Below are 72,089 nucleotides of genomic sequence, written 5' to 3'. Positions count from 1 at the left end.
TTTTCCTACGCGCACGAAGACCTATCATGGTGATGTCCATCTACGAGAGGGGATGAGTGATATACGTACCCTTGTAGACCGTACAGCAGAAGCGTTAGAGAACGCGGTTGATGTAGTGGAACGTCCTCACGTCCCTCGATCCGCCCCGCGAACAATCCCGCGATCAGTCCCAGGATCTAGTACCGAACGGACGGCACCTCCGCGTTCAGCACACGTACAGCTCGACGATGATCTCGGCCTTCTTGATCCAGCAAGAGAGACGGAGAGGTAGAAGAGTTCTCCGGCAGCGTGACGGCGCTCCAGAGGTTGGTGATGACCTTGTCTCAGCAGGGCTCCGCCCGAGCTCCGCAGAAACGCGATCTAGAGGAAAAACCGTGGAGGTATGTGGTCGGGCTGCCGTGGAAAAGTCGTCTCAAATCAGCCCTAAAACCTCCGTATATATAGGTCATAGGAATAAATACTTGACACGCAGAAAACAGTAGCAACAAAATGACACGATCAACATGCTACGTCTATTAGTTTGGGTCTAGTCCATCACGTGATTCTCCCAATGACGTGATCCAGTTATCAAGCAACAACACCTTGTTCATAATCAGAAGACACTGACTATCATCGATCAACTGGCTAGCCAACTAGAGGCATGCTAGGGATGGTGTTTTGTCTATGTATCCACACATGTAAATGAGTCTTCATTCAATACAATTATAGCATGGATAATAAACTATTATCTTGATACAGGAATTGTAATAATAACTATATTTATTATTGCCTCTAGGGCATAATTCCAACAGTTCCCTAGTGCTTACTTCCCTTGCATGCATGCATTACATATCATTCCTTGCCATACTTATGATTGGATGCCATGATCATGTTGCATTTGAGTTTAATAGGAGTAGTGTTGTGGTGTTGTGAGTGCATGTGATCTTGCTAGGATTAAGTGGTGGTTTTGCACTACCTTGTGATGCATGTGATAATGGTGTGTGTGATGTAAGAGGGTGTGCTAGTCTTTTTAAGCTCTTGCCTTTTAAACTCCTTTTCCCTCCTATTTTTATTCTTGTCAAAATTCCTTCTTCCCAAAGATGATTCTAAAATGTCTAGTGGGTAGATAAAATGTGCTTATGAGGGGGTGCAATTTTTCTGATTTGATTCTTTGATTTTAGTGGTGCAAATAAATTCAAAACAGTAGCTTAATGACTGTTTTGCATTTATTTCAAACATCTCCAAATATTGCATTCCTATTTTTCCCTATTGGGCAAAAATTCCTTAAGTCCAACAGAATTTTCCTTTTGATTTTTGCCACAATAGCTTAGGTGGGTTATTTTCTTGAGTGTGTTTAAATACTAAATAGGAATTCCCTTCCCAATATTTTTTTCCCTTCTTCCTGGACAGCATGGGCCTCTTTCCTCCCTCCTGGCCCAGCTGCTCCCTCCAGAGAGAGCCCACGCGAGGCCTCTCCTTTCCTCCTTTCCTGACGGCGTCCTCCTCCTCCCCTCGCTGTCTGCTTTCCGTCAGCACGTGTGAGAGAGAGAGAGCTGACGGCGCCGTGAGCAGCTCGTCGAGGTCCCCCTATAAGATGCGTTGGCGTCCGTGCCCGAAGCCTAGGGTTCCTCTCCTCCCCTCAGCCGCAGTCGCCACCTCTCCCAAACCCATCTCGTTCCCATCTCTCTTCCTTCTTCTCTGTCAGGTAAGATAGCAGAGGGTGCACAGGGAGAGAGTCGCCGGCGTCTTCCGCGGGCGTCGTCGGGCGGCCCGGCCGCCATGTCCGGGGGCTCGGGGCGGCTCCCCGCGTCCCATTCCCGGCGTTAGGAGCCTCGGGGAGCGACCCTCCCGTCGAGCTCGTCCTCGTCAACGGGGCGAACCGGGCGAACTACGTCCTCTTCTTCGGTCTTCGGCGGAACGACTTCGTCGGCCCGTCTTCTTCCTCTCCGACGCTCCTCCTCCCCGTTCGGCGCCCCCTCTTCTCCCTAAGGTGAGGTTCTTCGCCCTTGCCTCCCCCTCCGCGGTTCGATCATGGTCTGCAGTAGGAGCTTCGGTCCTTCTCTGCTGTTGTTCGTCGTATAGCTAGCGGGCGAGGGTTGTGTGGTGATGTGGTGGGCCTTGCTGCTGGTAGGTAGAGGTTGCAGGAGCAGCGCCTCCACCCAGCGCGAGGGTCCGCTTCGTCAGGAGGACGAGCGCCTCCTTCTCTGACGGGAGTTGTTGCCGTGGGAACCCAAGCCCGAAGCTTTCTTGGGATCCTGCTAGTGCAGTTCATAGGTAGTCTCGTGGTAGTAGGAGGAGGGCTTCCTCCCCCCTCTCGGCAGCAGCCCCGTGGTAAGAGGACCCCCCTCGTTGCCGGCAGCGCAGCTTAGCAACGCCGGCAAGCGCGTAGCTGGCAGTTCTCTGTCGCTGTTATTCTCGCTGTAGACACGAGTCGGTTTCTGTAGCTTTACCTTCGTGTGTATCCCCCCTCTGTCAGTAATGACATCGTAGCCTGATGGTAGTATCTCTCTGTCATATGCATGCGCCTGATGAGAGGTCCAGGGTTCGAGTCCCCCCCTCGACGCCCTTTTGATATTTTGTTTTGATTTATGTTGCTGGTAGATTACCTTGCCTTTTTCCCTTCTCCTGTTAACATCAGTAACAGCAGCGCAGTGGTAGATGTGTGTTTGTGTTATCGTCAGGTGCAGGGTTCGAATCCCATGCGTTGCACCCCCTTTTTATCTTGCCTGTTTCCTTTCTGATTTGCAGTAGGGCAGCACAACAGAGTTTAACCTCTGTTTGGGTCTTTCTCTATCGAGCCCCATGGGCATAGCAGAGTGGGTGGGTGCAGTAGAGATCATCAGGAGGTTCAGGGTTCAAATCCTGACCCCTCTTGCTATTGTGTTCTTTCCCTGTTGTTTTTTTTCTTCTGCTACATTTTTTTTAAACACCCTTCTTACTATTGCTGATCTTGTGCCTACCAAAGGTGGCCATGGAATTATGTATTTTTTTCCCTTGCTGTTATAGTTGTGCTAGGTGATGTAGTGTGTGTGGTTGTGCTTGTGAGAGATGTGCATGTGAGTGTGTTTCCCTTGTGCTTGGAGTGGGCTCTTGCACCACGTGGGGCTAGTAGATTGTGATGTGTGTGCATTAGCTTGTGGTAGCTCTAGTATAGATATGTGTGTGAGAGCCTCACCCATGGCAAGGCATGAAGAGCATTGATGTGCTCATGAGTAGTAGTGTGTGGTGGTGTTGGATTCATTTAGGGAGTGTAGCTATTGTATGCTCTAACTAGTTCTAGTAGGACTAGATTTGTGTCATGCTAGATATGTGGGTGGTGTGGACCTCCCCACCTTTACAAGTGGTGCACCTCCTCATGTTTAATATGAGAGAGGGCATATTGTGTGTGTGTGGGGTTGGCTCATGTGTGTTGGTGTTGTTGATGTGTATGACACAAACATGGGGTTAAAACCCCCATGTCTATTTGTCATTGTGCACATGAAACCCTCCTATGTATTGTCATCTTAGAAGAATACCTTATGGATTTGCATTTTTATTTTGTTGAAAGTTTGGGCGTTGTTTCCATGATATAGATGGAGCCCAAATGCATGGATCTTGGTGTGTTTGTTATAGGGGTTTGTGCTCAATACCATAGTGGTGTCAAACACCTCTTGGGAACTTGTGTGTGCAAACTATGCCTAGACAAAGTGGGCATGTGGTTGGGAAATTCCAGATTTTGAACTCTGAAAATTTCACTAAGTCTGGGATGCTGAAAACATTTTCTTCCCCTGTAGATAAGGTTGTTCTGGTCATTATGTTGAGAACTGGACTTAGTTCAGTGCTAGTGTTTTTAACCTGGTATGTTTGTGAAGCTTCCTGTAAATTTTAAAGTCATTTGGAGTCCAGTAACTTGTATTTTGGTTGCTGTCAAAAAGCTTCAGAACAGAAACAGAATCTCAGGTGCAGGAATTTTCACTAAGTCCCTGAGAACTGAGGGTTTTGGGAAAGTTTGTGGCCTTGTATCTTCTAGAGTTTAATTCCTTTTGCTGTGATTCTTGCTGGAGATTGTAGTGTTCTTGGTTGGCAACACCCACATATATTATTTGTCATATTTGAAGACCTGTAGCTATATTGCATGTGGCTCACAAACAGCTAAGATGCAGAAACTGGCAGATTGCGTAGTTTTGACATTTTGTTCAAAGTTTATGTTTAATTGTTGTTGGGGTGTTCTACCTTGCTCCATTTCATTCATGTTGGGTTAATATATGTCTTGGCCACCTGGGAACACCAGATTTGTGCCAATTGTGGGAGTGGTGATGAATCTTTCACGTAGGGCTTCATACCGTGTTTCGTTGATTCCCGTTGATCCGTAGCTCCGTTTGCAAAGTTCTTTATATGGTTGTGCACCGCTTTCACGAGATGCATCTGTTCATATCATTCCCATGCATGTCCAAATAGTTTAGTGCAAAGTTCTGTCCAGGAACTTGTTGTAGTTTATCTTGCTTGTGCTAGTGTTAGAAATAGTGGTGCATGCTCAACTTTCATCTCATGCATCATGTGATTGTTGCATTTTGTGGTGCTGCTGTGCATTGGCTGTTATTCTTGTGTTGGGTAGCACCGGGAGCGGAGACCGAATACGTGGAGTCAGGAGAGTACGTGCAAGACGATCCAGAACCATTCCAAGCTGAGGATATCACAGGCAAGATGACATGACCTTGATCCCATATCTAGACTTGTTATGTTAGTTTCGATTCCACGTTATTGCTCGCTGCCTACCACTGAAAATATATTGCCTCTTCATATGCCATGAGCCTAAACACCTTACTCTTTCCTAGCAAACTGGCATGGCTAGGTAGGCTTGCTCAGCTACTAATGTTAGCATTGCTAGTTGCAGGTGTTTATAACTCATGAGTTGCCATGAGCTTGATATCATTATCTTAATTTCTGTTATTTAATTAATGTATCTATATATTTGGTAAATGACGGGAGGCCTAGCGTTTTTCCGGGTGTCTTGTTCCGTTATTGCCGCCTTAGTTACCGGTTACCGGTGTTTGATTCCATAATGATCGCTCCTAACACGTTCGGGGTTGTTATGGGGACCCCCTTGATAAATCGCGTAGTGCTAAGGCTTGTCCGGCAGGACCCAACTTTGGTTTTAATCTGCTAATCACATAATAATCTGCATAGGAAATAGCTACCCCGAGGAATTTAATCAACAACCCGGGCCAGTGCTCCCCATGAGTGTTGGTCCCACCTGAGCGATGTCCGGGGCCCCACTGGTCACCCAGTGGTTTAGCCATCCCGACGTCTAGCTCATCTGTCGTGTCCTGAGACTGAGATATGCGGCTCTTATCAGGGTCGTCGACACGACGGGAGGTCCTGCTAGTCTTGTCTTGCCTTAGCGGTATATCTTGCGTACAGGAATCCCGGTGAAGCTGTGGTTTTCCCCAGAGTTGAGGTTTTCCTCTAAGGAATCCGACGAGATCACGAGATTCGTGATAGAGGATGCCTTTGCGTCCTGTGTTCATTTGTGATGGACTAGTTGGAGCACCCCTGCAGGGTTTAATCTTTCGGGAAGCCGTGCCCGCGGTTATGTGGCAACTTGGAATATTTTGTTAACATCCGGTATTAGAAAACTTAAACATAAACTAATAAAATATGCCAACTGTGTGCGTAACCGTGACTGTCCCTTCGAAGATCTCTCTTCGATCGGGAACACGGTGGGGTTATGAATGCCGTAGGTAGGTGTTCAGGATCACTTTCTGATCAAGTATTCACGATCGTTAGTATAGAACACTGTCACTTCTCCTTTGCGTAAGCTAGCCACTTATTCAACCTTAGGATGCAGCAGCCTAAAACACTTCACCCCTTCCTTACCCAATGACATGACTAGTTCTGGCACCAAGGTCTTAGATTGCTGAGTCCCCGTGGCTCACGGATTCCTCCGAAACTCCCAACAGGTACAGGTACCCCAGAGGCAGATGATCCCGATGGCACCCAGCTGGCGTGGCAGTACGACGAGGAGACAGATCGCCTTTACGTGAACTATCCAGAGGATTGAGCCGTGGTCGTGATCGTGGGCCTGCAGCGGGTAGCATAGCATTTTCCTTGTTTTGTAGTCCGTACCGGAACTACATTGATTGTATCTGCGTTGTACTCTGTATTATTAATAAGAAGACAGTTGAATCCCAGATTGGCTACTTTATTTATTATTATGTGATATGCTTACTTGCTTGCAAAACACTTAGATGCGCTTCTTTCCTATTCGGGGCCTCGACCCCCAGATCGGAAAGGACCTCATCTTGGTCGTTACAAGTTGGTAATCAGAGCCTTACGACCATAGGAGCCTTTGTGTGATCGTATTTGGCCGAGTCGAGTCTAGTAAATGTTTTGAGTCTTAGTTATATCGGAGAGTAGGTTTCATTTTTCTCCTCTTCTTTGCTCTGGTGAGGCTTCCGTCTTAGGAAATCTTTAACTCTACTCCTTTTCTCGCTCAAAATTTTTTTAGGATCACGCGGGTGTTTGCGAAATCTATATGATTTTGATGTGACGGAATCATGTCCTGGTGCCTCCTATCTGCTCTAAGTATCAGGGGAGTTGAGCTCCAGGGATTGTCGCGCACATCGCCATCATTCAGATTTCTGAGTACCTAAGAACGGAGGGTGTTCTTTATTGCTTCAATACGGGTAGTGGTGAGATAACCCCGACGTCCCCAGTACTGGTGTAGATTGTCCGGGGGTACTACCACACTTGGTATCGTTGTGATCACGAGGATCTGTTGTAGACGAAGGTCCGAGATGCTGGTTGTGTGTTGAAGGATGTGATACAGGTGACGGCTTAGTTTAGGAGTTGTGTGAAATACTCCTTGTATCCGGGTGCCTGATTGCATGACCAGTTATTTCGGGAATTCATAGGTGGGATATCTGGTAGTATCTTATAGGAATATCTTCCTACAGACGCTTGATTGAGGTTGGAAAATCTTGATCATATGTTTGTTCCGAGCAGTTCTAGCTCACACTTGTTTGCTGTGGCCTTATCGGAATTTTGTCGTCTGTTACTTTGAGAATGCACTCTTGCTATGTTGTTCGAGTGCAATGCTAAGTTCTATTCAGATATTCTGTCTTTTGATTCAGCTTATCGTCAAATATTCTGTGGACTAATATGTTGTCCGTCTTCAGGATGGCTCCACCAACTCGTCAGACCCCAGCGCGTGAGGATATGCCGCCTCCACCTCCTCCTCCGCCACCGCCGCCGCCTCCTCCTGCAGAGGCCTGACAGGCGATGATGGCAGCTACCAATGCAAATACTCAGATGCTGTTGCAGTTGATCCAGGAGAGAGCCAATCATCAGCAAGGCAATTTCCAGCAGGGTGGCAATCACTTCGCGAGTCTGAGTCAGTTCCTGTCAAACCAGCCTAGGACGTTCACTTCTTGCGACCAGCCGTTTGACGCGGAAGATTGGATCCGTGATATGAACAAGCATTTCGAGTGTAGCAATGTGCGTCCAGAGGATTATGTCAAGTTTGCAACATTTCAGTTGAAGGGGCAGGCTTCTATTTGGTGGCAGCAGCTTAAGGACTCCAGAGGTGGCAGGGTGATGTCTTGGGACGAGTTCTGTCGTGACTTCAGGTCCCACTACATTCCTTCCAGTTTTGTTGAGGAGATGCGTGAGAAGTTCAGGCGCTTGAAGCAGGGCAGCAATTCTGTGTACAAGTACAATGTTGAGTTCCACGAGCTGGCCCGTTACGCATTGCAGGATGTTCCGGATCAGAAGAGCAAGATATACCAGTTCAGGGGTGGCTTGAAGGAGGATTTGCAGTTAGCACTCGCTTTGCACGATCCTGAGGAGTTTGACAAATTCTATAACTTAGCTCTCAGAGCAGAGGCAGCCTTGCTCAGGGTGGAGAACTCCAAGAAACGTTTCAGAGATTCCAGCTCTTCCTCGACTCAGGTGGTTCAGAAGCAACAGAGGTTTTGGGTTTCTCCTCCTCCTCCTCGGCATTCTCAGCAGCCGAAGCACTCAGGTGGACGTGGTTCTTCCCGCCCACCCAACCCTGGATTCCAGCAGAGATATCAGCAGCAGAAGCAAGGGCCTCCTCAGATTCAGTTCCGGCAGCCAGCAGATGTCACTTGTCACAAATGTGGGCAGAAGGGTCACTATGTCAACAAATGCACTTCTCAACTCCGTCTGCCGCCTCCTCCTCCACGCAAACCTCCCAGCAACGCTCTTGTGAAGTTCAACCCCAGATCAGCTCGAGTCAACATGGTTAATGCAGCTGAGGCAGAGAATTCTTCGGATGTGATCATGGGTAATCTCTTAGTCAATGATTTTCCTGCGAAAGTCTTGTTTGATTCTGGTGCTTCGCATTCGTTCCTCTCCATTCCATTTGCATCCAAGCATAGTGTTCCTGTGGAAGAGCTTCCTAGTCCGTTGTCAGTAGTTTCTCCAGGCAAGTTCATGCATGCTAGTACCCGTGCTCCGAATGTTTCTATCAAGTTGGACAATTATGCTTTTCTGGCCTCTCCGTATGTCTTGGGCAAGTCCGACATCGATTTGATCCTTGGTATGGACTGGTTGGCCATGAACAAAGCATCAATTGATTGCGCAGCTAAAGAAGTGAAACTGACCCACTCTTCGGAGGATGTGATTATATTCGCGGCGCGTGATGACACAGTCCGCTTGTTCTCCTTGAATGAAAAGGGTGAGATCAATCCCATTGAGCAAGTTCCAGTAGTCTACGAATATCAGGACGTGTTTCCTGAAGAGTTGCCAGGGATGCCTCCGCACCGTGAAGTGGAGTTCGTCATTGAGCTTGAGCCAGGCACAGAGCCAGTGTGCAAGCGGCCGTACAAGCTGGGTCCAGAAGAGTTGAAGGAACTCAAGAGGAAACTCGATGAGCAGGAGCGTTTGGGTTTGATCAGACCAAGCTCGTCTCCGTGGGGATGTGGTGTTCTGTTTGTCAAGAAGAAGGATGGCACGGAACGGCTGTGTGTCGATTACCGCCCATTGAATAAGAAGACAATCAAGAACAAATATCCGCTTCCGAACATAAATGAGTTGTTCGAGCAGTTGAAAGGTGCTAAAGTATTCTCCAAGCTTGATCTCAGGATGGGCTATCATCAGATTCGCATTCGTGAGGAAGACATTCCAAAGACGGCTTTCAGGACCAGTTTTGGCTCTTATGAGTATACGGTCATGTCTTTTGGTCTGGCTAATGCTCCTCCGACTTTTTGCCGATTGATGAACTATATTTTCTCGCCATTCAAGAATGAGTTTGTCTTGCTCTATCTCGATGACATTCTGGTCTTTTCTGAGGATGAGGAAAAACATGAGAAACATCTCAGGTTGGTGCTTGATAAACTGAGAGAATACAAGATTTATGCCAAGTTTTCCAAGTGCGAGTTCTGGCTGAAAGAAGTGGTGTATCTTGGGCATATTATCTCTACCGAGGGCATTAAGGTTGACCCGTCAAAGGTTCAGGCCATTGTTGAATGGGAACCTCCGCAGAATGTGAAGCAGCTTCGATGCTTTCTCGGTCTTGCCGGATATTGCAGAAGATTCGTTGAGAACTTCTCCAAAATCGCCAAGCCGCTCTCTAGTCTTCTTCAGAAGGGTGTCAAGTATGTGTGGTCTCCAGAGTGTCAACTGGCTTTTGATACACTCAAGGAAAAGCTTACCTCCACTCCGGTATTGGCTCCTCCGGATGATTCCAAGCCGTACCAGGTCTTTTGCGATGCTTCTCTTCAGGGTTTTGGTGCAGTCTTGATGCAAGATAGGAAGGTGGTTGCTTACACCTCCAGGCAGCTGAAGCCTGCGGAGAAGAACTATCCTGTGCATGATCTCGAGCTAGCGGCTGTTGTGCATGCCTTGATGACTTGGAGACATCTCTTGTTGGAACGTAAGGTTGAAGTTTTCACCGATCACAAGAGCCTCAAGTATATCTTCACTCAGCCTAACTTGAATCTTCGGCAAACACGTTGGGTGGAAATGCTCCAGGATTTTAATCCGAGTGTTGAGTACACGCCAGGCAAGGCAAATGTTGTGGCAGATGCATTGAGCAGGAAGGCATATTGCAACAGTCTGATTCTGCAACCTCTCCAGCCGGGTCTTTCTGAGTCTTTCAGGAAGCTCAATCTTCAGCTGGTTCCTCAGGGTTTTCTTGCGAACCTTCAGATCTCTCCTACCTTGGAAGATCAGGTTAGAGCAGCTCAGCTACTTGATACTATGGTGAAGAAGGTCAAGATTGGTGTGGGAAAGAGTCTTCCCAAGTATAAGTGTTTCACTGTGGATGCCAGGGACACGTTGTTTTTCGAGGACCGCCTTGTCGTCCCGAAAGGTGATCTCAGGAAGGTGATCATGGAAGAAGCTCATAATTCTCTGCTTTCTATTCATCCGGGAAGTTCTAAGATGTACCATGACTTGAAGCAGTCGTTCTGGTGGACCCGTATGAAGCGTGAAATTGCTCAATTCGTTAATGAGTGTGATGTATGTCGAAGGGTGAAAGCAGAACATCAAAGACCAGCGGGCCTCTTGCAGCCTTTGCCGATTCCCGAGTGGAAGTTCGATCACATCGAGATGGACTTCGTCACAGGGTTTCCGAAGTCCAAGAAGGGCAATGACGCTATCTTCGTCGTCATCGACAAATTGAGTAAAGTGGCGCATTTCCTTCCCGTCAAGGAGTCCATTTCAGCAGCTCAGCTGGCAGAGTTGTACACCTCGAGGGTTGTCTCGTTGCACGGTGTACCTATGATGATCTCATCAGATCGCGGGAGTATCTTCACTTCCAAGTTCTGGGACTCGTTTCAGTCTGCTATGGGCACGAAGATCCGCTTCAGCACAGCGTTCCATCCTCAGACTAGTGGTCAAGTGGAGAGAGTGAATCAAGTTCTTGAGGACATGCTGAGAGCCTGCGTTATCTCGTTCGGCATGAAGTGGGAGGATTGTCTGCCTTTCACGGAGTTCTCGTATAACAACAGTTATCAAGCTAGCTCTGGCAAGGCTCCGTTCGAGATTCTCTATGGCAGGAAGTGTCGTACTCCGCTCAACTGGTCCCAGACAGGTGAGCGTCAGATCCTTGGCAATGATATGATAGAAGAAGCTGACGAGATGTGTCGTATCATTCGCGACAACCTCAGAGCAGCGCAGTCCCGTCAGAAGAGCTCTTACGATAGCAAGCACCGTGACATGTCGTATGAGCTTGATGATTTTGTCTACCTCAAGGTGTCGCCTATGAAGGGTATGCAGCGTTTTGGCATCAAAGGCAAGCTTGCGCCTCGTTTCGTGGGTCCGTTCAGAGTGGTTGGCAAGAGGGGCAACCTCGCGTACCAGCTCGAGCTTCCGTCAACCTTTGCAAATGTCCATGATGTGTTCCATGTTTCTCAGCTTCGGAGGTGTTTCAAGAACCCCGAGCGCACTGTGCATCTTCAGGAAATCGATCTTCAGCCTGACCTCTCTTATCGCGAGCATCCAGTTGCGGTTCTCGAGGCGACTGAGCGCAAGACCCGTAACAAGTCTGTCAAGTTTCTCAAAGTGCAGTGGTCACACCATTCCGATAAAGAGGCTACATGGGAACGCGAGGATCACCTCCGTTCCGAATTTCCCGATTTCTTTCAGTCTTAGATCTCGGGGTCGAGATCTTCTTTGTGGTGTGGGAGAGTTTGTAATGCCCCAAGTGTAGAACTTTCCCTTCTTGTAACCTTCCATGTGGGGCCACCTTGTCAGAGATCTTGATGCTATCTTTTTGTGCCATGAATTCATGTGTGTTCCCTAGTGCTTACTTCCCTTGCATGCATGCATTACATTGTTGGAATTATGCCCTAGAGGCAATAATAAATGTATAGTTGTTATTATAATTCCTGTATCAAGATAATAGTTTATTATCCATGCTATAATTGTATTGAATGAAGACTCATTTACATGTGTGGATACATAGACAAAACACCGTCCCTAGCATGCCTCTAGTTGGCTAGCCAGTTGATCAATGATAGTCAGTGTCTTCTGATTATGAACAAGGTGTTGTTGCTTGATAACTGGATCACGTCATTGGGAGAATCACGTGATGGACTAGACCCAAACTAATAGACGTAGCATGTTGATCGTGTCATTTTGTTGCTACTGTTTTCTGCGTGTCAAGTATTTATTCCTATGACCATGAGATCATATAACTCACTGACACCGGAGGAATGCTTTGTGTGTATCAAACGTCGCAACGTAACTGGGTGACTATAAAGGTGCTCTACAGGTATCTCCGAAGGTGTTAGTTGAGTTAGTATGGATCAAGACTGGGATTTGTCACTCCGTGTGACGGAGAGGTATCTCGGGGCCCACTCGGTAATACAACATCACACACAAGCCTTGCAAGCAATGTAACTTAGTGTAAGTTGCGGGATCTTGTATTACGGAACGAGTAAAGAGACTTGCCGGTAAAACGAGATTGAAATAGGTATGCGGATACTGACGTTCAAATCTCGGGCAAGTAACATACCGAAGGACAAAGGGAATGACATACGGGATTATACGAATCCTTGGCACTGAGGTTCAAACGATAAGATCTTCGTAGAATATGTAGGATCCAATATGGGCATCCAGGTCCCGCTATTGGATATTGACCGAGGAGTCTCTCGGGTCATGTCTACATAGTTCTCGAACCCGCAGGGTCTGCACACTTAAGGTTCGACGTTGTTTTATGCGTATTTGAGTTATATGGTTGGTTACCGAATGTTGTTCGGAGTCCCGGATGAGATCACGGACGTCACGAGGGTTTCCGGAATGGTCCGGAAACGAAGATTGATATATAGGATGACCTCATTTGATTACCGGAAGGTTTTCGGAGTTACCGGGAATGTACCGGGAATGACAAATGGGTTCCGGGAGTTCGCCGGGGGGGGGGGGGCAACCCACCCCGGGGAAGCCCATAGGCATTTGGGGAGCCACACCAGCCCTTAGTGGGCTGGTGGGACAGCCCACAAGTGCCCAATGCGCCAAGAGAAGAAAAATCAAGAGGAAAGAAAAAAAAAGGAAGGAGGTGGGAAGGGAGGGGGACTCCTCCCACCAAACCAAGTCCAACTCGGTTTGGGGGGGGAGTCCTCCCCCCCTTGGCTCGGCCGACTCCTTGGGGGTCCTTGGACCCCAAGGCAAGGCCCCCCCTCCCTCCTCCTATATATATGGAGCAATTAGGGCTGATTTGAGACGATTTTCTCAAGGCTGCCCGACCACATACCTCCACGGTTTTTCCTCTAGATCGCGTTTCTGCGGAGCTCGGGCGGAGCCCTGCTGAGACAAGGTCATCACCAACCTCCGGAGCGCCGTCACGCTGCCGGAGAACTCTTCTACCTCTCCGTCTCTCTTGCTGGATCAAGAAGGCCGAGATCATCGTCGAGCTGTACGTGTGCTGAACGTGGAGGTGCCGTCCGTTCGGTACTAGATCGTGGGACTGATCGCGGGATTGTTCGCGGGGCGGATCGAGGGACGTGAGGACGTTCCACTACATCAACCGTGTTCTCTAACGCTTCTGCTGTACGATCTACAAGGGTACGTAGATCACTCATCCCCTCTCGTAGATGGACATCACCATGATAGGTCTTCGTGCGCGTAGGAAAATTTTTGTTTCCCATGCGACGTTCCCCAACAGTGGCATCATGAGCTAGGTTCATGCGTAGATGTCTTCTCGAGTAGAACACAAAAGTTTTTGTGGGCGGTGATGTGCGTTTTGCTGCCCTCCTTAGTATTTTCTTGATTCCGCGGTATTGTTGGATTGAAGCGGCTTGGACCGACATTACTCGTACGCTTACGAGAGACTGGTTTCATCGTTACGAGTAACCCCCTTTGCTCAAAGATGACTGGCAAGTGACGGTTTCTCCAACTTTAGTTGAATCAGATTTGACCGAGGAGGTCCTTGGATGAGGTTAAATAGCAACTCATATATCTCCGTTGTGGTGTTTGCGTAAGTAAGATGCGATCCTACTAGATACCCTTGGTCACCACGTAAAACATGCAACAACAAAATTAGAGGACGTCTAACTTGTTTTTGCAGGGTATGATTGTGATGTGATATGGCCAATGATGTGATGTGATATATCGGATGTATGAGATGATCATGTTGTAATAGAAATATCGACTTCACGTCGATGGTACGACAACCGGCAGGAGCCATAGGGTTGTCTTTATACTAACGTTTGTGCTTGCAGATGCGTTTACTATTTTGCTAGGATGTAGCTTTAGTTGTAATAGCATAAGTAGCACGACAACCCCGATGGCAACACGTTGATGGATGATCATGGTGTGGCGCCGGTGACAAGAAGATCGTGCCGGTGCTTTGGTGATGGAGATCAAGAAGCACGTGATGATGGCCATATCATGTCACTTTATGAATTGCATGTGATGTTAATCCTTTTATGCACCTTATTTTGCTTAGAACGACAGTAGCATTATGAGGTGATCTCTCACTAAAATTTCAAGACGAAATTGTGTTCTCCCCGACTGTGCACCGTTGCTACAGTTCGTCGTTTCGAGACACCACGTGATGATCGGGTGTGATAGACTCAACGTTCACATACAACGGGTGCAAAACAGTTGCGCACGCGGAACACTCGTGTTAAGCTTGACGAGCCTAGCATGTGCAGACATGGCCTCGGAACACATGAGACCGAAAGGTCGATCATGAATCATATAGTTGATATGATTAGCATAGGGATGCTTACCACTGAAACTATACTCAACTCACGTGATGATCGGACTTGGGATAGTGTAAGTGGATCATGAACCACTCAAATGACCAGAGAGATGTATTTTTTGAGTGGGAGTTTAGCATATAATTTGATTAAGTTGAACTCTAATTATCTTGAACATAGTCTAAGTCCACTTTGAATATATTTGTGTTGTAGATCATGGCTCACGCGAGTGTCATCCTGAATTTTAATACGTTCCTAGAGAAAGCTAAGTTGAAAGATGATGGAAGCAACTTTGTAGACTGGGCTCGTAATCTTAAGCTAATCTTACAAGCTGGGAAGAAGGATTATGTCCTTAATGCTGCGCTAGGAGATGAACCACCCACTACGGCTGATCAGGATGTTAAGAACGCTTGGTTAGCGCGTAAGGAGGACTACTCAATAGTTCAATGTGCAGTCTTGTATGGCTTAGAACCGGGACTTCAACGTCGCTTTGAGCGTCATGGAGCATTTGAGATGTTCCAGGAGTTGAAGTTTATCTTTCAGAAGAATGCCCGGATCGAGAGGTATGAGACCTCCGATAAATTCTATGCTTGCAAGATGGAGGAAAAATCGTCTGTCAGTGAACATGTGCTCAAAATTTCTGGGTACTCAAACCGTCTAGCTGAGCTGGGGATTGAACTCCCGCAAGAGGCTATCACTGACAGAATCCTTCAATCACTGCCGCCAAGCTATAAAGGCTTTGTGTTGAACTACAACATGCAAGGGATGAACAAGTCTCCCGGCGAGTTGTTTGCGATGCTGAAAGTCGCAGAGTCTGAACTCCGTAAAGAGCATCAAGTGTTGATGGTGAGCAAGACCACTAGTTTCAAGAGAAACGGCAAAGGCAAGAAGGGCAATTCGAAGAAGAGCGGCAAGCCTGTTGCCAATCCGCCGAAGAAACCCAAGGCTGGACCTAAGCCTGAAACAGAGTGCTTCTATTGCAAGGGTATGGGTCACTGGAAGCGCAATTGCCCCAAGTATCTGGCAGATAAGAAGGCGGGCAAAGAAAAATCAGATATATTTGATATACATGTTATTGATGTGTACTTAACCGGCTCTCGTAGTAGTGCCTGGGTATTCGATACCGGTTCTGTTGCTCACATTTGCAACTCGAAACAGGAACTGCGGAATATACGAAGGCTGGCGAAAGACGAAGTGACGATGCGCGTAGGAAATGGTTCCAAGGTTGATGCAATCGCCGTCGGCACAGTGTCACTTCAGCTACCATCGGGATTAGTGATGAACTTAAATCATTGTTATTTAGTGCCTGCGTTGAGCATGAACATTATATCTGGATCTTGTTTATTGCGAGACGGTTACTCTTTTAAGTCTGAGAATAATGGTTGTTCTATTTCTATGAGTAACATCTTTTATGGTCATGCACCGAATGTGAGAGGATTGTTCATATTGAATCTTGATAGCGATACGCATATACATAACATTGAGACCAAAAGAGTTAGAGTAAACAATGATAGCACCATATTTTTGTGGCATTGCCGCTTGGGTCATATTGTTGTAAAGCGCATGAAGAAACTCCATGCTGATGGACTTTTGGAGTCACTTGACTTTGATTCACTTGACACGTGCGAACCATGCCTCATGGGCAAGATGACTAAGACTCCGTTCTCCGGAACAATGGAGCGTGCAAGTGACTTGTTGGAAATCATACATACCGATGTGTGTGGTCCAATGAGCGTAGAGGCACGCGGCGGATATCGTTATTTTCTCACCTTCACTGACGATTTAAGTAGATATGGTTATGTCTACTTGATGAAGCACAAGTCTGAAACATTTGAAAAGTTCAAGCAATTTCAGAGTGAAGTGGAAAATCATCGTAACAAGAAGATCAAGTTCCTACGGTCTGATCGTGGGGGTGAATATCTGAGTTTCGAGTTTGGTGCTCACTTAAGACAATGTGGAATTGTTTCGCAGTTAACACCGCCTGGAACACCACAGCGTAATGGTGTGTCCGAACGTCGTAATCGTACTTTGTTAGAGATGGTGCGATCTATGATGTCTCTTACTGATTTGCCGTTATCATTTTGGGGTTATGCATTAGAAACAGCTGCATTCACTTTAAATAGGGCACCATCAAAATCCGTTGAGACGACACCATACGAACTGTGGTATGGCAAGAGGCCAAAGTTGTCGTTTCTTAAAGTTTGGGGATGTGATGCTTATGTCAAAAAGCTTCAGCCTGAAAAGCTGGAACCCAAAGCGGAAAGGTGCGTCTTCATAGGTTATCCAAAAGAGACAGTTGGGTACACCTTCTATCTCAAATCCGAGGGCAAAGTGTTTGTTGCTAAAAACGGAGCTTTTCTCGAGAAGGAGTTTCTCTCGAGAGAATTGAGTGGGAGGAAGATAGAACTTGACGAGGTTGTCGAACCTCTCATCCCTCTGGATGGTGGCGCAGGGCAAGGGGAAACCTCTGTCGTTGCGACGCCGGTTGAGGAGGAAGTTAATGATGATGATCATGAAACTCCAGTTCAAGTTTCTGTTGAACCACGCAGGTCGACGAGATCACGCGCTGCTCCAGAGTGGTACGGTAATCCCGTCTTGTCAATCATGTTGTTAGACAACAATGAACCTGCAAATTATGAAGAAGCAATGGTGGGCCCAGATTCCAACAAATGGCTAGAAGCCATGAAATCCGAGATAGGATCCATGTATGAGAACAAAGTGTGGACTTTGGAGATACTACCTGAGGGCCGCAAGGCTATTCAGAACAAATGGATCTTTAAGAAGAAGACGGACGCTGACGGTAATGTGACCGTTTATAAAGCTCGACTTGTGGCAAAGGGTTTTTCACAAGTTCCAGGAGTTGACTACGATGAGACTTGCTCACCCGTAGCGATGCTTAAGTCCGTCAGAATCATGTTAGCAATAGCTGCATTTTTCGATTATGAAATCTGGGAGATGGATGTCAAAACGGCGTTCCTTAACGGTTTCCTTAAGGAAGAGTTGTATATGATGCAACCCGAAGGTTTTGTCGATCCTAAAAATGCTGACAAGGTGTGCAAGCTCCAGCGATCCATTTATGGACTGGTGCAAGCATCTCGGAGTTGGAACAAACGCTTTGATGAGGTGATCAAAGCATTTGGGTTTATACAAGTGGTTGGAGAATCTTGTATTTACAAGAAAGTGAGTGGGAGCTCTGTGGCGTTTCTAATATTATATGTGGATGACATATTACTGATTGGAAACAACGTAGAGTTTTTGGAGAGCATAAAAGGTTACTTGAATAAAAGTTTCTCTATGAAGGACCTAGGAGAAGCTGCTTACATTCTAGGCATTAAGATCTATAGGGATAGATCAAAACGCCTGATAGGACTTTCACAAAGCACATACCTTGATAAAGTTTTGAAGAGGTTCAAAATGGAGCAGTCCAAGAAAGGGTTCTTGCCAGTTTTACAAGGTACGAGATTGAGTAAGACTCAGTGCCCAGCAACTGATGAAGATAGAGAGCATATGCGCTCCGTCCCCTATGCTTCAGCCATAGGTTCTATCATGTATGCGATGATGTGCACTAGACCGGATGTTAGCCTGGCCATAAGTATGGCAGGTAGGTTCCAGAGTAATCCAAGAGTGGATCACTGGACAGCGGTCAAGAATATCCTGAAGTACCTGAAAAGGACTAAGGAGATGTTTCTCGTGTATGGAGGTGACGAAGAGCTCGCCGTAAAAGGTTACGTCGATGCAAGCTTTGACACAGATCCGGACGACTCCAAGTCGCAAACCGGATACGTATTTATTCTTAATGGGGGTGCAGTAAGCTGGTGCAGTTCCAAGCAAAGCGTCGTAGCAGATTCTACATGTGAAGCGGAGTACATGGCTGCCTCGGAGGCGGCTAAGGAGGGTGTCTGGATGAAGCAGTTCATGACGGATCTTGGAGTGGTGCCAAGTGCACTGGATCCAATAACCTTGTTCTGTGACACCACTGGTGCCATTGCCTTAGCAAAGGAACCAAGGTTTCACAAGAAGACCAGACACATCAAACGACGCTTCAACCTCATCCGCGACTACGTCGAGGAAGAGGACGTAAATATATGCAAAGTGCACACGGATCTGAATGTAGCAGACCCGCTGACTAAACCTCTTCCACGGCCAAAACATGATCGACACCAGAACTGTATGGGTGTTAGATTTATTACAATGTAATTCACATGGTGATGTGAGGGCTGGATTATTGACTCTAGTGCAAGTGGGAGATTGTTGGAATTATGCCCTAGAGGCAATAATAAATGTATAGTTGTTATTATAATTCTTGTATCAAGATAATAGTTTATTATCCATGCTATAATTGTATTGAATGAAGACTCATTTACATGTGTGGATACATAGACAAAACACCGTCCCTAGAATGCCTCTAGTTGGCTAGCCAGTTGATCAATGATAGTCAGTGTCTTCTGATTATGAACAAGGTGTTGTTGCTTGATAACTGGATCACGTCATTGGGAGAATCACGTGATGGACTAGACCCAAACTAATAGACGTAGCATGTTGATCGTGTCATTTTGTTGCTACTGTTTTCTGCGTGTCAAGTATTTATTCCTATGACCATGAGATCATATAACTCACTGACACCGGAGGAATGCTTTGTGTGTATCAAACGTCGCAACGTAACTGGGTGACTATAAAGGTGCTCTACAGGTATCTCCGAAGGTGTTAGTTGAGTTAGTATGGATCAAGACTGGGATTTGTCACTCCGTGTGACGGAGAGGTATCTCGGGGCCCACTCGGTAATACAACATCACACACAAGCCTTGCAAGCAATGTAACTTAGTGTAAGTTGCGGGATCTTGTATTACGGAACGAGTAAAGAGACTTGCCGGTAAAACGAGATTGAAATAGGTATGCGGATACTGACGTTCAAATCTCGGGCAAGTAACATACCGAAGGACAAAGGGAATGACATACGGGATTATACGAATCCTTGGCACTGAGGTTCAAACGATAAGATCTTCGTAGAATATGTAGGATCCAATATGGGCATCCAGGTCCCGCTATTGGATATTGACCGAGGAGTCTCTCGGGTCATGTCTACATAGTTCTCGAACCCGCAGGGTCTGCACACTTAAGGTTCGACGTTGTTTTATGCGTATTTGAGTTATATGGTTGGTTACCGAATGTTGTTCGGAGTCCCGGATGAGATCACGGACGTCACGAGGGTTTCCGGAATGGTCCGGAAACGAAGATTGATATATAGGATGACCTCATTTGATTACCGGAAGGTTTTCGGAGTTACCGGGAATGTACCGGGAATGACAAATGGGTTCCGGGAGTTCGCCGGGGGGGGGGGGGGGGCAACCCACCCCGGGGAAGCCCATAGGCATTTGGGGAGCCACACCAGCCCTTAGTGGGCTGGTGGGACAGCCCACAAGTGCCCAATGCGCCAAGAGAAGAAAAATCAAGAGGAAAGAAAAAAAGGAAGGAGGTGGGAAGGGAGGGGGACTCCTCCCACCAAACCAAGTCCAACTCGGTTTGGGGGGGGAGTCCTCCCCCCCTTGGCTCGGCCGACTCCTTGGGGGTCCTTGGACCCCAAGGCAAGGCCCCCCCCTCCCTCCTCCTATATATATGGAGCAATTAGGGCTGATTTGAGACGATTTTCTCACGGATGCCCGACCACATACCTCCACGGTTTTTCCTCTAGATCGCGTTTCTGCGGAGCTCAGGCGGAGCCCTGCGGAGACAAGGTCATCACCAACCTCCGGAGCGCCGTCACGCTGCCGGAGAACTCTTCTACCTCTCCGTCTCTCTTGCTGGATCAAGAAGGCCGAGATCATCGTCGAGCTGTACGTGTGCTGAACGCGGAGGTGCCGTCCGTTCGGTACTAGATCGTGGGACTGATCGCGGGATTGTTCGCGGGGCGGATCGAGGGACGTGAGGACGTTCCACTACATCAACCGCGTTCTCTAACGCTTCTGCTGTACGATCTACAAGGGTACGTAGATCACTCATCCCCTCTCGTAGATGGACATCACCATGATAGGTCTTCGTGCGCGTAGGAAATTTTTTGTTTCCCATGCGACGTTCCCCAACATACATATCATTCCTTGCCATACTTATGATTGCATGCCATGATCATGTTGCATTTGAGTTTAATAGGAGTAGTGTTGTGGTGTTGTGAGTGCATGTGATCTTGCTAGGATTAAGTGGTGGTTTTGCACTACCTTGTGATGCATGTGATAATGGTGTGTGTGATGTAAGAGGGTGTGCTAGTCTTTTTAAGCTCTTGCCTTTTAAACTCCTTTTCCCTCCTATTTTTATTCTTGTCAAAATTCCTTCTTCCCAAAGATGATTCTAAAATGTCTAGTGGGTAGATAAAATGTGCTTATGAGGGGGTGCAATTTTTCTGATTTGATTCTTTGATTTTAGTGGTGCAAATAAATTCAAAACAGTAGCTTAATGACTGTTTTGCATTTATTTCAAACATCTCCAAATATTGCATTCCTATTTTTCCCTATTGGGCAAAAATTCCTTAAGTCCAGCAGAATTTTCCTTTTGATTTTTGCCACAATAGCTTAGGTGGGTTATTTTCTTGAGTGTGTTTAAATACTAAATAGGAATTCCCTCCCCAATATTTTTTTCCCTTCTTCCTGGACAGCATGGGCCTCTTTCCTCCCTCCTGGCCCAGCTGCTCCCTCCAGAGAGAGCCCACGCGAGGCCTCTCCTTTCCTCCTTTCCTGACGGCGTCCTCCTCCTCCCCTCGCTGTCTGCTTTCCGTCAGCACGTGTGAGAGAGAGAGAGCTGACGGCGCCGTGAGCAGCTCGTCGAGGTCCCCCTATAAGATGCGTTCGCGTCCGTGCCCGAAGCCTAGGGTTCCTCTCCTCCCCTCAGCCGCAGTCGCCACCTCTCCCAAACCCATCTCGTTCCCATCTCTCTTCCTTCTTCTCTGTCAGGTAAGATAGCAGAGGGTGCACAGGGAGAGAGTCGCCGGCGTCTTCCGCGGGCGTCGTCGGGCGGCCCGGCCGCCATGTCCGGGGGCTCGGGGCGGCTCCCCGCGTCCCATTCCCGGCGTTAGGAGCCCCGGGGAGCGACCCTCCCGTCGAGCTCGTCCTCGTCAACGGGGCGAACCGGGCGAACTACGTCCTCTTCTTCGGTCTTCGGCGGAACGACTTCGTCGGCCCGTCTTCTTCCTCTCCGACGCTCCTCCTCCCCGTTCGGCGCCCCCTCTTCTCCCTAAGGTGAGGTTCTTCGCCCTTGCCTCCCCCTCCGCGGTTCGGTCATGGTCTGCAGTAGGAGCTTCGGTCCTTCTTTGCTGTTGTTCGTCGTATAGCTAGCGGGCGAGGGTTGTGTGGTGCTGCTGGTAGGTAGAGGTTGCAGGAGCAGCGCCTCCACCCAGCGCGAGGGTCCGCTTCGTCAGGAGGACGAGCGCCTCCTTCTCTGACGGGAGTTGCTGCCGTGGGAACCCAAGCCCGAAGCTTTCTTGGGATCCTGCTAGTGCAGTTCATAGGTAGTCTCGTGGTAGTAGGAGGAGGGCTTCCTCCCCCCTCTCGGCAGCAGCCCCGTGGTAAGAGGACCCCCCCTCGTTGCCGGCAGCGCAGCTTAGCAACGCCGGCAAGCGCGTAGCTGGCAGTTCTCTGTCGCTGTTATTCTCGCTGTAGACAGGAGTCGGTTTCTGTAGCTTTACCTTCGTGTGTATCCCCCCTCTGTCAGTAATGACATCGTAGCCTGATGGTAGTATCTCTCTGTCATATGCACGCGCCTGATGAGAGGTCCAGGGTTTGAGTCCCCCCATCGGCGCCCTTTTGATAGTTTGTTTTGATTTATGTTGCTGGTAGATTACCTTGCCTTTTTCCCTTCTCCTGTTAACATCAGTAACAGCAGCGCAGTGGTAGATGTGTGTTTGTGTTATCGTCAGGTGCAGGGTTCGAATCCCATGCGTTGCACCCCCTTTTTATCTTGCCTGTTTCCTTTCTGATTTGCAGTAGGGCAGCACAACAGAGTTTAACCTCTGTTTGGGTCCTTCTCTGTCGAGCCCCATGGGCATAGCAGAGTGGGTGGGTGCAGTAGAGATCATCAGGAGGTTCAGGGTTCAAATCCTGACCCTCTTGCTATTGTGTTCTTTCCTTGTTGTTTTTTTTTCTTCTGCTACATTTTTTTAAACACCCTTCTTACTATTGCTGATCTTGTGCCTACCAAAGGTGGCCATGGAATTATGTATTTTTTCCCTTGCTGTTATAGTTGTGCTAGGTGATGTAGTGTGTGTGGTTGTGCTTGTGAGAGATGTGCATGTGAGTGTGTTTCCCTTGTGCTTGGAGTGGGCTCTTGCACCACGTGGGGCTAGTAGATTGTGATGTGTGTGCATTAGCTTGTGGTAGCTCTAGTATAGATATGTGTGTGAGAGCCTCACCCATGGCAAGGCATGAAGAGCATTGATGTGCTCATGAGTAGTAGTGTGTGGTGGTGTTGGATTCATTTAGGGAGTGTAGCTATTGTATGCTCTAACTAGTTCTAGTAGGACTAGATTTGTGTCATGCTAGATATGTGGGTGGTGTGGACCTCCCCACCTTTACAAGTGGTGCACCTCCTCATGTTTAATATGAGAGAGGGCATATTGTGTGTGTGGGGTTGGCTCATGTGTGTTGGTGTTGTTGATGTGTATGACACAAACATGGGGTTCAAACCCCCATGTCACTTTGTCATTGTGCACATGAAACCCTCCTATGTATTGTCATCTTAGAAGAATACCTTATGGATTTGCATTTTTATTTTGTTGAAAGTTTGGGCGTTGTTTCCATGATATAGATGGAGCCCAAAGGCATGGATCTTGGTATGTTTGTTGTAGGGGTTTTTGCTCAATACCATAGTGGTGTCAAACACCTCTTGGGAACTTGTGTGTGCAAACTATGCCTAGACAAAGTGGGCATGTGGTTGGGAAATTCCAGATTTTGAACTCTGAAAATTTCACTAAGTCTGGGATGCTGAAAACATTTTCTTCCCCTGTAGATAAGGTTGTTCTGGTCATTATGTTGAGAACTGGACTTAGTTCAGTGCTAGTGTTTTGAACCTGGTATGTTTTTGAAGCTTCCTATCAATTTTAAAGTCATTTGGAGTCCAGTAACTTGTATTTTGGTTGCTGTCAAAAAGCTTCAGAACAGAAACAGAATCTCAGGTGCAGGAATTTTCACTAAGTCCCTGAGAACTGAGGGTTTTGGGAAAGTTTGTGGCCTTGTATCTTCTAGAGTTTAATTCCTTTTGCTGTGATTCTTGCTGGAGATTGTAGTGTTCTTGGTTGGAAACAGCCACATATATTATTTGTCATATTTGAAGACCTGTAGCTATGTTGCATGTGGCTCACAAACAGCTAAGATGCAGAAACTGGCAGATTGCGTAGTTTTGACATTTTGTTCAAAGTTTGTGTTTAATTGTTGTTGGGGTGTTCTACCTTGCTCCATTTCATTCATGTTGGGTTAATATATGTCTTGGCAACCTGGGAACACCAGATTTGTGCCAATTGTGGGAGTGGTGATGAATCTTTCACGTAGGGCTTCATACCGTGTTTCGTTGATTCCCGTTGATCCGTAGCTCCGTTTGCAAAGTTCTTTATATGGTTGTGCACCGCTTTCACGAGATGCATCTGTTCATATCATTCCCATGCATGTCCAAATAGTTTAGTGCAAAGTTCTGTCCAGGAACTTGTTGTAGTTTATCTTGCTTGTGCTAGTGTTAGAAATAGTGGTGCATGCTCAACTTTCATCTCATGCATCATGTGATTGTTGCATTTTGTGGTGCTGCTGTTCATTGGCTGTTATTCTTGTGTTGGGTAGCACCGGGAGCGGAGACCGAATACGTGGAGTCAGGAGAGTACGTGCAGGACGATCCAGAACCATTCCAAGCTGAGGATATCACAGGCAAGATGACATGACCTTGATCCCATATCTAGACTTGTTATGTTAGTTTCGATTCCACGTTATTGCTCGCTGCCTACCACTGAAAATATATTGCCTCTTCATATGCCATGAGCCTAAACACCTTACTCTTTCCTAGCAAACTGGCATGGCTAGGTAGGCTTGCTCAGCTACTAATGTTAGCATTGCTAGTTGCAGGTGTTTATAACTCATGAGTTGCCATGAGCTTGATATCATTATCTTAATTTCTGTTATTTAATTAATGTATCTATATATTTGGTAAATGACGGGAGGCCTAGCCTTTTGCCGGGTGTCTTGTTCCGTTATTGCCGCCTTAGTTACCGGTTACCGGTGTTTGATTCCATAATGATCGCTCCTAACACGTTCGGGGTTGTTATGGGGACCCCCTTGATAAATCGCGTAGTGCTAAGGCTTGTCCGGCAGGACCCAACTTTGGTTTTAATCTGCTAATCACATAATAATCTACATAGGGAATAGCTACCCCGAGGAATTTAATCAACAACCCGGGCCAGTGCTCCCCATGAGTGTTGGTCCCACCTGAGCGATGTCCGGGGCCCCACTGGTCACCCAGAGGTTTAGCCATCCCGACGTCTAGCTCATCTGTCGTGTCCTGAGACTGAGATACGCGACTCTTATCAGGGTCGTCGACACGACGGGAGGTCCTGCTAGTCTTGTCTTGCCTTAGCGGTATATCTTGCGTACAGGAATCCCGGTGAAGCTGTGGTTTTCCCCAGAGTTGAGGTTTTCCTCTAAGGAATCCGACGAGATCACGAGATTCGTGATAGAGGATGCCTTTGCGGCCTGTGTTCATTTGTGATGGACTAGTTGGAGCACCCCTGCAGGTTTTAATCTTTCGGAAAGCCGTGCCCGCGGTTATGTGGCAACTTGGAATATTTTGTTAACATCCGGTATTAGAAAACTTAAACATAAACTAATAAAATATGCCAACTGTGTGCGTAACCGTGACTGTCTCTTCGAAGATCTCTCTTCGATCGGGAACACGGTGGGGTTATGAATGCCGTAGGTAGGTGTTCAGGATCACTTTCTGATCAAGTATTCACGATCGTTAGTATAGAACACTGTCACTTCTCCTTTGCGTAAGCTAGCCACTTATTCAACCTTAGGATGCAGCAGCCTGAAACACTTCACCCCTTCCTTACCCAATGACATGACTAGTTCTGGCACCAAGGTCTTAGATTGCTGAGTCCCCGTGGCTCACGGATTCCTCCGAAACTCCCAGCAGGTACAGGTACCCCAGAGGCAGATGATCCCGATGGCACCCAGCTGGCATGGCAGTACGACGAGGAGACAGATCGCCTTTACGTGAACTATCCAGAGGACTGAGCCGTGGTCGTGATCGTGGGCCTGCAGCGGGTAGCATAGCATTTTCCTTGTTTTGTAGTCCGTACCGGAACTACATTGATTGTATCTGCGTTGTACTCTGTATTATTAATAAGAAGACAGTTGAATCCCAGATTGGCTACTTTATTTATTATTATGTGATATGCTTACTTGCTTGCAAAACACTTAGATGCGCTTCTTTCCTATTCGGGGCCTCGACCCCCAGATCGGAAAGGACCACATCTTGGTCGTTACACTATGTACGGTGGTACCAGCTGGTTATTTTGGTTCTCGAATGCAACAAAGCATATTGAAAACCATGACTCCCTATTTTTTATTAGTAAACCGTTATCACTTTTGAGTAACGAAAGTTGCAAATATTTACTTGACGTGTTGGAATCCCATCCAAGAGGGTAATTTACAGTTTAAGATCACGGTGACACATTTCCTTCATTTGCAACATCGGTTCATGGGTAATTGAGTTTTGCATTTGTTTGCTTTGACAATTTTGAATATGCAATAAATAGCATGGAATGGCCTGAAAGTAGTTGCTGAAAGAAGTACCATTCCAAGTGACAAGAAATGGAAACAAGTTTGATGACATACCAAGTTAAGTATGTGGAAGAACAACCTCATCCTCACAGAATCGTCATGCAGTCCATATTCTTTCCCAGAGTTCTCCACCAGCATTCATATTTCACGACAATGGCATGGTGTGTCGGGATTAAATAAATATATTCCTTATTGATACATGAAATAGGACGACATTAGCAAGTCAATTCTATTTTATCTGAAGATCAAAATTTGACAAGTTGAAGACGACATACAGAGATTGTAGGTCAAAGTCTGATGTCCCTGAAATCATTATCACCAAAGATAGTGACCCTGGAATGTACGTTGTTGCCACGGTATAACAAGAAAAGTATGCACGGGTCATTTAGTTCTATTTTTTCAAAGCATAAAACGCAACAAATGTTCATAATTTCACTACATATAAACGTGAATCTTTTTTCATCACTCCCTTTTGGCCATAATGTGCATCATACCATTTGTCCTTCGCTTCCTCCATAATGGGCCATCGACAGATTGGCCAAACGTAGATGACCTAATTGTGATATGTGTCCTCTATGCAAGCAAGTTCAGGAATCTGGTCCACACTTCTTTTACAAATGTCGTTTCACCCTGCGCCTTTGGAACATCATTAATGATTGTTCTTCTAGAAAAATAGAAGAGGTAAAATCAATATTCCGCATGGCCATATTGTGTACATTGAGGTTAACAGAATTACAGTTTTTCCTTTGGTTTCCAGCAAGACCAATATGGAATGGATTACATCATGGTGACCTCTATTTTGTTTTCAGCTTTCAGTTTGTGCTGCGTGCTTGAAGTAGAAGTTCTGCATCTATACTGCATAGAGAACATCCACCGTTATTGTTGACCTTGCAGAATGTTTACATGGTGGTCATGGTGATTTACCGATCATTAATTTTCAATAAAATATAAGTACATAAGCATGTATTTATATCGGATTGCAAGATTAGCACCGACCAAATGACTTAGCTGAGCAAACACCTTCATGCTTCTTGTGGCATAGTGATTGATATGCCAATTAGAAACGAATGCAAAGAGAGAGCTCGCCCACAAGTAAAAAAGTTGAGAAGAATGCTAATCTCAGATGCATAATTTAAAAAAAGCATATATTTTTATAATCCAAAAAATCAAGCGGAAAGAATGCAAAGCAACCATTTACCTGTTGTTCCACTGAAGATTAGTAAGCTGCCTTGGGTTTTGTCGGAGAAACATGAAGGAAAATGAGAAAACAAACCTAAATTCCACAAACCTAAATTCCACAAACCTAAATTCCCCATTTGGAGCTTCTTCTGCATTATTTGTGGGTTCTCAATAGCCATATATGTGGTCATTGTACACACACAAGAAACAACAGTATGCTTGAGGTGGTTACATTCCTTTGCAAAAAGCGACAATCAATTTAACAACATTACGTGGAGAAGTATAATTCCCACACATTACACACAAATAAATAGATTCTCTCTGAGATTCTTTTTGCCGCAAAAGTGAGTGGGTTAAAATCACACAAACATATATGTCCCATTTGGACCAAATCACGGGTCTGCAAAAAAAAAAAAAATGGCGAACACTTAGCCCACCCTTGTCTTACCAGGAAGTGACATGAAATTGCACTGGAAAGTTGGGCTAGTATTGGCATGACAAATAGCTGGGCCTAATCCAAGCATTCTATGAATCAAAGGAGCAAGATAGTAGATGGTTAGTTCAACATTCTGTGAATTAAAAAGGACAAGAGCTCACGTTGCTAAGAAGAACTGCACAAATGTTTCCTACTTCAGCTTCTCCTCATGTTCATCGTCTTCTGTGGCATAGTCATATTGCACACGTTCAGACTTTCCAAGCATCTCTGAACCAAAAGAAGCAGTTAACACACAACCAAACACACATGCAAACAGATGACAGTACCGAACACATTCATAGTCTGGACCAATTAAATTGATGTACGGAAAATTAAACAACATGTTTACCTCTCATCGATCTTGTATGTCTCCCGGTCTCCTGCCTAACACCATCCAATCTCAACCCAATGGCCGCGGTGCGGGCCTCTGGGCTGCCATGGTCGGGCAAGTCCTGGGGCTTCTCCCTTCTCCAGCGACGGGGTGTATGGGTGCTGACACAGACACGGGACACCAATCTTGGATCAAAGGAGGAGGCGAACTGCGACATAGCTGATGTCGGGTCAGGAAGAAGAAGCATTGAAGGCAGGTGCGTAGAGACGTCTTCATTGTGGAAGACAGGTGCACGGGAGGGGGGATGGCGAGCAGAAGATTTGGTTTCCTGAGTGCAGGTAGCGGTCAGTGACGTCAAGAGGACCATGTGGGGGCGCGGCGGACATGAGGATTGAAGGGAGAGAAAGGGGAGGGGCGGAATACACAAGTGTTGTAGGTACCCTTGCGGCGAATGGTTTGGGAGAGGGGAGGGGAGGGGAGGGGAGATCGTGGCTTGGTGGTGGTCATGGAGAATCGGGAGCGAGGGACATGCGAGAGGATCGTGGTTTTTTTTTTACCGTGTGGAAGAAGTGCGAGACGTGAGGAAAGGGAGATTGAACGAAGTGAGGTTAGCTTTTTTTGCTGGATCGATGTCGTAGGGGGGAGGGAGGAGGTCGAACCATCACGACTGCAGTTCCCTCTTTAATAGTAGAGATTTGCATCTTTATGGAGTCTGATAGAGATGGTAGCTCGTCGTGTGTAGGACGAGTTGATCAAACCAACCACGAGCCGCACTCGTGCGCCTCTTGCGCTCCCCCAACACCACGCCGATCACAACATTTATATTGCATCAGTGAGCATCGGGACCCCTAAATCGGTCTTGGGAGCAGCATCACATTAATGTTTAGGCCAATCAAAATGCTCGGAGTGGGAGCACCAGTAAAGGCATGTACAATGGTGCTATTTTAGGAGTGCCATATATGATAGATGATGAGGTGGAGGAGAGAGAACTTAAAAAAAGGCCCCACCTTCTTTTACTTAAGAGAAGACAAGAGGTGATCTCTCAGCACAATATGTCTCATCATGTTTTTATGAATAGCTAATTATAGAAGGTAAGTCTAAGAGATGATTTATTATAGACTCTTTTTTTGATCATTTATAAATTATATATAAAATTTAAGATAAGACTATTTTATCAACCATTGTGCATGCCCTAAAGGTCGCCGGAGACGATGTGACGACAAAATGATCTAAGTGCGCTAATCGTACGTGGAGAGTCAAAATCGCCGTGGAGGCTCATATGTAGCAGAGTCTTGCTGTTTTTTATTATAGCTTAGATGTGATGTTACCATTCCTCCATTGAACAACTAATCAAGGTATTCTCTTCATGCGTTCTTTAATGTCCTTATTTTTTTAACGGTTCCTTAATGTCCTTATATCAACTACAACTGGGCACTCCAAAACGGCCTCAAATGCCCGAACGTACGGCTCGTTCATGAAAATTCGATCTAGATGGGCGCCCCAAACGTCCAGACTGACCGGCATCCCTCATATTCAACTTAAACATGGGACGGATATGGGGACGCCCGAAAGCGTCCAGTACGTCGGACTGATGATGAGATACCACGAGGTATTGCCTGAAAATCCAATGGTCCGACGGGCGTCTCCTTCGACGGGGTTGTGCGAACTCGGCGTGGCGCCGCTCCGGCTTGCCGCCCAAGGCCATATCCGGCTATTTAAGCCGGCCGACGTCCCCCAACCTTAACCCATCCACCTCCTCCCTCTTCGCATCGTCAGCCCGAACTCATCCATATCCTCCCTCTTTGCACCGCCAGCCCGAGCACATCCACTTCCTCTTTCCCGCTCTACCGCTCTTCCCACGCTCTCCGGTTTCATCATGGTCCGACAAAAAGATAACCACGTACGCCATGCTCACACGAGAGCACCGATACTAGATCAAGCAGGAGATCTGGGCGAGGCGCGCAACTCGCATTGCTACCGGGTTGCCTTTGGACTCGCCAGAGCCAAAGGAGAAGGAGGAGGAGGTGGCGGCAGAGGAGGAGGAGGAGGGAGACGAGCAACAGTCGACTTGAAGGTGGCGGATCCATAGGAGGATGAGGCGGAGCAGGAGCTGGCGCGGGCTCCGTGCTTTAACATGGAGGCCGTGGAGGCAGAGTTCGCCATCCCAACGGACAAGATGGCTGAGCAACAAGCCATCTTAGAGTCCATCCAGAATGAGGCCTATGTGGAGGCCAACCGATACTTCATCCGATAGGAGCGAGCGACGGCCGACGCTTTTTTCGCCAAACTCAGGGAGAAGATGGATGTGGAGGCCAACATGGAGGAATCGGAGCTGTAGATGTCGTTCATGTATCCGGAGCCGGGCACAAAGATATTTGACATCTTCAATGAGGATTGGGATAGTTGGTCTATATAGTACCTGGATTTTTTTCTTTCTTTACATGTTTTTGTAGGAATTTAAAATTTCTAGTATGAAGTATTCCGATGCAGATGAGCAAATTTGAGGACGGACCAATCACTGCTTGCACACGTGCCTGGACGGATTTGCCTCATCCGTCTGTACACGTTCTTATCAATAAAATAAAAAGAAACGCTTGTTAATGGGCCACATTACCCGGGCCAGCTGCTCGCTGCGTACCAATTTCGCCGGCACGCGGGTCCCACTCATCAGCCAGCAGCAGAATCCCGTCCCCGCAATCCCGTTTCTCGCTTCCCCTCCTCCAAGAAGAAGAAGAAGAGGAAAGCCGGCGACGAGTCAAGAGTCAAATCCCCGCGGCACCAACCACCTCCCCCCCCCCTCCCGCCGCAGCCAAACGCACACGAGCACGCCCAAATCGGCAACGACCAAATCCCCAAACCCTAGCGCGCCAATGCCCCGCTAGGCCCCTCCCACCCGACCCGACCCGATCGCCGGGCCGGCCATGGATCCGGGCGGGACGATGCTGCTGGAGGACTTCGGGCAGCGGGTGGACCTCACGCGGCGCATCCGCGAGGTGCTGGCCAACTACCCGGAGGGCACCACCGCGCTGCGGGAGCTCATCCAGAACGCCGACGACGCCGGGGCCTCGCGTGTCCGCCTCTGCCTCGACCGCCGCGCCCACGGCGCCTCCTCGCTGCTCGCCCCGGCGCTCGCGCAGTGGCAGGGCCCCGCCCTGCTCGCCCACAACGACGCTGCCTTCACCGACGACGACTTCGCCAGCATCTCCCGCATCGGCGGCAGCAAGAAGGCCTCCCAGGCCTGGAAGACCGGCCGCTTCGGGTATGTTCGCTACCTACGCTCTCTCCCTCTCGCTCTGCTTCGAGCTGCCAATTCCAATCTGAGCTTCCCCACTAGTAGAATTGGACTAGTGCGGCTTTGTGGTGTTTTGTGTTCTGATGCCATGACTGTTGCGATGTGCTCGAGGTGCATGATCACTGATAATTTGTAAGGGAATGTACCAATGTGCTTAGCAAGTTAGAGTGTTCCTCTGTTCCGTGATTAAGTTCAGTCTGAGTCCTGCACTTGTTACTCATTCTGCCATATCTGCATTTCTATCTGAAGCACAGATGGATGATAATGTTTTATTATAGTAGTTCTAGAAACCAGGGCCATGCGTTTAGTAAGTTGTTATCTATGCAGCTTCTGAAGCATGTTATTCGGACTGTTTTATTGATGCTCATGCCACCCCCGTAGTAACCCATGGTTTACGTTTCTGCAGCGTTGGTTTCAACTCGGTGTACCACTTGACCGACTTGCCATCGTTCGTGAGTGGCAAGTATGTTGTCATGTTTGATCCGCAGGGCGCTTACCTTCCAAATGTGTCGGCTGCAAATCCTGGAAAGCGCATAGACTATGTCAGTTCTACGGCACTTACATTGTACGGCGACCAGCTCTCGCCCTATCGTGCATTTGGCTGCGACATGAAAGCGCCATTTCAAGGAACCTTGTTCCGTTTCCCTTTGAGGAATGCTGAGCAAGCATCCTCTAGCCGGTTGTCAAGACAAGTGTACACGGAGGATGATATCTTATCTCTTTTCGCTCAACTCTACGAAGAAGCTGTATACAACTTGCTTTTTCTTAAAAATGTCCTCGCGCTTGAAATGTATGTGTGGGAACCTGATATGAGTGAGCCAAAAATAGTATACTCTTGTGCCTTACGATCACAGGATGGCAAATTGTCATGGCATCGCCAAGCTCTAATCAGGTTCTCTGGCACTTCTGCTGAATCCATTGAGCAGAAGATAGACTCATTCTCCATGGATTTTGTATCGGAGGCATTCCTAGGGAACAAGTTTGAGAAAAAGAGCCATACCTATTTTATTGTACAGGGAATGGCATCTGCATTAAGTAAAATAGGTATTTTTGCAACTGATGCTGCCAAGGAATATGATCTTCACCTACTGCCCTGGGCTTCTGTTGCTGCTTGCATCTCCAAAGTGGAGCCTGAGGTAATGCGTGATTCATTTTCACTTTACTAGCCCAGACTAGCCATGTCCCTGTAGCTATGTTGAAATTGCTTTTTGTTCAGTTTACGAACCATGGACATAATTTTTTCCCTTCGACATGTTTCCTGCTTTTAATCGACTCGTGATTATAGTAGTTGTTATTAATGCATGCCTTGTTAATGGAATGGAACCTGTGAATGTGATTGTGTGAACTTGTTTGTTTTCATCTGATTTTGCACTTAAACTAGCAAGATGTGTACGTGACCACATCTCATAGAATTGCAGGTAATTTCTGGCCTATTAGCTGTGGCTAATGTAGTGACCATTTCTTTCATGGGTATGCTCTTCGGTAGTTTGGTGGCAGCAGCTGGGCCTTACATGTTATCTGCTGTTGCTTTATTGAAACAAAATTCACATCAACAACAATGCCTTTATTATGTAAAAGAGTGGTTCCGTATACTCTGTAGTTGTTTTCTTTTTTGTTCAGTGATGAAGTCTGCATCTATGCACTTCAATGACGAGACATAGTTTCTAGAACGTAAATAATTTGTTTGATTTATGTTGCAAAATGAATGACATGTTCTGGTACTGTAGCTCACTTTTCTAATTCTTGGCGCGTTATTCTAATGTTTTGATTTTCGTTTTCTAGTGTTTCCTGTTTTTACGCTTTATGGTAATTACTGAATTTTACAGGATATTAATCACAGACAAGGTCATGCATTCTGTTTTCTTCCTTTGCCAGTAAGGACCGGACTATCTGTGCATGTGAATGGTTATTTTGAAGTTTCGTCCAATCGACGTGACATTTGGTATGGAGCTGACATGGACAGGGGTGGTAAGCTCCGCTCTGATTGGAACAGGCTACTGCTGGAAGATGCTGTTGCTCCATTGTTCAGAGAACTGTTGCTGGCGCTGCGGACACTTTCAGGCTCCACAATATTGTATTATTCTTTATGGCCAACTGGTTTATATGATGAACCCTGGAGTATTCTTGTGGAACAAATTTACAAAGTTATCTATACCTCTCCAGTCTTGCATTCAGAGATCAAAGGTGGGACATGGGTATCACCGGCTGAGGCTTTGCTTCATGATGAGGGTTTTTCAAGAAGTCATAATCTTAGTGAAGCTCTTGTATTGTTAGGCATGCCTGTTGTTCGTGTACCAAGTGGAATTGTTGATATGTTTTCGAAATTCTATATGAAGTCTATGATAAAACGAGTTGCTCCTGCTGCAGTGAGACATTTTCTCCAAGATTTTGTAAAGCTTGGTACATTAGGAAAATCTCATAAGCTAATATTGCTGGAATATTGCCTTAGTGATCTGGACAGTGCTGATATTGGTAAATGCATGAATGGTCTCCCACTAATTCCACTAGCAAATAAGCAGTACGGGATTTTTTCTGAGATTTCACATGAGAACACATATTATGTCTGCGACAAGACAGAATATGACCTCCTTTCTGCAGTCGGTGACAGATTAATTGACCGAAGCATCCCCCCTGTACTACTAGACAGGTTGTATCAGATAGCCAATAACTCTCAGGTGAATATTTCACCCATTGATGGTCCAATCTTTCTTCAGTTCTTCCCCAGGCTATTTCCTCCTGGATGGAAGTGCAAAAACCAAGTTCCTTGGGATCCATCATCGGGTGTGTCATCTCCTACGGCAGACTGGTTTAAACTTTTTTGGCACTATATTGGGGAACGCTCTTATGATCTTGATTTGTTTACTGACTGGCCTATACTGCCTTGTACTTCTGGACACCTTTACAGAGCATCTACATCATCAAAATTAATTGAAACAGAGTCACTATCTAGTTTGATGAAGGAACTATTGGCCAAGTTAGGTTGCAAGATATTAGACACCAAGTATTTAAGTCTGTATCAACAGCTTTCTCATTACGTATATGATGGCGATGCAACTGGAGTTCTTAATTCAATCTTTGGGATTGCTTCACTGGAGGGAGTCGATGTGCACGCACTGTTTCAACGCATCAAGCCTGGTGAGAAAATTGAACTATACCAGTTTCTTCTAGATCCGAAATGGTACATAGGAGTCTGCCTTTCTGACTTGAACATAAAGCTATGCAAAAAGTTGCCCATCTTCAGAGTATTTGATGGAGGATCTCACAGTTCTTATGGCTTCTCGGATTTGTCTGGTTCAAAAAGGTATTTGCCACCTCTTGGTGTTCCTGAGCACCTACTCAATTCTGATTTTCTGTTCTGTATATCCCCAAGCAATGAAGATATCATAATGAGGTATTATGGTGTTGAACGTATGCCAAAATCAGTCTTCTACCAGCGGTATGTTCTGAACAAGTTAGATGAGTTGCAAGCAGAGGTTCGTGATTCAGTTATACTAGCCATCTTGCAAGATCTCCCCCAGCTGTCCTTGGAAGATTCAAGGTTCAAGGAAGGCTTGAAAGTCCTTAGATTCGTGCCGACTATTAATGGGACCTTGAAAAGTCCTCTGTCTCTTTATGATCCTCGAGTGGAAGAACTCTATGCTCTTCTCCAGGAATCAGACTGCTTTCCCAATGGCTTATTTCAAAATCCAGACGTTCTTGATATGTTACTCTGCTTGGGGCTTAGAACTTCTGTTTCTACTGATACTATAATAGAAAGTGCTCGGCAAATTGATTCATTCGTGCGCAAAGATCAAGAGAAGGCTCATTCAAGGGGTAAATTGCTTCTTTCATATCTTGAAATCCATGCTCACAAATGGCATGTAAATAAGGCATTTGATGCCCGGAAGAAGGTGAATAATATGCTTGCGAAAGTCACTACTGCACTGAGGCCTCGTGATACGTCTTGGGAGTTTGATCTGGAGAAGTTCTGGAGTGATTTGAGAATGATTTGTTGGTGTCCTGTGTTGGTCACTGCACCAAGCCCAGCCCTGCCATGGCCTTCAGTATCATCGATGGTTGCTCCACCTAAGCAAGTAAGGCTGCAGGAAGATATGTGGATTGTTTCTGCTAGCTCACGTATACTTGATGGTGAATGTATTTCCTCAGCTTTGTCTTACAACTTAGGTTGGTCATCTCCCCCTTCTGGAAATGTAATCGCTGCTCAGTTGCTTGAGCTGGGTAAGAACAATGAAATTGTGACTGATCAAGTCCTTCGGCAAGAGTTAGCGTTGGTGATGCCTAAGATTTATTCGTTACTGACTAATTTGATTGGTTCTGATGAAATGGATATTGTCAAAGTGGTTCTAGAGGGCTGCAGATGGATTTGGGTGGGCGACGGATTTGCAAAAGTTGATGAAGTTGTTCTAAGTGGCCACCTTCACCTTGCGCCTTATATTCGTGTCATTCCAATTGATTTAGCAGTTTTCAAGGACTTGTTCTTGGATCTTGGCATAAAGGAGCACCTCGGCCCTGTGGACTATGCTAGTATTCTGACCAGAATGGCCATGAGGAAAGCCACGGCTTCGCTTGAAGCTGAAGAACTAAGGACAGCTGTCTTAGTGGTGCAGCATCTAGCTGAATTCCGGTTTCAGGATCAGCAAACACAGATATATTTACCTGATTCTTCGGCTAGGCTCTGCCTATCCTCGGAACTTGTATTTAATGATGCTCCTTGGCTTCTTGACTCTGGTCATGACATCATTGGTGATGCATCCAGCATTGCTTTCAGCCCAAAGAAGTATGTTCACAATTTTGTGCATGGTAATATTTCCAATGACGTGGCAGAAAGGCTAGGTGTTCGCTCCCTTCGCCGTCTCTTGCTTGCTGAGAGTTCCGATTCGATGAATTTGAGTTTATCAGGGGTTGCTGAGGCTTTTGGACAACACGAAGATTTGACTACAAGGCTCAAGCATATTGTTGAGATGTATGCAGATGGTCCTGGGATTCTCTTTGAGCTGGTACAGAATGCAGAAGATGCTAAAGCTTCTGAGGTTGTGTTTCTTTTGGATAAGACCCAGTATGGTACTTCATCCATCCTTTCACCTGAAATGGCTGAATGGCAGGGGCCTGCTCTCTACTGCTTTAATGACTCAGTTTTTAGTCCACAAGACCTTTATTCCATCTCACGAATTGGTCAAGACAGCAAACTTGAGAAACCTTTTGCAATAGGAAGGTTTGGTCTTGGCTTCAATTGTGTCTATCACTTCACAGACATGCCTGGATTTGTTTCTGGTGAGAATATTGTCATGTTTGATCCACATGCCCGTTATTTACCAGGAATATCTCCTTCTCATCCAGGTTTAAGGATAAAGTTTGTAGGACGGAGGATCTTAGAACAGTTCCCTGATCAGTTCACACCATTCTTACACTTCGGTTGCAACCTGCAACAGCCATTTCCAGGTACACTTTTCCGGTTTCCTCTTAGGAATGAAGCCGCTGCTTCTAGAAGTCAAATAAAGCGCGAACAATATGCAACCCAAGATGTGGAGATGCTTTTCTCTTCATTCTCTGAAGTTGTATCTGAGGCTCTACTTTTTCTCCGCAATGTTAAAAAGATAACTCTGTATGTCAAGGAGCATGACTCCCAGGAGATGCAACTTGTTCACTGTGCTTTGAAGCAGAACAGTTCTGAGGTCTCCAAAGAACCACATGCACTTAATACGATGCTTGCATTTGTACATGGAAATCAATCATCAGGAATGGATAGGAATACTTTTTTCAATAGGTTGAATAAGACAAAAGACAGTGATTTACCCTGGAGTTGTCAAAAAGTTGCTATTCTTGAGCGAAGCCCTACTGCCCACTTGGTGCATTCATGGATCTTAACCGAGTGTATAGGCGGGGGTCATGCTAGAAAGTTGTCAACTGCCTCTGATAGTAAATCTCATTTCTTTGTTCCCTGGGCATCAGTAGCTGCATATCTGCATTCTGCGAGTGTGGACGATACCAAAGAGCTGTCTGGTGAAGCTGAAGTTAACCGCGATGATTCTGCTCCTAAGCATCTAGCTCTCCAATCTTCCCAGAGCAGTAATACGTTTGAGGGCCGGGCCTTTTGTTTTCTTCCTCTACCAATCAATACTAGTATACCAGTGCATGTAAATGCTTATTTTGAACTATCTTCAAATCGAAGGGATATTTGGATTGGAAATGACATGGCCGGGGGAGGAAGAGTGCGATCAGAATGGAATCTTGCACTGCTTGAAGACGTGGCTGCTCCTGCTTATGGCCACCTCCTTGCAGCCATGGCAGAAGAACTTGGTCCTTCCGATCAGTTTCTCTCATTTTGGCCTACTGCTGTAGGTGCGGAGCCATGGTCTTCCATGGTGAGGAAGCTTTATGTATCAATCGCGGAACTTGGACTTCATGTTTTGTATACGAAAGCTCGAGGTGGCCATTGGGTGTCAACAAGGCAAGCTATTTTTCCAGATTTCAGTTTCTCAAAGGCAACCGAGCTGGCAGAAGTTCTCTCGCAAGCTGGTTTGCCTTTGGTATCTGTATCCAAGCCGATAGTAGACAGTTTTGTAAATGTATATCCATCAGTTCATCTCCTGAATCCTCATTTGCTAAGGAATTTGTTGATCCGACGGAAGCGTGGGTTCAGAAGCAGAGAAGAGGCCATACTTGTTCTGGAGTATTGCTTGAGTGATATGGACGATCCTTCCCTTTCTGATAAATTGCACGGATTGGCTCTTCTTCCTTTGGCAAATGGATCATTCACAACATTCAATAACCGAGGGGAGGGTGAAAGAGTATTCTTTGCTTCAGAAATGGAATTTGACTTTCTTAAGGATTCAGTGCCACATCTTGTTATTGATAACTCTCTACCAGATAGCGTTTTGAAGAAGTTGTTTGACATAGCTTCTTCTGCACGGTCAAACATATACTTATTTACGTGCAATTTCCTTCTCGAGCTGTTACCCAGGATTTTGCCGCCTGAATGGCAGCATGCCAAGCAGATATCTTGGTTTCCTGAACAGCAAGGCCAGCCAAGCGTGGAATGGATGATATCACTTTGGAATTTCTTGCGTCATTCATGTGAAGATCTTTCAGTATTTGCAAAATGGCCTATACTACCACTTGTAGATGGCAAGCTTATGCAACTTGGCAGTGCTTCAAATGTAATAAGAGACGATAGTTGGAGTGAAAATATGCACTCATTGCTTCAGAAACTGGGCTGTTTCTTTCTGAGACCTGATCTGCAGATAGAGCATCCACAGTTAGCTAATTTTGTTCAGGAATCCACTGCAGCTGGTGTTCTGAATGCTGTGCATTCAGTTGCTTCTAATGTCCAGGATATTAAGGAACTGTTCGAGAGTACTTCATTGGCAGAAACACATGAGCTCCGCAGTTTTATTTTCCAGTCAAAGTGGTTTTCAGCGAATCAGATAAACATTTCACATATGAATACAATCAGGAACCTCCCTATATTTGAATCTTATAAATCTAGGGAGCTTGTTAGTTTGGCAAACCCTAGAAAATGGCTTAAACCTGACGGTGTACATGAGGAGCTGTTGAATGGAAGCTTTATAAGAACTGAATCTGAAAAGGAAAAGTCGATTTTAGTATCATACTTTGATGTCAGGGAACCTGAAAAGGCTGAATTTTACAAGGATCATGTGCTTCCTCGGATGTCAGAGTTTCTGTCACAGCCAGCTGTTGTTTCAGCAATTGTTCGTGATGTGAAGCTGTTGATAGAAGACAATGATTCTGTGAGAGCTGCATTGTCTGAAACCCCTTTTGTATTAGCAGCTAGTGGAGCATGGCTACATCCTTCCAGGTCTCTCTCCTCCTCTGTGTGTGTGTGTGTGTGTGATGTTTGAGACTGTATTTAGGCTGGTAGACCGCCCTTTTTTTTTAACTTGTATGCTCCAGCAGCTTTTCTTAGCATTTGCACTAGGATAAGTGTACTTAAATATTGATGTTCATCTTTTCTTCTTTTGCTCTCTAGACTTCAGTATAAATAAGTAACACCTATTTTTCTTCAGGCTTTATGATCCTCGTGTGCCAGAGTTTCATAAGTTGCTGCACAAAGAAACCTTCTTTCCTTCGGAAAAGTTCATGGCAACTGAAATAATTGAACTGCTGGCAAGTTTTGGACTGAAAAGAAAAATGGGTTTTAGTGCTTTGCTTGACATGGCAAGGTCAGTTTCACTGGTGCACAATTCGGGACAAGATGATGATGCATGTGGGCATGGGCAAAGGCTACTTACCTGTCTAAATGTTCTTGAATCGAAGATGTCAAACATGGAGGACAAGGACACTCTCCATGAGGATGTCGATCCCGAAGTTTCTAAAACCGATGGAGATTTGGAAGCAGTAAATGAAGTGGATAGTTGTGACCCAGACCCAGCTATTGTGTCTTTGTTCTCAAACTTTGATCTTGACCTACCAGAGCATGAGTTTTGGTCAGAGCTGAAAAATATTGCTTGGTGCCCCGTCCATGTTACACCATTGATCAAAGGTCTTCCATGGCTCATATCAGAATATCATGTAGCACCTCCAATCATTACAAGGCCAAGATCACAAATGTGGCTTGCTTCATCAAAAATGCGGATACTGAATTCTGATTCTTGTTCCATGTATCTGCAAACAAAACTCAGTTGGTTAGACCCACCAAATGTGAATGTTTTATTGTCCCAGTTAGTTGAGCTTTCCAAGTCTTACGATGAACTCAAGATGTTTTCTGAAGACTCATCCATTGATGCTGTCCTACAAAAGGAGATCAAACTAATCTACTCAAAATTGCAAGATATCGTTGACAGCGGCGATGCCAACATTCTAAAAGAGAACCTGGATGGGATTTCATGGGTTTATGTAGGAGACAGGTTTGTGCCTCCACATGCACTTGCATTTGAATCGCCTGTAAAGTATCATCCTTATCTTTATGCAGTTCCGTCTGAACTGTCAGAATTTAAAAAGTTACTCTTCAAATTGGGTGTGAGGCAGACATTTGATGCAACAGATTATCTCAATGTACTTAGTCGCTTACAAGGTGATGCCAAAGGAAAGCAATTGTCTGCAGAGCAACTGAGTTTTGTTCATTGTGTTTTGGAAGCATTTGTGGATTGTTATCCTGACAGTCAAGCAGCTGATGCATTACTGAATTCGTTGGTGATTCCAGATTCATTTGGTGTCCTGACACCTTCGAGAAACCTTGTGTATAATGATGCACCCTGGATGGATACTGATCCCACTTCAAAGCATTTTGTGCATCATAGTATTGGTAATGATCTGGCCAATAGACTAGGGGTACGATCTCTTCGCGGTTCTTCGTTATTGGATGATGAGCTAATGAGGGATTTGCCATGCATGGAATATGCTAAAATAAGCGAGTTGCTAGCTCTGTATGGTGAGAGTGACTTCCTTTTGTTTGATCTCATTGAGCTAGCTGACTCTTGCAATGCAAAGAAAGTGCACCTAATCTATGATAAACGAGATCATCCGAAGCAGTCTTTATTGCAGCAAAGTCTAGGTATGCTAGAGACCATCTCTCTGTACAATTATTTCAATCACTCTCTTCTTTATTCTAATAAACAGTCTGCTATCAGTAGTTATATGCTGCTTGTCTCTTTAATCCTAGGACTGCAAAGTTGATACCTAAATATTTGACCCATTTAATTTGATGATTTTTTTTGTTCCAAAAAACATCTTTAGGTGACCTCCAGGGTTCTTCATTGACAGTGGTCTTTGAAGGAACCATAATAAGCCGAGAGGAAGTTTGCAGCCTCCAACTTCCTCCTCCATGGAAACTGAGGGGAAACATTCTTAACTACGGGTTGGGACTTCTTAGCAGCTATTTTGTATGTGATGCCTTGACTATTCTTTCTGCTGGCTATTTCTACGTTTTTGATCCATTGGGCTTGACTGGTGGTGCAACTTCCACTGCAACCTCGTCTGCCAGATTCTTTTCTTTGATAGGTACAGTTATTACTTCAGTTACATTCGCTGAATTCATTTATAGATGTGCTAGTTGGTTATGAGTCCTTAGAGCATACTCAAATGCGAAAGTAGGCTCTGAGCCAAGGGCTGAAAGAAATAGGTTTCAGCATCTGCACCAATTCCTTTTGGGCAGACAGAGGCCTGTTGAGGGCCAACACTTAATAACATCATTTATCTGCTAAATGTTATTTTGGACTCATGTTGAAGTGTGTACAATTCCATGTTTGCTGGATTTTTAGGGGTATTTAGATTTGTTTATGAGGAATTGGATATTTTATTTATGCTATGGTTCATTAATTGAACTATTGCGTCATGGTTTTGCTAATTATATGCATATTTAAATTTTAGTATTAGTTCATTGTTGTCTATAACTCTATATTAGAATATTTTGGATAAATTCCGTGGTTAGTATCAGCTTATGTTTTTATTGGATGAAGCCCTTAACGCTACTGGCTTTTCAGGAAATGACTTGGTTGAGAGATTTCGTGATCAGTTCCTCCCAATGCGTGTTACACAGGAGACTTCATTGTCTTCTGCAAACTCTACGGTTATTCGAATGCCTTTATCATCAAAATGTTTGAAAGAATTTGAAGCAGGTTGCGACAGAGTAAAGCAGATTTTTGATAGATTTATACAGAATCCATCCAGTACTCTCCTGTCCCTGAGGTCAGTCATTCAGGTAAGGGTTATTTGTGGATGGCTTTCACACTGAAGTAGTAATTCATATTATTTTCTGTACTTCCGTTTAGTCTTTCTGCTGCAAAGTGGTACGAATTGTGCGTTTCTTCACTCATAATTAGTTACTCTGCTACTGAATTTCATATCCTGTGACCACGTTAATGTACTTTAAACTGCAAAGAAAACTTTCATTTGCATCTGAATATCATTTCCGGTGACCACATTGATGTACTTTAAATTGCAGATAAGGTACTACCTCCGTATCAAACTATAAGATGTTTTTGTTGGCTAGTTTAGCGTACAAAAATGTCTTATATTTTGATACAGAGGTATATTTTATTTGCATTTCACTGTTCAGTTTTACAATGTGTATTTTGCTCAAGTACGCGACTAGATTATATTTCAAACTGAACATTTTGTTTCTTTCAAAATTATAAGTAAGCACTTCCTTTATCTTATCTTACCATATTGTTGTTTGGTAGTATTCTTTTTCTGTTCTTTTTAATGTTCTTGATTTATCTGGAACTGCTATTCTATTTTGGTTTGACTGGTTGATCATGTATTGAAGAGAAATCGGGTATCATTGAGTAATTCTTTCTCTTGTTGCATAGTTGTAGCAGGATAATAATATGTTGAAAAATGAAAACAGACCACATTACCTTAGCAATATGATTTCCTTTGGCCTGCCTATATGCTTAGTTTTCTAGATAGATATTCAGTATGCGCAATTGTTGTTAGTTTAGTAGATTTGTTCAGTGTATAATGTGCACATGTTATAGAACTGTATCAGAGGGCGATATTTCTTATGGACTAAAACACCAAATCTGCAGTGCTATGGCAGAAAATGCCAGAGAACTTCTAGTCTTTGTTGATTTTTTGGATGTAGACTAATTGATCAAATAATATTTGATACACAGTTACTTTTTGTATAATTTTTTATGAAGACAGTAATTATTTTATAGCCAATCTGTATTGTCTTTTCATCGGTAGTATTCAAAACTGATTTTTTACTGCACCTACTTGATAGTGATTTCAATATAGAGTGCTGGTAGTACTAAACCATAGTTACAATAGAGTACATGCATCTATTTAGACATAGTAATGATAAAGCCCTAGTGGATGATTTCACAGCATGATTTATAAAATTAAAATAATCATCTGCATTTATTAAGTGATGTCAATGTGTTTCGAATCAGGTATCTTTATCAACATGGGAGGATGGAGCCTCTCAGCCAACCCTGAACTATTCCGTGCTTGTTGATCCATCAGTAGCTACTTTGAGGAACCCATTTTCAGAAAAGAAATGGAGAAAGTTCCAAATATCAAGAATATTTGCAAGTACAACTGCAGCAATAAAAATGCAAGCTATAGATGTGCATGTGATAGAGAGTGGCTGCAGTTACATTGACAAATGGTTTGTCGCCCTCTGCCTTGGGTCAGGGCAAACACGGAATATGGCTCTTGACAGGTTTGCCTCTTTCAGATCATACTGTAGTTGAGAACCTTTTATACATTAAAATCCTACTCGCTTGTTTTTTGCAAGAACCATCCATGAATGTTGTTAAATGTGTCTGCTGATGAATTTGTTTTTGGCATACATACTGATTTATTTCTGTTTCAGACGGTATCTTGCCTACAACTTAACCCCTGTTGCTGGAGTAGCAGCGCACATAGCTCGAAATGGAGTACCAACCAATACATATGCATCCAGTTGTATATTATCACCTTTACCACTATCTGGGTCAATAAGCATGCCAGTCACGACTCTAGGTCATTTCCTTGTAAGGCATGATGGCGGACGCTACATTTTTGGCAGCACACATGATAAATCTTTGCGCGAGATGGACAGAAACAAATTGGTTGAAGCATGGAATGAGGAGCTTATGCTATGTGTGCGTGATTCATATGTTGAGATGGTCTTAGAATTTCAAAAGCTTAGGAAAGACCCTCTATCTTCTGCTATTGAATCACGGTGTGCACACTCTGTGAGTATTATTTTACAGGCTTATGGTGACAGGGTATACTCTTTTTGGCCAAGATCGAAACAATCTACAGCTTCACTCATTGGGCAAGGTTCTACCGTAGATAATTTGAATTCACCAAGAACATCTAAAGCAGATTGGCAGTCCTTGATAGAGCAAGTGATAAGACCATTCTATTTACGGTTGGCTGATCTTCCCGTTTGGCAACTTTACCGGGGAAATCTTGTTAAAGTGGGTGAGGGTATGTTCTTATCCCACTCAGGGAGCGGAGATGATGATAACCTACCATCTGCTACTGTCTGTAGTTTCATGAAAGAGCACTATCCTGTTTTTTCTGTTCCATGGGAGTTGGTTAGTGAAATCCAAGCAGTTGGAGTTACTGTAAGAGAGATCAGGCCCAAGATGGTTAGAAATCTACTAAAAGAGTCTTCATCCATTTTACTTCGATCTATTGAAACATATATAGATGTTCTTGAATATTGCTTCTCCGATATGGACCCATACCGGTTTACAGATCTACATATACCTAATCAGTCACAACTTAACAGTCAACTTGTTCAACCAGTGAATGCTTCCGCATCACAATCTATGCTGTCTTCAAGCAGTTCTTCATCTTACCATACCGGTACACAGAGGCCGGGTACTTCTGGGGGCGATGCACTTGAGATTATGACATACTTCGGGAAGGCCCTATATGACTTCGGTCGGGGGGTTGTCGAGGATATCAGCAAGACCAGTGGCCCAGCATCATCCCATAGGGCCCAAGCTGAGAATAATGTGTTGTCATCTATCATATCTGAACTCAGAGGTGTCCCATTTCCGACGTCAACAAAATGTCTAACAAGGCTGGGATCTACCGAACTTTGGATTGCCAATGAGGAGCAGCAAATATTGATGCGCCCCTTGTTAGATCGCTTTATCCATCATCAGTGTTTGGAAAAGCCTTTCTTGGCACTGCTGCTTTCCACTCAGGTTATTCACGTGCCTCTGAAATTGAGGAGTTTTTCTCCTCACTTATTATCAGGCCATTTGAAGCACATATTTGATGAGCGTTGGGTACGTGCAGTTGAGAGGAAGCCACAATGGATTCCTTGGGACAGTAGTTCTGATTCATCAACCACTGGGCCAACTCCCAAATGGATTAGAAGCTTCTGGAAAATATTTAGCTCCTTGAATGGTGACCTTTCACTTGTGTCTGGTTGGCCCTTGATTCCTGCTTTTCTCAACAGGCCAATTCTATGCTGTGTGAAAGAACGCCATCTAATATTTGTACCTCCAGTGGATGATTCAAACACTCAGATGGTACATGTTAGTGTGGTTGTTGATGATGTAGCTAGAGAGATTGATACATCTGGTCTAAATGGAGATGACACTGGTGAAGCTGAACAGAAGAGTGCACTTGATACTGCATTTGAGTCAATGAACTCAAAGTTTCCGTGGTTATCTGCTCTGCTTAATCAGTTGAACATACCAATTCTCCATTTGTCTTTCCCAGAGTGTGGTGCCATATGCAATTTGTTTCCTTCACGTGATCGAACTCTTGGACAGACAATTGCTTCTAAGTTAGTTTCAATAAAAAATGATTCTCATTTACCTTCATCACTTAATCTATCAAGCGAAGATTGTGATAGACTGTTCACGCTATTTGTCTCAGACTTCAGATTATCTAGCAGCCACCTTTATCAGAGAGAAGAATTGGACGTCTTGAGAGAGCTTCCGATGTATAAAACAGTTACAGGAGCATACACTAGTCTGTCAGGGTCTGATCATTGTATTATTTCTCCCACAGCATTCTTTCACCCCAGTGATTCCCGGTGTTTTTCTAGCTCAGGTAATGCAAATTTGTTTCTTCAGGCTTTGGGGGTTGAACAATTAAATGATCAAGAAATACTAGTGAGGTTTGCTTTGCCTGGCTTTGGGAACAAAACAGTTCAAGAGCAGGAAGACATTTTAGCTTACTTGTATGCTAACTGGAAAGATCTGCAACTTAATTCAGCTGTAGTAAATACCTTGAGGGAGACTAATTTTGTGACAAATGCAAATGAGTTTTGTACAGAGCTGTTCAAACCAAACGAACTACTTGACCCTTCAGATGCTTTGCTGGCTTCAGTATTTTCTGGGGAGAGAAATAAGTTCCCTGGCAAAAGGTTCATGTCAGATGGTTGGCTTGGTATACTCAGAAAAGTGGGTCTTCGGATATCTACAGAGGCTGATATGATAGTACAGTGTGCTACGAAAATAGAAACAATGGGAAATGATGTGATGTCATCTTTAGAGAAACATGATGACTTTGATGCAGACTTGTCAGACAGAAAAAATGAAATTCCTTTTGAGTTATGGTCATTGGCAGAATCTGTTGTAAATGTGATTTTGGCAAATTTTGCTACTTTGTATGATAGCAGTTTTTGCCAAAAGATTGGAAAAATTGTATTTGTACCTGCAGAAAAAGGCTTCCCAAGTATTGGTGGCAAGAAAGGGGGCAGAAGGGTATTTGCATCTTATAGTGAGGCTATCTTATTAAAGGACTGGCCATTGGCATGGAGTTCTGCTCCAATTCTTGCGAAACAATCAATTATTCCACCTGATTTTTCTTGGGGAGCATTTCAGCTTCGGAGTCCTCCTGCCTTCTCTACAGTTCTAAAGCACTTGCAGGTTAATGTTGTAAAATACTTACAGTTCAATATCGAAATGATTTCTTTGCTTACCTTTTTGTGAAATTAAACAGACTGTTGGGAGAGGCAATGGGGAGGACACACTGGCACACTGGCCATCTTCATCAGGGATAATGACAGTAGAGGATGCCTTTCTCAGGATCTTGCAGTACTTGGAGAAAGTATGGGGAACAATATCGTCTTCAGGTAGCACAAATACACAACTAAGCTTTTACCTTACTGTATATGCCATAAATTTTTGCCATTTGTAGTAATATCGTTAGTTCCTCACCTTTGCACTCTCTTCAGTTCCAGTTACTTGTGGTATACTTGGCAATTGTAACCAGTCCCAATTCTATCCGGTCGGGTTTCATATTTGAGTGCAATCATGCAAATTTTCGTGTGGCCTGTAAGGCGGATGAAGCCCTGAAAAGTGAAGACAATATATCCAGATTAAACTGCACCTGAAATGGTCATGCGAGTCTCCTAAATATCTAGATTTAATCTAATAAATTTCCTTTTTCACGTAAAACCTTTTTAAGGCCAGCTCTGTAGATGCTCCGTATTTCTAAAACAGTAAAACCTGTGGCGAACTATTCATAATGGCTTGTTCTCTGCATCAACTCAATGTTTTCATTTATTTCTGCCGGGAATCATTTCTTGCTTGAGTGAGATTTACTTCTTGCTTATTGTAAAGAAATGAATAGTCATTACCATGGTCATGTGTGATTTTGACATTTTGCCAGTGTGCTTATCCATGTTGCTTGATTGTGGTAGTAGGAAGTCATAACTGATAAACCATAGAGCCGATACAGCTACTAACGAACTTACTAAGATATGCCCTTGAAGTTGTATTTATGCATATGTACGCGCTTTTCTTTGCTATGGTATATAGAGAACCACAGAAGGGAAGGTGCAGTGAGTCTTTGTTGCTTTTTGAAAAGAGATCCGCTGTTACTCTAAACTGATTGTTTCTATTGCCTCATTCTTTTCAGGAAAAACAGAATTGATGGAACTGGCATTTATACCAGTTGCAAATGGTACTCGCTTAATAGAAGCAAAATCACTTTTTGCTCGTCTGACTATCAACATGTCACCTTTTGCTTTTGAACTTCCAAGTCTGTATCTTCCATTTGTTGCCATTCTTAGAGAAATTGGGATGCAGGAAAGCCTTACAAACTCTTATGCAAAGGAGCTTCTTTTAGATATCCAAAAAGCATGTGGTTACCAACGCCTGAACCCAAACGAACTCCGTGCAGTGATGGAAATCTTGGACTACATGTGTTCAGGAGTCAACCAGCCTATCCCAGACGGATCAGAAGGGCTTTTTGATTCTGTAATACCAGATGATGGCTGCAGGCTTGTCTCAGCTACATCATGTGTGTATATTGACCCATACGGTTCTCATTTGCTGAGTAATATAAATACATCCAGGATAAGATTTGCTCACCCAGATCTTCCTCAGAACATTTGCAAGGCCTTGGGCATAAAAAGACTCTCCGATGTCATTGTAGAGGTATACTTCTCTAACATGATCCGACATTTCTTTACCAAATAAATGATTTTGCGGTTTCTATTTCAAATTAACTTAAATTTTCCCTTGTCAGGAACTTGATGGGAAAGAAGAGCTTGAGGTTCTAGACAGCATTTGCTCAGTTACTCTGGACAGAATAAAAGAGAAGCTGCTCAGTAAATCTTTGCATGATGCATTAAGGATTGTGATGATTGGTATAACCAATCATTTCCCTTCTTTTGAAGCCCTTGGTATGGTGAAGATAGAAAGCATACTGAAGGATATATCACAGAATCTGCAGTTTGTTAAACATGTCTATACTCGCTTTCTATTGCTTCCCAATCTCCAAGATGTCACGAGAACGGCTCAGCATCCTTCTCTTCCTGAATGGTCAAGCAATGGAAAGCACCGAAGCATTTATTTTGCTGATAAATCCATGGGTCATATTCTAATTGCAGAGCCCCCAAGTTTTTTGACAGTACATGATGTTGTTGCAATTGTCGTCAGTCACATATTAGGGGCACCAGTAATCTTGCCAATCGCTTCGGTATTTGCATGCCCAGATGGTTCAGAGAAAGAAGTGCTTCAAATACTCCATCTTGGCACTGACGTTGGAGTTTCGAAACGCGAAGGAAGGTACGACTGTTCCCTGGGAGCAGAGTTATTGTCACAAGATGCTCGCCAGGTCCAATTCCTTCCTTTGAGACCATTCTACAGCGGAGAGATTGTTGCATGGAAAACAGGAAAAGAAGGGGGAAAGCTCAGGTATGGTAGGGTTCCTGAAGACGTAAGGCCATCAGCCGGTCAAGCTCTTTACAGGTTTCCGGTGGAGACAGCCCCCAGCGAGACTCGCATGCTACTCTCCAGTCAGGTTTACTCGTTTAAGAGTGTTTCAACAGCTGACCTTTCCTCGGCACCTTCCCAACTGGATAGTGGTAGAGTGGCAGAAGTTGGACAACCAGGCCACTCGTCCGTTAGCGCTAGAACTGAAGGCGCAGATGATACGGTTAGTTTTCATATTTTTTTGGGGGTGCGGTCTCTACTCTTTGCATGCTGGATTGTTGCCATAAAATAGTTTTACTATTTTACAGGCTGCTGGGCTTGAATACGGCAAAGTATCTTCCACGGAGCTGGTACAAGCAGTCCATGATATGCTTTCGGCAGCAGGGGTAAGGATGGATGCTGAGAAAGAAACACTGCTACAGACTACCCTTTCCTTGCAAGACCAGCTTAAAGAATCTCAAGTGGCTCTCTTGGTGGAGCAGGTTTGTTCACTTCCGTGTCTCTTATGTTGTCTTGAATCCATTTCCTATTGGTAGCATCTCTCAGTCACTTCTCCACTTAGACCAGGCTCTGTGCTCGTATAGCGGTATCTTATGAGATTTTCACCAGGATCTGTACTTCCGTAGATGTTTCCATACGGTTTTCGAGGGGAAACCACACAATATAATGTCCTAGGGGAAACCACTTCGTAGTTGTTGCACAGCATAGCATACTGTAAGCTACCTGGTTAGCATTGTAGGATCACCACTCTTGTGAATTCTAACTGAAAGCGCTTCTGTAAACATGCCTGCCTATATGATGACACTGAAAGTTGTTTGCGCTATTGTATTGTAGGAGAAAGCCGAGTCAGCGGTGAAAGAAGCCGACATAGCCAAGGCGGCATGGTCATGCCGCGTCTGCCTGAACTCCGAGGTGAACATGACCATCGTACCGTGCGGCCACGTCCTGTGCAACAGGTGCTCGAGCTCGGTGTCGCGATGCCCATTTTGCCGGACCCAAGTGTCCAAAATGATGAAGATATTCAGGCCATGAAGACACCGAGGGAGGGGCACCGGCCCGACATTCTTCAGATCCCGCATTCTTTGCTCAACGAGCGTGTGTAAATATAAACCCCACTAGCAGTCCAGTCCATGTACAGCACAGGCAGAGGCACAGCGCATTCTAGTTTAGTTTTAGACTTGGTGCGACACGACACGATACGATACGATGTAATAGTCTTCAGTATTTGAGTAGAAACTTACCAATTTCTGGAGCTGACCGAAAGGTCGTAGTGGGAATATAGCTGCGAGGTGCCTAAACATTTTCAGGTTTCTTTCAGACTCGTTCGTTAGTTGTCTTGCTGCTGACAGCGTTTGATCCGAACTTCCAACCAACTCATGGAAACTTCGTTTTCTTGCTGACGAAATCACGGAGCTGTCAGCTCAAAATAATAATAATAATAATAATCACGGAGCTGTCACCCCCTAGTTTGGCTACAGAAAAGTCCTACTATACGAGTAGTACCATATTTCTGGAGCCTAGCCACGCTGGTCCAAAATATCAGTGCCCAGCCGCCTTACGTGGGCGCGCGGGTAAAATGGCAAAGCAAAAAAAAAGCTCTAAAGCAGCAGCGAGAAAAAAAAATCTCGCTCACGCCACACGACGTGTAATGATCGAGTCGCGAAGCTTCTCCCACCAGTCGGGACTCGGGAGGCAGAGGTAGAGTAGCAAAGCCATGCCCGCGCTTCTCCTCAACGCCCCAGCCCGTCCCCTCCGGCAGCGGGGTGGAGCAAAAGAACATGTTGCGGTAACTATTAGAGCAACTTCAACCGCACGATTCAACGGACGCGTATTTTGTTCATATTTTATTCATTTAGATCGGTCCGGCGAACATCCGTGCCTGCTTTTTGAAATGGGTTGGCGTTTGCGCCCAACGCCGCAGCGGCGTGAAAAAATAACATCATAACTATTTTACATAATAATCTTAGATTGCTACTGGAAAGATACACCAGAAAATAAATACTAATGGTTCATCTATGTTCTTTTTTGACATGAAAGATTCATCCATGTTGGAAGTGCATCTATAACGTCATTTGATTTTTCTTGGTTAAACATTATGGAAATGGTTGACCACATTTCAAAAAGGAAGAAGACGTCAATTTTCGATTTTTCTGAAGGCTCTAATGTTTTCTGGTTTTATTTTAAGTCATAGGACAACCACAAGAGGGTCGTGTTGAGGAGATTGTGTAAGTTTGAAGATCAAGCAAATATCTTTTACACTTGCCATCTTCCAATGCCTGCACATCATGAGTTAAAACCCATCCATTTCCTGTTGTTAATGTGATCCCCAGGTCCCGAGGCTTATGGTATGGGTCTCCGCGGTCCAAGGAATACTCTCTCGATACCCTGGATCCTCGGGACGTCGGACGCACGGGCCTCGGGGTCCTCTTTGCCCTGGGCCTATCTCTTTGGAAAAGTCGAGTCCGTGTGTCCTTCAGATCCTCAGAATCTCTGACCCCCCCGGGTCCTCAGAGTAAAGAGTTTCCTCTCTGGATAGGCCGGATCACATGGCCCCTGACCCCAGTCTTTGGTCTGGGGCCTTTAGCCCGAACCTCTGAGGTGTGCTGGTGGGAAACAACTAGAACAAATCTAGGGGTATTTATACCCACCCTTCTTATTTCTCCAACAATAATCTTCTTGTTGAGCTTTCTCCACCATTGCCAAACACTAAAAGCTTGATTCCTCTTGATTTCATCACTCAAACTTCAACAAACTTTGAGGATTGATAGAGAATCACCCAATCTATAGTTCCACCAAACCAATTTGTGATGCCCATAGTTGTTCATCACCAAACTTGTTACTCTTGGATACTTGGGACTCCTATATATGCTGAAGGACTCATGCCAGGAGCTTCCTTGTGTGTGATGTGCTCCAAAAAGTTTGTAAAGATATGGTGGTCGCCTTCAGGACTAACCATAAGTCATTTGAGGCTCATCTTTGCGGGACTCAAAGGAATAAAATGGCGAGCCACTTGGTGGCGCTCGGGACTTTGGCCTTTGCATCTCTCCATTGGATATTAGCACTCTCCCAAGAGTGTGAACTTTGGGATACATCCTCGTCTCCAACTTGTATGGTTAATCCATTTACGTACCTTTACTTGTTGCACTTCCTAGCTAGATTACCTAGATTATTAGCTTGCTTGCCATATATGTTGTTCTCACCGTAAATTGCATATCTAGAGAACTTACTTTATCCACACTATCCGTAAATTGGAAGTTAAGCTAAAAGTTTGTTGTCTCCTATTTACCCCTCTAGTCAACCTCTCCGATCCTTTCACATGTTCTTATCTATGGTGCCATTAAGGAGGGCGAGTTACGGAGATCAAAATTCATATTTTTATCATTGCCAAGGTCATCATTTCACCATAGAATCGTCATACACATCCCCTAATTAACGACATCCGTGACAATATTGATTGCAACCACATTGTTACAACAACTCTGACACAAGTGTATCAACCATCTATGATGGGTCTAATTACTATGAATTTCTTGATTCTCAGTATGTTGCACAGAACAAAATATAAATAAACTTGATAAAAATAATGAAACGTAGCTGGTTTGGTTAACATGTTATTATTGGGTCTTATAGATCACCATTTTCGTCAACAATCATTGTCAATTTATTACCTAACCCATGTAACTTGTAAGTCACATTTGACTATGAAAAAACAAGTAAATAATTATGTAAATGGTTAAATTTGTACTCTAGAAGTTTGTATGCATTTAATTTATTTAATCAAACATTACAAAACACTATCAATTTCTCTCCTGGATCATACCCTTTAGAGATCTTACCATGATATTTAGGTATATAAAAACACGAAGACATACATATGAAATTTGCAATTTATGCAATTGTAAAACAATGATGATAAGCCATGATTTTTTTGTATTATATTTTTTTTGTCATAAAAGGAGTAAACTAGTGCAATGTTTTTTCACGAAATAAGATTTAATTTAACATAGTGTCACTGTATTTTAACAATACACATCACAATCGTATAACAAAGAACATTATATTAATATTTGGTGACACTATTGTGTTGTTAATATGCTTACTATGTAATAGAAAATATAAACATTGAGATTGTAATGTGATAAGAATAAGTGTATAACTTTGGTATAAAGAAGGGGAAAACTGACGCCTCAGGTTGTAAGCACGGCGGGATGCGGGTGTCCGCCACAGAGCTAAGCGGGACAGTGACACTATTGCGGGAGTTTGCGGCTGGCCGCCAAACACCGCTTAGCGCGAGACAGTGCGGGTCCCGCATTAGCCCGCATACACCCGCCAGCTATGTATTATTTCTCTGAAGACTACTAGAGTACAACCCTTAGCATTATCAAAGTGCGGCTAAGTTGCCACTAGAGCTCAGACGAAAATTCAGATAACCAACACTATATGTTTATCAATCAGTATTATATGTTTTTTAATCAACACTACACATCATTTATAAAGTATGTTGTGAATATCAGGCATAAAAGAATAAAAGTCTACAGAATTCACATCTGGCAACAAACAACACATCAGTGAGATATTCAAAACACATTCAGATAAAGCCCTTAATGCTGACAACATCACATATATGAGCACTATTGACACATTAATATTCAGAACTCGTATGAGAACCAGGGTGGTGCTTGGTTTCTTGTTGCCTTCTAATGTCCGTGTAGTTGCCGCCAAGAGGGGAGGGCAGAGGCAACATAGATCAACAAACCATGTCACTCTTCGTCACCATAAAATACTTTCAATTCAAATCAACAACAAAAGTCTTGTCTTGCTTGCATTCAGATCCTCCTCCTTCCATCCAGTCTGTTGCCCCTATCTGATACACACACAAACATCAAACCACCAGTCGTCTTCATGGTTGAATGCAAATACTATTCTGAATGCAAATATAGGGAAGATGAATGCAAATACAACAAGGGCAATGTATCTAATTAACTAAACAATGTTCACAAAACATAAATGGCTTACAAAACTCATTGACCTTAGCTCTTTCCTGACAAACTAACAAATGCCTAATGCATTCACTAGTACCAACTTTTCTTGCAACCACAAAAGTTCTCTTGCAATATTTACAATTGGCTTCCTTGTGTTTGTTGCCATCATACACATGATCAAAATCATCCCAGATTTCAGATTTAATTTTCTTTTTTTTTGTTTCTATGTGGAACACCTATAAAATTTGAGATGAACAAATATTTTATGCCAAGTTCAGATATGCACACAATTGACATTAAAACTAAACATATGTACAAAATATAGACATTAAAACTTACAAGGAATCCGAGGTAGTGTTGGCGACGATTGTTTCACACAGAATCTTAGTGATGCTTGAGATAACACAACATTTACCCATGGGGATTGATGACCCACAAGTATAGGGGATCTATCTTAGTCCTTTCGATAAGTAAGAGTGTCGAACCCAACGAGGAGCAGAAGGATCTAACAAGTGGTTTTCAACAAGGTAAAATCTGCAAGCACTGAAATTATCGGTAACAAGTAGTTGTGTGGTGAGATGATTCGTAGCAAGTAGCAAGTAACAAAAGTAACAACGGTGCAACAAAGTGGCCCAATCCCTTTTGTAGCAAGGGACAAGTCTGGACAAAGTCTTATAGGAGGTAAAACGCTCCCGAAGACACATGGGAATTTCTGTCAAGCTAGTTTTCATCATGTTCATATGATTCACGTTCGTTACTTTGATAGTATGATATGTGGGTGGACCGGCGCTTGGGTACTGCCCTTACTTGGACAAGCATCCCACTTATGATTAACCCCTCTCGCAAGCATCCGCAACTATGAAAGAAGAATTAAGACAAAGTCTAACCATAGCATTAAACTAGTGGATCCAAATCAGCCCCTTACGAAGCAACACATAAACTAGGGTTTAAGCTTCTGTCACTCTAGCAACCCATCATCTACTTACTACTTCCCAATGCCTTCCTCTAGGCCCAAATAATGGTGAAGTGTTATGTAGTCGACGTTCACATAACACCACTAGAGGAAAAACAACATACAACACATCAAAATATCGAACGAATACCAAATTCACATGACTACTTATAGCATGACTTATCCCATGTCCTCAGGAACAAAAGTAACTACTCACAAAGCATAATCATATTCATCACCAGAGAGGTAATGAGTAGCATCAAAGATCTGAACATAAACTCTTCCACCGTGTAATCCAACTAGCATCAACTACAAAGAGTAATTAACACTACTAGCAACCTTACAAGTACCAATCAGAGTCGCGAGACGGAGATTGGTTACAAGAGATGAACTAGGGTTTGGAGATGAGATGGTGCTGATGAATATGTTGATGGTGATGAGTCCCCTCCGATGAGAGGAGTGTTGGTGATGACGATGGCGACGATTTCCCCCTCCGGGAGGGAAGTTTCCCCGATAGGATCGTCCCGCCGGAGCTCTAGATTGGTTCTGCTCAAGTTCCGCCTCGTGGTGGCGGCGAATCCTTCGAAAAGCCTCCCCTTGATTTTTTCCAGACCGAAACCCTTCTTGTAGCAAAAGGGGGGAGCTAGAGGGCCAAGTGGGAGCCCACAAGCCCCCTAGGTGCGGCCAGGGGGGCCGCGCCTAGCAGGCTTGTGGCCTCCTGCTGGCGCCCCTCCGGCACTTCTTCGGCCCAGTATTTTTTATAAATCCCCAAAAAAAATCCACGTTGATTTTCACGGCTTTTGGAGTTGCGCAGAATAAGCATCTCAAACTTGCTCCTTTTTCAGGCCAGAATTCCAGCTGCCGGCATTCTCCCTCTTCATATAAACCTTGCAAAATAAGAGAGAAATGGCATAAGTATTGTACCGTGAAGTGTAATAACAGCCCAAAAAGCGATAAATATCAGCATGAAAGCATGATGCAAAATGGACGTATCAACTCCCCCAAGCTTAGACCTCGCTTGTCCTCAAGCGAAAGCCGAGATCAATAAATATGCCCACATGTTTAGAGAGAGAGGTGTCGACAAAACAAGATACAAACATGCAGGCATCATGATCATGATCAGAACAGCAATACCATCATATCATCTCTTATGCTAAAGTGACAATTCCTTCACAAAGTAAAGCATGGATCAAGAACCTTACCGAGAATTAACAACCGAAAGCCTTTAGTCATTGAAGCAATTGCAATTTATCATAACATCGGAAAGAGTCAAATAAGAGCTTGTAAAGCAAATCCACATACTCAATCATCTTTTCGTTCTCTACAATTGGTACAACTCACGTGGTACTCATGAGATCAAAGTTTCAGCTGGACACAGAGAAAGATAGGGGCTTACAGTTTCGCCTCCCAACCATTTACCTCAAGGGTAATATCAACAATAATAATTCATGAATACTTACTTCCAAGTTGACCTATGAATATAGATCTTTCCCAAGCATATGACGTTAGCTAAGATAAAGGCAAAATAAGGAATTGGTGAAGATCACCATGACTCTTTCAAGGGCAAAAAGTAAAGGTACAAGATAGGCCCTTCGCAGAGGGAAGCAGAGGTTGTCATGCACTTTTGAGGTTTGGATGCGTGTCCTCTTAGTGTGAAGGAACGTCACTTTATATTGCTTCCTGTGATAAAGAACTTTATTATGCAGTCTGTCGCTTTTATGTCTTCCTCATCACAGGTTCGTACAAAGCTTATTTTCCATACACTAATAGATCATACATATTAGGGAGAAATTTTTATTGCTTGCACCGATGACAACTTACTTGAGGGATCTTATTCAATCCATAGGTAGGTATGGTGGACTCTCATGGCAAAACTGGGTTGAAGGTTTATGGATGCAAAAGTAGTATCTCTGCTTGGTGCGAGAGGTTTGGCTAATATGAGGTGGAAGCAATCGTCACATGCTAAGGGATCTTTAGTCATATAACATTGTTCGGAACCAAGCAAACACAATTCATTATGTTGTCTTCCTTGTCCAACATCTACTTCTAAGCATGTAATAGTTTAGTGAGTGTTCACAATCATAGATGGTGTTAAAGATGATATATTTATATGTGAACCTCTCCTTCTTTATCACTTCCTATTAATTGCAACAATGACCAAGGTCTACGTTTTTCTACCCTCAACAAGTTTCAATCATCATTCTTTTTATATGTGAAGCCATCACTTCCCATAAGATCATTACATGATCTTTCATGCTTTTATTCTTTTCTCATTCTTTTGATCATGGCATGAGGCAAGGCCCTTAACTAAGACACTCTTTATTATATGGCTCACGATCTCGAATACATCGGGGGTGACACAAAGCAAAACTCAAGCCTAAAACACTAAGACCTTTAATCTATTAAAGAAAGATAAAACCAAAAAGGAACGAACTAAAACAAAGGTAAAGGAAAAAGATGTGATGGTGATACGATACCGGGGCAACTCCCCCAAGCTTGGCACAAGCCAAGGGGATTGCCCATACCCATGCTCAGTTGTCTTCCTTTGGAGGTGATGGTGATGGCATTGTTTTGTCCTTTGATTCCAAGAGGGCCATCAATCTTTGATTTATACCTTGGAGATCTGTGATATGTTTCTCCAGGAAAACAACTTCACGAGTGAGATAAGTATTGCGAGCACGAGTTGTTTCACAAAACCTCAAGAGTTCAATCAAGGACGGAGACAGTAGGTGGAGGTAGGGTTGGAGGAAATCCACATCTTCAACTTCTTCCTTGTTGAACACAGATTGTACTTCGTCCCACGCCTGATTCCTCTCCTCAGTTCTGCCCTTGGCTTCCGCGACTTCCACTCTTTTCAGATCAGCATCTACTTCTTCATAGACTTGAGGGAAATTGTTGTCCCCGACAGATTCCTGAGACGTCATCCTTTCTCTAAATCTGCGGCAGAAAACAGGCTCAAAACGAAAACATAGGAAATTTGCATGAGACGAGGGTCAGACCTTACGGGAGAATATATAATGATTTTTTTCCGACCAGAAGGATTACTTCGCAAGAAAACAGAGTCCGGGAGGCACACGAGGTGGCCACAAGCCCCCCAGGCGTGGCCAGGGGGGTGGCACGTGCCTGGCAGGCTTGTCGCTTTCTCGTGCGCTTTCCGGACTATTTCAATTTTTTCTAATTTTCTAAATATTCCAAAACGGAGAAATATTCCTACTGGAAAAGTTTTGGAGTCTGTTTACTTACCGAATCACATACCTCTTCGTTTTCGGAGTCTGAAATAGGTTGATAAATATCCCTTAGGTATTCCTCCGGAGTTATGGTCTTGATAATATTGCTTTCAACATTTATGGGAGTACCTGAGATATAATGCTTGATTCTCTGCCATTTACCACCCTCGAAAAATTACCTTCCGTCTTGTTGATCTTGATAGCACCGGAACGATATACTTCCTCAACAATGCAAGGACCTTCCCATTTAGAGAGAAGCTTGCCTGCAAAAAAATCTTAAACGAGAATTATATAGCAAGACATAATCACCTACATTAAACTCACGCTTTTGTATCCTTTTATCATGCCACCTCTTAACCTTTTTTTGAACAACTTGGCATTCTCATATGCCTGAGTTCTCCACTCATCAAGCGAGCTAATGTCAAATAACCTCTTCTCACCAGCAAGTTTGAAATCAAAGTTGAGCTCTTTGATTGCCCAATAAGCTTTATGCTCTAGCTCAAGAGGTAAATGACATGCTTTATCGTACACCATTATATAGAGAGACATGCCCATGGGATTTTTATAGGCAGTTCTATAAGCCCACAGTGCATCATCGAGCTTCTTAGACCAATTCTTTCTAGACCTATTGACAGTCTTTTGCAGAATTAGCTTAATCTCTCTATTGCTTAGCTCTACTTGACCACTGGACTGAGGGTGATTTTCACGCCCAAGATGCGACCCTATCATCAATTTGGCACGGGGGCCTCGTCAGGGATAGAAGCGCATCTCGTCGTGTCGCAAGAATGGATATCGTTACAAGTACATGTACTGAAAAGAAGATACACACACACACACACACACACACACACACACATATATATATATATATATATATATATATATATATATATATAGAATTGGCTTACACTCGCCACAAGCCATATCAGAGTCACAACAGTACAATACATAATCATCATGAATAAGAGCAGGGTCCGACTACGGACGAAAACAAACGACAAAAGAAGAACGATGTACATCCTTGCTATCCCAGGCTGCCGGCCTGGAACCCACCCTAGATCGATGTAGAAGAAGAAGAAGAAGCAACTCCAAATGAACAATCAACGCGCTCGCATCAAGTAACCTTTACTTGTACCTGCAGCTGGTGTTGTAGTAATTTGTGAGCCACAGGGGACTCAGCAATCTCATTTCCAAAGGTATCAAGACTAGCAAAGCTTAATGAGTGAGGTAAGGTTAAGTGGTGAGGTTGCAGCAGCGCTAACCATATATGAGGTGGCTAACTTACGAGTACAAGCATAAAGAGGGGGAAGATCTATGCATAACGCACGTGAATTACTGATGATCAAATGAATGATCCTGAACACCTACCTACGTCAGACATAACCCCACCGTGTCCTTGATCGGAGAAGGAACTCATGAAAGAGACAGTCACGGTTACGCACACAGTTGGCATATTTTAATTAAGTTAACTTCAACTTATCTAGAACCAGTGTTAAACAAAGTTTACACGTTGCCACATAACCGCGGGCACAACTTTCCGAAAGATTTAACCCTGCAGGGGTCCTCCAACTATTTCATCACAAATTACCACAAGCCGCATAGAAATCCTCAATCACAAAGCTCGCGATCTCGTCGGATTCCCTAGTGGAAAACCTCAACTTTGAGATTACCCAAAGCATCACCGGAATCCCGATGCACAAGATATCTCGTCAAAGGTAAAACTAATCCAGCAAGGCCGCCCGACGTGTCGACGATCCCGATAGGAGCCGCGTATCTCGTTCTCAGGACACGACGGACAAGCTAGAGGTCGGGATCGCTAAACCTCTGGGTGACCAGAGGGGCACCGGACATCGCCGAGGTGGGACGAACACTCTTGAGGAGCACTGGCCCGGGGGTTGATTAAATTATCCTCGGGTTAATTACTCCCTATGCAGTTCATTAGTTATTAGGCAAATGTAGTACTAAAGTTGGGCCTTGCGAGACCAGCTTTAATCTAAAATGAATTATCAAGGGGGTCCCCATAACAAGCCCAATCGTGTTAGGAGCGCTCATTTATGGAATATAACACCGGTAGCCGAAACTAAGGGGGCATAGGTGGAACAAAACACCAGGCTAGAAAGGCCGAGCCTTTCACCTTTTACCAAGTATATAGGTGCATTAAATTAAATAGCAATAATATGGTGATATGACAAGGGACCCATGTTATCACATGGAAGCAACTACACCTGCAACTAGCAACGCTAACAACATGGTTAAGCAACATGTTATCGATGAAACTCCACGCTTAATTATTTAATTCACTCCCATTTATCAACACAACAATATTAAATTGTTGTTAACATGACAAGGGGTGAACCGGGTGATTCTACAAGTCATCCTAGTCGGTTAACACGCGAAACTTAGAACGGATCTACGGCACAAGAAACATGCAACGCAATATATCATGCCATGAATGCGTCATGCATGCGAGTTCAACAACACGTGCAAGAAGAGAAAGAAGCATATGTCGCCACGGCGACCGAGAGGGAACCATGGCGACAAGATGAAAATGAAGCCACGACAACGTTCCTATCCCGATACTCAACGAGATGTTGGCGCCAACGAAGTGGAAGCGTGTGCGGGAACGCTAAATAAAGATGGGGTGATCCCGCTATCGGGTTCCCATGTGTCGAGGGCACGACGAAAAGGAAGACAACGTGCAACGAGCAAACATATAACGCAAACATAAGATACATCTCATACATCACATGTATACGGTTCACGACACGTTCATCGGTATACCTTCGAAGCGTGCATATCGTAGCGGTTCAGTTCGTTGCGGCAAAGGAGAACATGAGTCACCGCGGACGTAGTGGTACTCGTGGTACTCCGGTCTCGTCGACGGTAGTCGTTCGCTTGGCGTTGGTAGATGGGTCTTTGACGACGGTAGTCGAACACGTTCCGAAGATGGTCGGGGTCGTTGAGGACGTCGTGGTACTCGTGAACTTGTCCGAGATCCATGGTGGCGGGGATGGTGCTCGCGGACTCCGGCGACGTTCCCGAAAGGCGATAGGGCGAGGCAACGCAACAACATCTAGCGGACAGCGGCCTACAACAACTACAGCAACTAGCTAGCAGCTAAGACAGCAACTAACACAAGCAAAAACAAACATCTACAACAAGCAACAACTAAGCAGACTACGCCACCTAGGAGCAACTAGTAGCAGCCGACAGCAGCACAACTAGCAGCAATAGCAACCTAGCAGCAGCAGCTACTAGCATTAGCAAGCAGCAGCTACACGGCTAGCACTAGCAGACAAGCAAGCAAGCGCAACAAGCAAAGCAACTACATGGCAACTCACAGCAAGCAGCAACAGCAACGGGACAGCAGGCAGCAACAGGCAAGCAAGCATCGGGCAACAACATCCTAGCAGCAACTACAGGCAGCAGGAGGAGCTACAACACAGGCACGCGACGACACTGCTAGCACTCGGCGGGGAATGGCGGCAGGAGCAACATGCAGCAAGCTACGCAGCAGCTTCGCACAGTAGCAACATCACCACGGCAGGCAAGCACATCACGGCAGGGCGGCGCACCGGCGAGCACGGCAAGAGGCGAGGTCGGGCAGGACGGCGGCAGCGCGCAGAGGGCCTCGGGCCGGCCAGGGTCGACGAGGGGAACCGCGGGCACGATGGCCATGGCGAGCTCACGAGGGCGAGGGCCGAGGGCGAGGCCATGGGGAGCACGACGGCGACCGGGGAACCTATAGGCGAGGCGGCGCGGGGAGGCAGCGAGGCGGAGCAGCACGATTGACGCCGGCGGCTCGGCAAGCCGGTGCGGGCAGGGGGCGAGGCCGAGGCCAGGAACCTACGGGGCTGGGCGGCGCACGGGGAGGTGAGGTCGGCGGCGCGGCACCTGCGCGAGGGAGAGGAGAGGCGAGGGGCTAGTGATCGGGGCGAGGGGAAGCTGCGCGACGAGGGGAGGAGAGAGAGGGGATCATGACGAGGGAGAAGAACAGAGGGGGCTCGGCAGGGGAGGACGAGAAACGAGGGACGAGGGGGCTGAGGAGGCTGCCGCTAGGGTTGGCCAGGCAGGTGGGCTTTGGGCCGGCTCGGCTAGGCTCCCTCTTCCCCTAATCTTCTCTGCTCTATTTCTTTAAAAACAGAAAACACCACACACAAAAAAAAAGATCTAACAAAAATAGAAGAAATAATTTTGACTCCTTTAAAACAAACCCCAACTATAAAATAGATTGGACATTTTTTTAAACGAATAAAAAATAATTTTTTTTGAAGAATTAAAATAAAACCCTTTTTTATAAGAGAATAAAGTAAAACCCCTTTTAACAAATAAGATGAGACTCTAGTTTTGAAAACAAACAAAAGGAAAAAAATAAAGAAAACCCAAGGGGTTGCCTCCACCTTTAATAAAATGAGTTTTAAAAGAAGACGAATTTATTTTGAAGGGGTTAAAACAGAAATCTTTTACGCAACCACAAAATAGAATAGAGAGGAGAGAAGGGTTTTAGGTCCATGTTGTAACAGGGTTTGAAGGGGCTCTGTTGCACCCACTCTCATCACGCCAACGAACAACGCCACACTCACAAAGCACTCACAAGCATTAACACCCAACAACACGGAGCAACAAGCAACACCGACAAAACACAGTTGACATGATGCCATGCATGATGCCATGATTCAAACTACATGATGATGCAACAAACAGAATATAATCACACGACGGAAACGGAAATGAAGGGGAATCTTCTGGGGCGTCGGTCTCGGGCTGTAACAACTCTCCTACACTACAAGAGGATCTCGCCCCGAGATCCAAGAATGAAAGGGGGAGAGGATGAGAAGGAACAAGAGGTAAAAACTTAGTCGCTTCTTTGACAAACGAGTGAAACCAACAATCCTTGAAGGTTGCAAAGAGATGAGGAATGATATGAGAAACAAGCAAAAATTCACGGAAAATTTCGGCGGCACTTCGGTAGGAAAATGGGACAAAAAATTCGATAAGAAGAGAGAATTAGACAATATACATAACAAACAACTAAATAGAACAAGGGAACACCATGATCTTGATAGAACAAGATGCTAGACCCAAAGAGCAACATCACAATGCCTCCGGAACAAGAGAATATGAAATAGCTCAAGCGGAAGAAGAGAATGAAGAAAAGAATGCCAACTATCATCACAATAGAATTGAAGAGCCTCCGGACAGAGAATTGACGTAGTAGTTGGAAAACCAACAACGAAAAGAACAAGATAGTAGCAGGCTTATGAAAATCATCACAACATTTATGAGGTGACAACCAACCACTAAAAGAAACAAGGATAGATTCGGGAAACAAGATATGCACACTTCTTACACCAAGAGGATACATTGAGAACTTGGATTAATGACAAGCACCATGATAGCATAATCCATAGGAAAAGCTTTAGATGAAATCCAAACCAAGATAGCTCAAAGAAGAAATCATGGGTTGAAATATCTCATGATCAAAGAATTGGTGGGTTTAATTATCTCATTCTTGAAAGGAAAACTCTTCGAGGCTCCTACACTAACAAGAGTGCTATAATACCACCTCAAAGGATGAAGGAAGAACAAATACACTGGAGATGCAAGATAAAGAATACTTGAGGTACTCCAACCGGAATTTTGAAGAACACTTTGAGAAAAATCACATCGTTGAAGAACCACCATGACGAGCCTCCGTATACAAATGAATGATGCAACGATATGAAGGTATAAAAGAATAAGATTATGACCTTGCCAAGATTTAGATGAAGCTGTTGGGGAACGTCGCATGGGAAACAAAAATTTTCCTACGCGCACGAAGACCTATCATGGTGATGTCCATCTACGAGAGGGGATGAGTGATCTACGTACCCTTGTAGATCGAACAGCAGAAGCGTTAGAGAACGCGGTTGATGTAGTGGAACGTCCTCACGTCCCTCGATCCGCCCCGCGAACAATCCCGCGATCAGTCCCACGATCTAGTACCGAACGGACGACACCTCCGCGTTCAGCACACGTACAGCTCGACGATGATCTCGGCCTTCTTGATCCAGCAAGAGAGACGGAGAGGTAGATAAGTTCTCTGGCAGCGTGACGGCGCTCCGGAGGTTGGTGATGACCTTGTCTTAGCAGGGCTCCGCCCGAGCTCCGCAGAAACGCGATCTAGAGGAAAAACCGTGGAGGTATGTGGTCGGGCTGCCGTGGAAAAGTCGTCTCAAATCAGCCCCAATACCTCCGTATATATAGGTGGGAGGGAGGGGACCTTGCCTTGGGGCTCAAGGAGCCCCAAGGGGGTCGGCCGAGCCAAGGGGGGAAGGCTCCCCCCCCAAACCGAGTTGGACTTAGTTTGGTGGGTGGGAGTCCTTCCCTTCCTTCCCACTTCCCCTTTTTTTTCTTTCTCTTTGATTTTTATCTCTATGGCGCATAGGGCCCTTTTGGGCTGTCCCACCAGCCCACTAAGGGCTGGTGTGCCACCCTCAAGGCCTATGGGCTTCCCCGGGGTGGGTTGCCCCCCCCGGTGAACTCCCGGAACCCATTCGTCATTCCCGGTACATTCCCGGTAACTCCGAAAACCTTCCGGTAATCAAATGAGGTCATCCTATATATCAATCTTCATTTCCGGACTATTCCGGAAACCCTCGTGACGTCCGTGATCTCATCCGAGACTCCGAACAACATTCGGTAACCAACCATATAACTCAAATACGCATAAAACAACGTCGAACCTTAAGTGTGCAGACCCTGCGGGTTCAAGAACTATGTAGACATGACCCGAGAGACTCCTCGGTCAATATCCAATAGCGGGACCTGGATGCCCATATTGGATCCTACATATTCTACGAAGATCTTATCGTTTGAAACTCAGTGCCAAGGATTCATATAATCCCGTATGTCATTCCCTTTGTCCTTCGGTATGTTACTTGCCCGAGATTCGATCGTCAGTATCCGGATACCTATTTCAACCTCGTTTACCGGCAAGTCTCTTTACTCGTTCCGTAATACAAGATCCCGCAACTTACACTAAGTCACATTGCTTGCAAGGCTTGTGTGTGATGTTGTATTACCGAGTGGGCCCCGAGATACCTCTCCGTCACACGGAGTGACAAATCCCAGTCTTGATCCATACTAACTCAACTAACACCTTCGGAGATACCTGTAGAGCATCTTTATAGTCACCCAGTTACGTTGCGACGTTTGATACACACAAAGCATTCCTCCGGTGTCAGTGAGTTATATGATCTCATGGTCATAGGAATAAATACTTGACACGCAGAAAACAGTAGCAACAAAATGACACGATCAATATGCTACGTCTATTAGTTTGGGTCTAGTCCATCACGTGATTCTCCTAATGACGTGATCTAGTTATCAAGCAACAACACCTTGTTCATAATCAGAAGACACTGACTATCTTTGATCAACTGGCTAGCCAACTAGAGGCTTGCTAGGGACGGTGTTTTGTCTATGTATCCACACATGTAAATGAGTCTTCATTCAATACAATTATAGCATGGATAATAAACTATTATCTTGATACAGGAATCATAATAATAACTATATTTATTATTGCCTCTAGGGCATAATTCCAACAGTCTCCCACTTGCACTAGAGTCATTAATCTAGCCCTCACATCATCATGTGAATTACATTGTAATAAATCTAACACCCATACAGTTCTGGTGTTGATCATGCTTTGGCCGTGGAAGAGGTTTAGTCAGCGGGTCTGCTACATTTAGATCCGTGTGCACTTTGCATATATTTACGTCCTCTCCCTCGACGTAGTCGCGGATGAGGTTGAAGCGTCGTTTGATGTGTCTGGTCTTCTTGTGAAACCGTGGTTCCTTTGCTAAGGCAATGGCACCCGTGTTGTCACAGAACAAGGTTATTGGATTCAGTGCGCTTGGCACCACTCCAAGATCCGTCATGAACTGCTTCATCCAGACACCCTCTTTAGCCGCCTCCGAGGCAGCCACGTACTCCGCTTCACATGTAGAATCTGCTACGACGCTTTGCTTGGAACTGCACCAGCTTACTGCACCCCCATTAAGAATAAATACGTATCCGGTTTGCGACTTAGAGTCGTTCGGATCTGTGTCAAAGCTTGCATCGACGTAACCTTTTACGGCGAGCTCTTCGTCACCTCCATACACGAGAAACATCTCCTTAGTCTTTTTCAGGTACTTCAGGATATTCTTGACCGCTGTCCAGTGATCCACTCCTGGATTACTCTGGAACCTACCTGCCATACTTATGGCCAGGCTCACATCCGGTCTAGTGCACAGCATTGCATACATGATAGAACCTATGGCTGAAGCATAGGGGACGGAGCGCATATGCTCTTTATCTTCATCAGTTGCTGGGCACTGAGTCTTACTCAATCTCGTACCTTGTAGAACTGGCAAGAACCCTTTCTTGGACTGTTCCATTTTGAACCTTTTCAAAACTTTATCAAGGTATGTGCTTTGTGAAAGTCCTATCAGGCGTTTTGATCTATCCCTATAGATCTTAATGCCTAGAATGTAAGCAGCTTCTCCTAGGTCCTTCATAGAGAAACTTTTATTCAAGTAACCCTTTATGCTCTCCAAAAACTCTACGTTGTTTCCAATCAGTAATATGTCATCCACATATAATATTAGAAACGCCACAGAGCTCCCACTCACTTTCTTGTAAATACAAGATTCTCCAACCACTTGTATAAACCCAAATGCTTTGATCACCTCATCAAAGCGTTTGTTCCAACTCCGAGATGCTTGCACCAGTCCATAAATGGATCGCTGGAGCTTGCACACCTTGTTAGCATTCTTAGGATCGACAAAACCTTCGGGTTGTATCATATAAGACTCTTCCTTAAGGAAACCGTTAAGGAACGCTGTTTTGACATCCATCTGCCAGATTTCATAATCGAAAAATGCAGCTATTGCTAACATGATTCTGACAGACTTAAGCATCGCTACGGGTGAGAAAGTCTCATCGTAGTCAACTCCTTGAACTTGTGAAAAACCCTTTGCCACAAGTCGAGCATTATAAACGGTCACATTGCCGTCAGCGTCCATCTTCCTCTTAAAGATCCATTTGTTCTGAATAGTCTTGCGGCCCTCAGGTAGTACCTCCAAAGTCCACACTTTGTTCTCATACATGGATCCTATCTCGGATTTCATGGCTTCTAGCCATTTGTTGGAATCTGGGCCCACCATTGCTTCTTCATAATTCGCAGGTTCATTGTTGCCCAACAACATGATTGATAAGACGGGATTTCCGTACCACTCTGGAGCAGCACGTGGTCTCGTCGACCTGCGTGGTTCGACAGAAACTTGAACTGGAGTTTCATGATCATCATCATTAACTTCCTCCTCAACCGGCGTCGCAACGATAGAGGTTTCCCCTTGCCCTGCGCCACCATCCAGAGGGATGAGAGGTTCGACAACCTCGTCAAGTTCTATCTTCCTCCCACTCAATTCTCTCGAGAGAAACTCCTTCTCGAGAAAAGCTCCGTTTTTAGCAACAAACACTTTGCCCTCGGATTTGAGATAGAAGGTGTACCCAACTGTCTCTTTTGGGTAACCTATGAAGACGCACTTTTCCGCTTTGGGTTCCAGCTTTTCAGGCTGAAGCTTTTTGACATAAGCATCACATCCCCAAACTTTAAGAAACGACAACTTTGGCCTTTTGCCATACCACAGTTCGTATGGTGTCGTCTCAACGGATTTTGATGGTGCCCTATTTAAAGTGAATGCAGCTGTTTCTAATGCATAACCCCAAAAAGATAACGGCAAATCGGTAAGAGACATCATAGATCGCACCATCTCTAATAAAGTACCATTACGCTGTGGTGTTCCAGGCGGTGTTAACTGTGAAACAATTCCACATTGTCCTAAGTGAGCACCAAACTCGAAACTCAGATATTCACCCCCACGATCAGACCGTAGGAACTTGATCTTCTTGTTACGATGATTTTCCACTTCACTCTGAAATTGCTTGAACTTTTCAAATGTTTCAGACTTGTGCTTCATCAAGTAGACATAACCATATCTACTTAAATCATGAGTGAAGGTGAGAAAATAACGATATCCGCCGCGTGCCTCTACACTCATCGGACCACACACATCGGTATGTATGATTTCCAACAAGTCACTTGCACGCTCCATTGTTCCGGAGAACGGAGTCTTAGTCATCTTGCCCATGAGGCATGGTTCGCACGTGTCAAGTGAATCAAAGTCAAGTGACTCCAAAAGTCCATCAGCATGGAGTTTCTTCATGCGCTTTACACCAATATGACCTAAGCGGCAGTGCCACAAAAATATGGCGCTATCATTGTTAACTCTAACTCTTTTGGTCTCAATGTTATGTATATGTGTATCGTTATCAAGATTCAATATGAACAATCCTCTCACATTCGGTGCATGACCATAAAAGATGTTACTCATAGAAATAGAACAACCATTATTCTCTGACTTAAAAGAGTAACCGTCTCGCAATAAACAAGATCCAGATATAATGTTCATGCTCAACGCAGGCACTAAATAACAATGATTTAAGTTCATCACTAATCCTGATGGTAACTGAAGTGACACTGTGCCGACGGCGATTGCATCAACCTTGGAACCATTTCCTACGCGCATCGTCACTTCATCTTTCGCCAGCCTTCGTCTATTCCGCAGTTCCTGTTTTGAGTTGCAAATATGAGCAACAGAACCGGTATCAAATACCCAGGCACCACTACGAGAGCCGGTTAAGTACACATCAATAACATGTATATCAAATATACCTGATTTTTCTTTGGCCGCCTTCTTATCTGCCAGATACTTGGGGCAATTGCGCTTCCAGTGACCCATACCCTTGCAATAGTAACACTCCGTTTCAGGCTTAGGTCCAGCTTTGGGTTTCTTCGTCGGATTGGCAACAGGCTTGCCGCTCTTCTTCGAATTGCCCTTCTTGCCTTTGCCGTTTCTCTTGAAACTAGTGGTTTTATTCACCATCAACACTTGATGCTCTTTACGGAGTTCAGACTCTGCGACTTTCAGCATCGCAAACAACTCGCCGGGAGACTTGTTCATCCCTTGCATGTTGTAGTTCAACACAAAGCCTTTATAGCTTGGTGGCAGTGATTGAAGGATTCTGTCAGTGATAGCTTCTTGCGGGAGTTCAATCCCTAGCTCAGCTAGACGGTTTGAGTACCCAGACATTTTGAGCACATGTTCACTGACAGACGAGTTTTCCTCCATCTTGCAAGCATAGAATTTATCGGAGGTCTCATACCTCTCGATCCGGGCGTTCTTCTGAAAGATAAACTTCAACTCTTGGAACATCTCAAATGCTCCATGACGCTCAAAGCGACGTTGAAGTCCCGGTTCTAAGCCATACAAGACTGCACATTGAACTATTGAGTAGTCCTCCTTACGTGCTAACCAAGCGTTCTTAACACCCTGATCAGCCGTAGCGGGTGGTTCATCTCCTATCGCAGCATTAAGGACATAGTCCTTCTTCCCAGCTTGTAAGATTAGCTTAAGATTACGAGCCCAGTCTACAAAGTTGCTTCCATCATCTTTCAACTTAGCTTTCTCTAGGAACGTATTAAAATTCAGGATGACTGTAGCGTGAGCCATGATCTACAACACAAATATATTCAAAGTGGACTTAGACTATGTTCAAGATAATTAGAGTTTAACTTAATCAAATTATTCGCTAAACTCCCACTCAAAAAGTACATCTCTCTAGTCATTTGAGTGGTTCATGATCCACTTACACTAGCTCAAGTCCGATCATCACGTGAGTTGAGTATAGTTTCAGTGGTAAGCATCCCTATGCTAATCATATCATCTATATGATTCATGATCGACCTTTCGGTCTCATGTATTCCGAGGCCATGTCTGCACATCCTAGGCTCGTCAAGCTTAACCCGAGTGTTCCGCGTGCGCAACTATTTTGCACCCGTTGTATGTGAACGTTGAGTCTATCACACCCGATCATCACGTGGTGTCTCGAAACGACGAACTGTAGCAACGGTGCACAGTCGGGGAGAACACAATTTCGTCTTGAAATTTTAGTGAGAGATCACCTCATAATGCTACCGTCGTTCTAAGCAAAATAAGGTGCATAAAAGGATTAACATCACATGCAATTCATAAGTGACATGATATGGCCATCATCACGTGCTTCTTGATCTCCATCACCAAAGCACCGGCTTGATCTTCTTGTCACCTGCGCCACACCATGATCTCCATCAACGTGTTGCCATCGAGGTTGTCGTGCTACTTATGCTATTACTACTAAAGCTACATCCTAGCAAAATAGTAAACGCATCTGCAAGCACAAACATTAGTATAAAGACAACCCTATGGCTCCTGCCGGTTGCCGTACCATCGACGTGCAAGTCGATATTTTCTATTACAACATGATCATCTCATACATCCAATATATCACATCACATCGTTGGCCATATCACATCACAAGCATACCCTGCAAAAACAAGTTAGACGTCCTCTAATTTTGTTGTTGCATGTTTTACGTGGTGACCAAGGGTATCTAGTAGGATCGCATCTTACTTACGCAAACACCACAACGGAGATATATGAGTTGCTATTTAACCTCATCCAAGGACCTCCTCGGTCAAATCCGATTCAACTAAAGTTGGAGAAACCGACACTTGCCAGTCATCTTTGAGCAACGGGGTTACTCGTAACGATGAAACCAGTCTCTCGTAAGCGTACGAGTAATGTCGGTCCAAGCCGCTTCAATCCAACAATACCGCGGAATCAAGAAAAGACTAAGGAGGGCAGCAAAACGCACATCACCGCCCACAAAACTTTTGTGTTCTACTCGAGAAGACATCTACGCATGAACCTAGCTCATGATGCCACTGTTGGGGAACGTCGCATGGGAAACAAAAATTTTCCTACGCGCACGAAGACCTATCATGGTGATGTCCATCTTAGAGAGGGGATGAGTGATCTACGTACCCTTGTAGATCGTACAGCAGAAGCGTTAGTGAACGCGGTTGATGTAGTGGAACGTCCTCACGTCCCTCGATCCGCCCCGCGAACAATCCCGCGATCAGTCCCACGATCTAGTACCGAACGGACGGCACCTCCGCGTTCAGCACACGTACAGCTCGACGATGATCTCGGCCTTCTTGATCCAGCAAGAGAGACGGAGAGGTAGAAGAGTTCTCCGGCAGCGTGACGGCGCTCCGGAGGTTGGTGATGACCTTGTCTCAGCAGGGCTCCGCCCGAGCTCCGCAGAAACGCGATCTAGATGAAAAAACCGTGGAGGTATGTGGTCGGGCTGCCGTGGAAAAGTCGTCTCAAATCAGCCCTAAAACCTCCGTATATATAGGTGGGAGGGAGGGGACCTTGCCTTGGGGCTCAAGGAGCCCCAAGGGGGTCGGCCGAGCCAAGGGGGGAAGACTCCCCCCCCAAACCGAGTTGGACTTGGTTTGGTGGGTGGGAGTCCTTCCCATCCTTCCCACCTCCCTTTTTTTCTCTCTTTGATTTTTCTTTGTATGGCGCATAGGGCCCTTTTGGGATGTCCCACCAGCACACTAAGGGCTGATGCGCCACCCTTATGGCCTATGGGCTTCCCCGGGGTGGGTTGCCCCCCCCCCCCCCCCGGTGAACTCCCGGAACCCATTCGTCATTC

The 72,089-nt window shown here is 44.9% G+C and overlaps 1 protein-coding gene across 2 annotated transcripts; it reads left to right on the top strand.

Moving 5' to 3' along the window:
• The first annotated feature begins 31,278 nt into the window (after window positions 1–31,278).
• On the top strand, window positions 31,279–50,541 carry LOC123428364 (sacsin). Of its 2 annotated transcripts, XM_045112564.1 has the most exons (14): window positions 31,279–31,675; window positions 32,115–32,844; window positions 33,535–39,524; window positions 39,733–41,219; window positions 41,402–41,665; window positions 42,148–42,365; window positions 43,561–43,832; window positions 43,986–46,998; window positions 47,072–47,204; window positions 47,993–48,513; window positions 48,605–49,516; window positions 49,602–49,775; window positions 50,128–50,205; window positions 50,250–50,541. In XM_045112564.1, the coding sequence occupies exons 1-14, from the start codon at window positions 31,338–31,340 to the stop codon at window positions 50,394–50,396; spliced, it is 14,277 nt and encodes a 4,758-aa protein (XP_044968499.1). In that variant the 5' UTR covers window positions 31,279–31,337; the 3' UTR covers window positions 50,397–50,541. The 2 variants fall into 2 exon arrangements, with proteins under 2 accessions (XP_044968499.1, XP_044968498.1); XM_045112563.1 differs by having other exon boundaries at window positions 31,281–31,675; window positions 50,128–50,541.
• The last annotated feature ends 21,548 nt before the right edge of the window (window positions 50,542–72,089 follow it).

This window comes from Hordeum vulgare, chromosome 2H (assembly GCF_904849725.1).
Source record: "Hordeum vulgare subsp. vulgare chromosome 2H, MorexV3_pseudomolecules_assembly, whole genome shotgun sequence".
Taxonomy (NCBI): Eukaryota; Viridiplantae; Streptophyta; class Magnoliopsida; order Poales; family Poaceae; genus Hordeum; species Hordeum vulgare.
The sequence above is the reverse complement of the archived record's forward strand: the minus strand, read 5'-3'. Positions and strand labels throughout refer to the sequence as shown.

Coding starts and splice junctions, on each gene's coding strand:
- LOC123428364 (XM_045112564.1), top strand. CDS start 31,338: ATGGATCCGGGCGGGACGATGCTGCTGGAGGACTTCGGGCAGCGGGTG. Junction 32,845..33,534: donor TCTCCAAAGTGGAGCCTGAG/GTAATGCGTGAT, acceptor TGAATTTTACAG/GATATTAATCACAGACAAGG. Junction 49,776..50,127: donor TGGCTCTCTTGGTGGAGCAG/GTTTGTTCACTT, acceptor ATTGTATTGTAG/GAGAAAGCCGAGTCAGCGGT.